At 40.1% G+C, this 60,063-nt stretch overlaps 1 protein-coding gene across 2 annotated transcripts; it reads left to right on the top strand.

Moving 5' to 3' along the window:
• The first annotated feature begins 224 nt into the window (after positions 1–224).
• Hspa4l (heat shock protein family A (Hsp70) member 4 like) lies at positions 225–54,295 on the top strand. 2 transcript variants are annotated; one of them, XM_090356974.1, is made up of 20 exons: positions 225–591; positions 1,624–1,800; positions 10,383–10,440; positions 13,877–14,017; positions 15,922–16,044; positions 18,550–18,649; positions 18,961–19,094; positions 22,017–22,261; positions 23,235–23,311; positions 24,365–24,516; positions 32,282–32,388; positions 34,307–34,440; positions 36,496–36,695; positions 41,247–41,345; positions 43,879–44,016; positions 47,634–47,759; positions 48,733–48,840; positions 50,190–50,309; positions 50,457–50,618; positions 53,020–54,295. In XM_090356974.1, exons 1-20 carry the CDS (start codon positions 305–307, stop codon positions 53,206–53,208), a joined length of 2,877 nt encoding a protein of 958 aa, XP_090213100.1. In that variant the 5' UTR covers positions 225–304; the 3' UTR covers positions 53,209–54,295. The 2 variants fall into 2 exon arrangements, with proteins under 2 accessions (XP_090213100.1, XP_090213101.1); XM_090356975.1 differs by lacking the exon at positions 225–591 and adding an exon at positions 969–1,034.
• Positions 54,296–60,063: the final 5,768 nt, after the last annotated feature.

Here is a 60,063-nt window from a genome sequence, read left to right as displayed (position 1 = left end):
GAGACTAGAATGATCCTAGCAGTTTCAAGATATTGGGGAACAAATCTATACGGTGGTGGCTCTTCACCCTTCAGGATGATGACTGGATGAGGCAACTGAGTAGTAGAAGCTATGGGGCCCCAGGGTTCTGTTGGAAACAGCAACAACCAATCCCTGCGCTGCTTCGCACTGCCTGCTGGGAGGCCGAGTCTGGCGGAGTTTCGGAGACCAGAGTCAGGTAGGGCCCAGTCCATCCATCCGCGTTTCTCCGGGGCATGGTTAGTTTAGAGCGCCCATTCCCGTGTCCTCGGCATCGGCCTGGACAATGGATCTGCTGTTCATCCTAACAACGCTGGTAGGCACTATCACCACACTTGCTGCTGCTGCCATCGTACTCTTCCTAGTGAAAAGTCTAAGTTCTCTCAAGAGGCCCCCTACGCACAGGATCACTACACTATCTGGTGACAGCACGCCTGTTTTTGAGATGGCAACCTTTGGGGAGCCGGAAACACCCCAAACACTGGACACAAAAGGCACCAAGGAAGAACGTGACATAAAGGACCAGGGAACGACGGCAGACGTTCACCAGGAGGAAGCGGGCAGCCCAGCTTGGTGAGTCTACGGAGTCTCGTGTTTCAAGGGCAGCCTCGGCTGGCCGGTGCCTGTCCAAGGAAGGAGGCCCACACCAGGAGCCTCTCCTGAGGACTCAGGGGTGAGGAGGGCCCTGGGGCTGTCAGCGCGCCCCCAAAGCGAGCTGCTGGGTGGGCAGAGGTTCCCAGCTCGGGCAACAGGGCTCCCAGCCCTGCTCTCTCCACCTGACCCTGGCCAGGCACGGCAGAGGCCCCGGGCGCAGGGGGCGCCACCTCACAGAGCCCGGCGCCGGGCACGGACGGCGCCACCTCACAGAGCCCGGCCCCGGGCGCAGGGGGCGCCACCTCACAGAGCCCGGCGCCGGGCACGGAGGGCGCCACCCCCACAGAGCCCGGCGCGGCGGCGGCGGCGGCGGCGGTGAGGACGCGCCGCACAGGGGCCCCTCGGGGCGTCGAGGCCGGCGGGTGGGTTCGCCGACAGCAGGCGGGCTGGCGACGGGAAAGGCCGAGAGGCGGCCACTCGGGGCGGAGGTCGCAACCGGCGCGGTTACGGGCGCGTCTCCGGTTGCTGAGCGACCAGAAAGCCTGCACCGATGCGCCGGCCAGTGGCGCGCTGGGCCGCGGGCCTTCCAGCCCCGCCGCCGCGCCTCCTGCCTCCTCCCCTCGCGGTCGGCACCGCCTTGCCTTCGGACGGGCGACGCGACGTCCACTCCTGGGTCTTTCTCGTGCCCGCGGCCCCTCCAGCAGCCGTTGCCGCAGCGCCGGCGGCCGCGGCCGAGGTCGCGGTCCCGGGTGCCGCGGACCGGCGCCGGCTCGCGCCCCCGCCCCCCCCCCCCCGCTCCCCCCGGCCCCCCCTCCCCGCCCGCTGCTGAGCGCGCAGGCGCAGATCCCGTAACCGCCGGTTGGAGGCGGCCGAACCGCAGTGGCGAGGCGGGGGCGGCGGGACGCGGCCGCGGAGGCGCTGGGTGCGCGGCCTCGACCTCCGCAGCTGCGCGGCGTCCGGCCCCAGATTTCGGAGTCGCCACGCGCGTCCTCTGTTCTGTGCTTCCCGTAGGAGTCGCAGTCCCCGCGGCACCGGCCGAGGAGACGACGCCGGCCCCGAGCCGAGGCGCCTGGGCGGCGGGATGTCTGTCGTGGGCATCGATCTCGGCTTCCTCAACTGCTACATCGCCGTGGCGCGGAGCGGCGGCATCGAGACCATAGCCAACGAGTACAGCGACAGGTGCACTCCGTAAGTGGGGGCGCAGGGCGGGCGCGAGGGGCCGGCGCCCGCGCCCCAGGGGACGGACCGCGGCGGGCGCCCTCCCGCCGGCTCCCGCCCCGCGGCGGTGGTCCCGGAGCGGGCGGCGGGCGGCGGGCTCTGGCGGGCTCTGGCGGGCTCGGGCGGCGGGCAGCGGGCGGCGGGCTCGGGCGGGCGGCCTGCGCCTCGGCCTCGGCCTCCGCGGCGGGAGGAGGGCCCGGCCCCGCGCGGAGGCTGCCCTTCTGCCCCCTCCCCACCTTGGCCCGGAAAATGGTCGCGGTGTTGAATCGGGGATGGCCTGACCGGCCTGGTGGTTGGCCTCGTGTATTGGTAGTGGGCACCCCTGGGCGAAAGTGGTGGGATGTCTGCAGGGAGTCGTCGGAGGGCGAGGCGGCCACTGCCCTGTGTAAACACGCCTGGGCAGCCCGATGGCTCTGCGCCCTCCCAAGCCGCAGCCCGTGGTGTCCTGACAACCAGCGTCTACAGAACCCGGCGCTGCCCTGGTCTGGAAAGTTTGTTGTCAAGGAATAGCCTGGTTTGGTGTTCGTATACTGACTAGCTAGAGGTAGACTTTTGCTACCTTCCGTTTTATGAGGAAAACTCTGTGAAGTTTTACGGAAAAATAATTTGAACTCTGTGAATAAAGAAAAACAAAATATAGCCTTAAGATCAGTGTTGAACAGTTTTTAAATCCCTTACAGTTCTTAGAGTAGTGTAAAAATAACGCCTATGTATTGGACTGGAACTTGATGCAGACTGTGCTTTTACTGCTTTCCAAATATATTCTGTAAGATTTTGTAGTCCATTTTTTCTGTGTTCACCTATTGTATTCTTTTATATTCAATCTTTGGATGTTTACTTACCAAAAGATTGGCATTAAGGGGCAAGTAGCGTGCTTGCCTAGCATGCACGAAGGCCCAGATTTGATTCCTCCATGCCACATTCATAGAAAAAGCCAGAAATGGTACTGTGGGTCAAGTGGTTGAGTTCTAGCCTTGAGAAATCCCAAGGACAGTGCTTAGGCCCTGAGTTCAAGCCCCAGGACTGGCAAAAAAAAAATTAATGATCCAAGATTGGCATTAATCTGGTAATCCTCATAGTACTGTTTGAACTCTGGTTTTCCGGGTTTACTTTTTCTGGTGTTTATGCACAGTAAGAGGTAAAGCAGTAATTCCGATTTATGACTTATAAATTCATCTCTAGAAAATGTTTTTAAATCTACTACAGATACAACTTTCTTCAAGAAAAGGACCAGGGAATTCTACTTTCAGCAAACTAAAGGTTAATCATCATTCTCCTTGATCTGAGTGATTCAACCTATAAACAAAAAGGGATAGAGATCAGGTGAACATTCTCTAGTATTTTAAAGTTTTATTTCTCCAGCATTGGAAACCAGAACCAGAAGAAAAAAAATGAATTTCCAGGCTTAGAAACCTCTTCAATAATTAGTTAACCAATCTTAATTTTTTTGGGCGTGCCTGTCTGTCCTGGGTTTGCTTCCTTGGTACCACGTACACAGAAAAGGTTGGAAGTGGCACCTTGGCCAGATTGGTAGAGTGCTAGCCCTGTGAAAACTCAAGGACTGTGCTCAGGCTCTGAATTCAAGCCCCAAGACTGACAAAAAAAGGGGGGAGGGGAGGGGGGAGGAGTTTGGCCTAGTGGTAGAGTGCTTGCCTCGCATGCACAAAGACCCCGGAGTTGATTCCTCTGTACCACATACATAGAAGAAGCTGGAAGTGGTGCTGTGGCTCAAGTGGTAGAGCTCTAGCCTTGAGAAAGCCCAAGGACAGTGCTCAGGCCCTAAATTCAAGCCCTGTGACTGGCAAAAAAAAATAATAATTTCTCAAAGGCAGGAAGCATAGCCTAATGCTTGCTTAGCATGCACAAAGCCCTAGGTTCAATTCCGTGTTACCATATCCACAGGAAAAATCAGAAAGTGGCACTGTGGCTCAAGTGGCAGAGCACTAGCCTTGAGCAAAAATGTGTACAAGGACAGTGCCCAGGCCCTGAGTTCCAGACCCAGGACTGGCAGAAGAAAAAAAAATTACTGTAGGGAAACTGCATGCTGGGAGCTCACACCTCTATTCTTAGGTACTCAAGAGGCTGAGATTTGAGGATCACAGTTTGAAGCCAGCACAACTGGGCAGGAAAATCTATGTGTTTTTTTTTTTTAAGTCTCCAGTTAACTACCAAAAAGTCTGAAATGAAACTGGCTCAAGTGGTAGAGTACTAGCCTTATGTAAAAAACTAAGGGATAGTGTGTGCATGCATATAGAAAACCAGGTACCAAAGCCAGCCTGAGCATAAAATGTTTACAAGATGACACCATAAACAGCAAAAGATTTGGCTCTAGCCATAGGTGAGTAGTAGAACTTTTACATCTTTCTTTCAGATTTTTTTTTTTTTGCCAGTTCTGAGGCTTGAACTTAGGGCCTCGGCAATGTCCCTAAGCTTTTGCTCAAGACTAGTACTCTACCACTTAAGCCACAGCACCACTTCTGACTTTTTCTGTTTATGTGATACTGAGGAATCAAACCCCTGGCTTCATGTATGCTAGGCAAGCATTACCAGCCCTCTTAGATATTCATTTTACTGTATGATTTTTTTTTTTAAGGATCAGTAGTAAGGCTTGAGTCCTGGGCACAGTCTCTGAGCTCTTTTTCTCAAGCTAGTACTCTACCAGTTTGAGCCTCAGTGCCACTTCTGGTTTTCTGGTGGTTAATTGGAGATGAGTCTTTACTGGCCAGGCGTGGTGGCTCATGCCTGTAATCCTAGCTACTCAGGAGGCTGAGATCTGAGGATCAAGGTTCAAAGCCAGCCCAGGCACTAAAGAATGTGAGACTCTTATCTCCAATTAACCACTAAAAAATGGGACGTGGGGCTCTGGCTCTCAAGAGGTCGGGTAGTAGAATTGAGTTGAAGAGCTCAGGGGCAGCGCCTTGGCCCAGAGTTCAAGCTCCATGACCCACCAAAACCAAAAAAAAAAAAAGTCTCTACTGTCCTGGGTGACTTTGAACTGCAGTCCTCAGATAATCAGCCTCAAGTAGCAGAATTACACACTTGAGCCACTAGTGCCCCAGCTATGAATTGTTTTTGTTTATCTATTTTGCTATGATTTTTTAAATATTTTTTGTCCGTCCTGGAGCTTGAACTCAGGGGCCTAGTCACTGTCCTTGGACACTTTTTGCTCAAGGTTAGTGCTCCGCCTTTGAGCCACAGTGCCACTTTCTGCCTTTTCCTTTGTATATGGTACCACGGAATTGAACCCAGGGCTTCATGCATGTTAGGCAAACATTCTACCACTAGATCACATTCTTGGCCCTAAAAAAAATTTTTTTGGGGCCAGTCCTGGGCTTGAACTCAGGGCTTGCGCACTATCCTTGGACTTTCTCAAGGATAACACTTTACCACTTGAGCCACAGCACCACTTCTGGCTTTTTTTTCCCTATGTATGTGGTACTGAGGAATGAATATTCACCTGGGTCTTTGTGCATGCTTGGGAAGGACTGTACCTCTAGGCTAAACTCTTAGCCACCCCCCCCTTAAAATATTTTTTTTGCCGGTCCTGGAGCTTGAACTCAGGGCCTGAGTGCTATCCTAGGGCTTTCTCAAGGCTAGAGCTCTACCACATGAGCCATAGCACCATTTCTGGCTTTTTCTCTGTATGTGGTACTGAGGAATCAAACCTGGGTCTTCGTGCATACTAGGCAAGCACTCTACCCAGACACCCCCTAAAATATTTTAAGTTGAAGATTTACACCCCAAGTCTTTCTTAAAGTTCCAAACTACCTCTTAAGGTTTAGAGTATATGGTTCTAGTTCAAGTATGTGATTATATGTATATAATGGAGTGTTTCTATTTGCCTAACGAAGTAAAATTACATTGCACATTTAGTAATTTTCTTTATTTTTTTCATTGTAAAGATAATAGAGGGGTTACAGTTAAATGAATCGGTTGTTGAGTATATTTTTTTGAACAGTATCACCTCTTTATTTTCTTTTAGTTTTCTCCCTCCTGACCTTTTTCCTCCACAAGTTGTATAGTTTATTTTCAACATAGTGTCTAGTGAGTATCATTGCTGAATTAGTTTAGCCATTGTCCCATCATTTCTGTGCATCCCCTTGCCTTCCTCTAAATCATATAAACTTATGCAGAAGACTCAAGGTACAGAAACAAAAATAGTGACGAAGCTGGGTATGGTGACTCACACCTGTAATCCTAGCTACTCAACAGGCTGAGATCTGAGGGTTGTGGTTCAAACCCAGACTGGGCATGAAATTCCATGAGACTCTTATCTCCAATTAACCACTAGAAAACCAGAAGTGGCACTGTGACTCAAGGGGTAGTGCACTAGCCTTAAGCTGGAGAGCTCAGGGACAGCGCCCAGACCCAGAGTTCAAAAGAAAAAAAAAAAAAAAAAAAAGGCGGGGGAGATACCATCTCTTGGAGTTCATTTCAGTAAGCTTCAGTTTATATGATCCTCTCGTTCGGTGTAAATGATTACCATATACAAGTGTAATTTTTTGTGTTTTACTGTCTATTGGGTTTACTTATATATGTATGGACATATTCTGATCATTTGAAATGATGGAAACAATGCAACCTATGTTTCTTTGTGTCTGGCTTATTTTGCTTAATATAATTTTTTTCCAAGTCTTTCCATTTCCTTACGAATGGGACAATATTATTTTTGATGGAAGAATAGAATTACATTGTGTATATATATATATATCACATTTTCTTGATCCATTCTTCCGCTGAGGGGCATCTAGATCGATTCCATATCTTGGCTATGGTAAACAATGCTGGGCTTTCGTGTGGCCCAGTTTGTGGTGTATTGGCTAATGACCAAGAGTAGGATTGCCAGGTCATAGGGAGGCTCTATGTTTAGTGTTTTGAGGAGCCTCCATAGTGCTGTTCAGAGCAGTTGAGCAGTTGAACACCAACAGTGTAGTAGCGTTCCCATCTGGACACATCCCTGTTAACATCTGTTATTTTAGTTTTCTTGGTAATGGCCATTTGGGGGGGTGGGGCACGGAGCTTGAACTCTGGCCTGGGCACTATCCCTGAGCTCTTCAGCTCAAGGCTACCACCCTACCTTTAAGCCACAGCCCTACTTCCCATTTTCTAGTGATTAACTGGAGATGAGTCTCACAGCTTTGTAGCTTTGTATTGTTTTGTTTTGCTTTGTATTGTTGGGCTGGCTTTGAACCATGATCCTCAGATCTTAGCCTCCTGAATAGTTAGGATTACAGGAATGAGTCCCCTCTATCCATTTTAACTGGGGTTAGGTGGAATCTCAAAAATGTTTGAGTTTGCATTTCTTTTATGGCGAAAGATGTTAAACATCTCTCTTCATGTGCCTGTTGGCTATTCTTTCTTCTTCTGAGAAGTCTCTCTTTAGCCCATTTATTATCTGGTTTGTTGTCCCCTTGAGGATATGTTTTTGAAGAGTGGGTTTGTTTATGTATGTATGTATGTATGTATGTATGTATTTATTTATTTATTTATTTTGCCATTCCTGGGCACTGTCCTTGGGATTTCTCAAGGCTAGAACTACCACTTGAGCCTTAGCACCACTTCTGGCTTTTTTTTTTCCTGTTTGTGGTACTGAGGAATTGAACCTGGGTCTTCATGCATGCTAGGCAAGCACTCTACCACTACGCCAAACTCCTAGCCCAGGGTTTAATTATTTTTTGAGCTCTAAGTATGTGTTAGATGTGAGGCTCTTGTCTGGTGCACAGCTAGTAAAGATCTCCCATTCTGTGGGCTTCTGCTAGCTATGTCCTTTGCTGTGCAGAAACACTTCAGTTGAATGTAGTCCCATTTATCCAGTCTTAAAAGTATCCTCTCAAACATAGCTAAGTACTCATCTTAGATAAGTACACATCATATCTATGTGTACAAAAATAGTATTCATTTCAAACTTGTATACAGATATTATTATTTTGTCTTTTCTCTGGTACTGGAATTTGAATTCAAGTCCTCACAGTTGCTAGATGAGTACTCTTCCATTTCAGGTATATCCTATTATTTTGTCTTTGACAAACAAAAATTTGGTGAACATTCTGGCCTTTTTCTTTTCTTTTTTGTCAGTTGTGGGACTTGAACTCTGGGCTTGGGCATTGTTCCTAATACTGCCCAACCCCTTGAGTCACAGGGCCACTTCTGTTTTTTTGATGATTAATTGGAGATAAGAGTCTCTCGGACTTTTTGACTTTTTAGGACTTTTTGACTTTTTAGTGCTCCAGCTGGCTTTGAACCTTGATCCTCAGATCTTAGCCTCCTGAATAGCTAGGATTACAGGTGTGAGATACCCCGCCTGGCTCGGCTTGGCCTTTTCTTTTAAATCAGATTTGTTGAGCTAACAGGAAAAGGTAGTCAACAGAACCTGCAGCTAAGACTATTTTTGAATAGTCTTTTAATATGAATGTAACAAAACACATCATCAGTCTACTTACCACTTACCTTTTTTGGGGGGGGCTTAAACTCTGGCCAGAACGCTGTCCCTGAGCTCTTCAACACAAGGCTACCACCCTACCCCTGGTCCTGGGTGCTGTCCCTGAGTTCTTCAACACAAGGCTACCATCCTACCCTTGAGCCATAGCCCATGTGTAAAATGGGGCAAGCATATAGTGTAGCCTACTCTTTTGAGAACTAATCCAGTCAGAGGAGATCTATTTTATTCGTGTGAAATGGATATTGATCCCATATGAGGATGGTGCTCCTATTCTGCCCTATTTCTTAATGCTGTTATATTGGGTACCAGGTTTCTAGCACATGAACCTTTGAGAGACTAACCATACCCAAATGCAACTATACCTTTGTACTAGGAATGTATCTATATATCTATATTCATACCTATGTGTATATATATATGTATATTTGAAAGATATACATATATGGAATATATATGTATATATTTGGAATATATATGTGCATGTATATACATATGTGTGTATGTATGAATGTATGTATGTAGAAAGAGAGATAATGCTCTTAACCACCTTTCAAGTCTGAACTAAGGTTTCCTTTTGCTTTTCCTAAACCCTATTGTCTATAAGTGATAGTTGTCAGTCTTACTTATTCTGTGTGTTTATATTTTTTCAATAGATAAGCTCTCCAAGAAAAAAAAAACTATGGCATCTGTCTGTCTGTCTGTCTGTCTGTATATCTATCTTTCTTTCTACCTATCTTATCTATCTACAGACACACATACACATAGACAGTGCTTATAAATGTTGGTTGATTGATAGATTACTGTAGTTAATTAAAATCAGAAACATGAATGTTATTAATGAAAATATAATTCTCTCTTGCTTTAATGTTACATTTAAATGTGGTAATTAAGTAATCATTTGTATATTATGTGACAAATATTCAAAGAATTTACCTATATTCATTCTCCTAATTCTCACATAACCTTGCGTTATATCTTCTAAACAGGAAACTGAACTACATAATGATTATGTGATTTCTAAATGATTAAGGTGTTTTAGCTATTAAGTGGCAGGGGTATGCTAGAAATCTAAGTAGCCTTTCCTTGTTAAATATTATTATTATTACTATTATTATTATTATTATTATTATTATTTTGCAAGCCCTGGGGCTCAAATTCAGAGCCTGAACACTGTCCTTGGGCTTTCCTTAAGGCTCTAACGCATGAGCCACAGCACCACTTCCAGCTTTTTCTCTATATGTGGTACTGAGGAATCAAACCCAAGGGCTTCTATTCATGCTAGGCAAGCACTCTACCACTGGGCCACGATCCGGCCCAACATGGTTAATTTTAAAAATAGTTCATAAACTAATAGAATTTGAAAGTCAACTTTTATATTAATTTTTAGAACATTTTAAAGAATTCTAACATTCTGACTACCATTCTGTTACTAAGAAAAGTTAAAAAATACAACTTTTTAAAAAAAAATTTTGTTGGTTGTGGGTCTTAAACTCAGGGCCTGTGCAGTGTCTCTGAGCCTCTTTGTGCTCAAGGCTAGCACTCTACCACTTGAGCCACAGCATCACTTCCAAATTACGTAAGTTTTTAATTTACATTATTTAAAAATTATTAATTTAGGGACAGGGAGTTTGGCCTAGTGGTAGAGTGCTTACCTAACATGCACAAAGCCCCAGGTTCAAATCCTTAGTACCATATACCAAGTTTAGTCCCCAGGACTGGCAAAAAAATATTAATTTATTTCTAATCGTTATTTTATTGTAATCCTTTTCTTTCTTTCTTTCTTTCTTTCTTTCTTTCTTTCTTTCTTTCTTTCTTTCTTTCTTTTTTTTTCTTTTTGCCAGCCCTGTGTTTGAGTTCAGAGCCTGAGCACTGTCCTTGGACTTTCTCAAGGCTAGAGCTCTACCACTTGAGCCTCAGTTACCACTTCCAGCTTTTTGATATGTATGTGGTATTGAGGAATTAAACCTGGGTCTTTGTGCATGTGAGGCAAGCACTCTACCACTAGGCCAAACTCCCGGCCTTTTATTGTAATCCTTTTAAATGTACTTGTATATAAAGAGTAACGAGTACAGTATAATAATACCACTTAAAAATTTTAAATTTTCTTATTTAGGGCCTGTATATCTTTGGGATCAAGAACTCGAGCCATTGGAAATGCAGCTAAGAGCCAGGTAAATTGTTATGTGGATATTTGGCCTTAAGAATTAATAATCATGGCTGGGCGAGGTGGCTCATGCCTGTAATCCTAGCTACTCAGAAGGCTGAGATCTGAGGATAAGGTTCAAAGCCAGCTGGGCACAAAAGGATCTGAGACTCTTATCCCCAGTTAACCTCTAGAAAATGAGAAGTAGGGCTTGGTTCTAGGGTAGGGCGGTAGCCTTGAGCTGAAGAGCTCGAGGACTACTCAGGCCAAGATCAAGCCCTTATGACCCACAAAAATGCAAAAAAGAATTAATAATCATGTTTCTAAGTTATGAAATTATATACTTGAGATTGGAGATATTTTTATATTTTACTAGAGATTTAATAACTGTATCTTACTAGAGATACTGTGTTTCAGGTTGTAAAATAGTCCTTGAATTTTATTTTTATAGTCATTCATTTTCTTTTATTTTCTTTTAGCGAAAATGATAGGAAAGGAATACACTTTTAGTAGTCTGAGCTGGTCGTTTCTAGGGTGAGAAGGAATATCATCACTTTGACAAACATTCTCTGTAGAGTTACAATTTAGTAATTAGTAAGTAATGTCTTTGTAAAAGAAAATGGGGAAAATGGAAGAAATAATATCCAGTATAATTCATACAACTGGGCTTCTGAAATCATTAAGAATCAAACACTAACTTTTAGTATTTTTGTACTGTAGCTTGTTTCTTTGTAATTTGTTTACTCAATTAAAAGCCCATAATGTTATTTCTCAATAAATATAAATATATATATGTATATATACATATGTGTATACACACACACACACACACACACACACACACACACACATATATAGTTTTTTTTTTTCTTGTCAGTTGTGATGCTTGAACTCTGGGCCTGGACATTGTCCCTGAACTCTTTAGCTCAAGGCTAGTGTTCTACCACTTGAGCTACAGGACCACTGCCAGTTTTCTGGTGGATTAAATGGAATTAAGAGTCTCACAAGACTTTCATGCCTGGCCTAGCTTTGAACCATGATCCTCAGATCTTAGCCTCCTGAGTAGCTGAAATTACAGGCATGAGCCACCAGTGCTATCTTTCTCTTAAAATAATTTTCTTGTCAGGCAATGGTGGTTCATGCCTGTAATCCTAACTACTCAGGAGACTGAGATATGAGCATCACAGTTCAGAGCCAACCTGGGCAGAAAATACTGTGAGACTGTCATCTCCAACTAACCACCAGAAAACCAGAAGTGGTGCTGTGGTTCAAGGGATAGGGCCGTAGCCTTGAGCTGAAGATGGGGTCCAGGCCCAGATGTCAAGTCCCAACACTGACAAAATAATAATAATTATTACTATTGTATAATATTATATAATTGTAATATTATATAATTATAATATTATAATATTATATAATAATAATTATTATTATTATCTTTAATGGGTCTTTTTTCTTCCTTTATAGAAATGACTATCCAGAAATTTTTGCTTAGGATTTTCAGTAAGGCTGTCTTTTATAATTCTCCTATATATTTTTATCTTCTCCCTTTATGTTGGACACAAAAATGTGTGCTAAAATATCTCCTTAAATTTATATGTTACTTTGGCTTACCTTCTAAGTAAACTGTAGATTATCAGAGTTTTTTGTTGTTGTTTTGTTTTGTTTTGTTTTGTTTTTTTTAATGTTGGTCATGGGACATTATGGGCTTGGGCTGTGTCCCTGAGCTCTTCAGCTCAAGGCTACGCCCTACCCCTTGAGTCACTGTCCCACTTCCTATTTTCTATAGTGGTTAATTGGAGATAAGAGTCCCACATTCTGTAGTGCCTAGGCTGGCTTTGAATTGCAATCCTCACATCTCAGCCTCCTGAGTAGCTAGGATTACAGGTGTGACCCACCGTGCCCAACAATTATCAGAGTTTTATTCATCTATTTATTTTGCCAGTCCTGGGCCTTCAACTCAGGGCCTGGGCACTGTCCTTGGACTTTCTCAAGGCTAGACCTCTATGACTTGAGCCTCAGCACCACTTCCGGCTTTTTTCTATGTATGTGGTACCGAGGAATCGAACCTGGGTCTTCATGCATGCTAGGCAAGCACTCTACCACTAGCCCAAACTCCTGTCCCCAATTATCAGTTTTGAAAAAAAAAATTTTACCATATATTTTTTATTGTAATTAATAGAAGGGTTACATTACATTCACCAGATGGAAGGTGCATTACTTCACATACATTGATACCCTTTCTCATGTCTTGGTCCCCATTTCCCTCCCCCCTCAGAGTTTTTAAAGAAAGAAGCCTATAAAATAATTTCTCCTAAGTATCAAATTAATCAAGCTTTGCTATAGTTTACATCTTACAATTGAATCTCAAGATTTATAAGTCACTAACATACTGGATCTCAGTAGTACTCTGTAGTTTAAATTACCTGTTAACTGGATAAGTATTACTGTCAGAATATAAGTTATTCATAAATTATGCTGCATGGAAGGGATTAATTTACTAGCTTAAGAGTAATTCTCAGCAGTGAGATCAACATGTAAATCATTAAAATTAGGTATTCAGAAGAAAATAAACTAGATCATAAATATTATACATGTAACATATATTTACATGCACGAACTATATGTAATTTTTTTGGTGCCAGTACTGGAACTTGAACTCAGGGACTCACAGCTCTTGCTTAGCTTTCTTCTCACTTAAGGTTGGTACTGTACCCTTTGAGCCATGGCTCTCCTTCCAATTTTGGACTTTTCTGCCTAGGCTAGCTATGAGTTGCAATCATTGTATCTCAGGCTCCTTTGAAGCTAGTATTACAGGCATGAGCCACTAGTATCTGGCAAAAACTGGATAATATTTTAAAAGATATTTTGAAATACACATGAAAGTAAGAAATCAAGGTTACTCATTCTCTAGAGTAAATATATTCAGTTGAATAAAGATGACTTACAAAAATTCATTATTTAAAAAGTTTTAAGCTTTTATTCTCCTTTGAATAGAGAAAAATCTTAGAAAAGAATTTGAGACAATACTTAATGATACATACATTCTTGCTGTATAACCTTCCACTGGTTAGAAACTAGAAAAATGACTATGTAATTCTGAACTTGAATGTACAGGGTAAAGGAATTTGGTGGATTTAAATGTTTGGATGGGGGCCAGGAGTTTGGCCTAGTGGCAAAGTGCTTGTCTAAGATGCATATAGACCCAGGTTCGATTCCTCCTTACCACATACATAGAAAAAAGCCAAAAATGGTGCCGTGGCTCAAGTGGTAGAGCTCTAGCCCAAGGACAGCACTTAGGTCCTGATTTCAAGCCTCAATGACTGGTTAAAAAAAACAACAACATATATATATATATATATATATATATATATATATATTTTAGGATAGTACTTTGTTTTGCATTTATTATGTAATTGATAATGCAAATGTTTTACCTAATGCAAGTGTTTTACTGCCAACAGATAGTCACAAACGTAAGAAATACAATACATGGCTTCAAAAAACTTCATGGGCGAGCATTCGACGATCCCATTGTGCAAACGGAGAGAATCAGGCTTCCTTATGAACTGCAGAAGATGCCTAATGGAAGTGCAGGAGTTAAGGTAATTTTTATTTCCCTAGAGTACAGCTACATGGTCACACTAAAGAAGAAAGAAAACCAATTGATAGTTTTGTTACTTGTAAATCACAGTCTAACATTTCTTCCTTGGAATGTAGTACAAACATATCCAAGTGGCAATTTTTTTTTCTTTCTTTTGCCAGCCCTTGGGCTTAAACTTAGGGCCTGAGCACTGTCCTTGGGCTTTCTCAAGTCTAGAGCTCTACCACTTGAGCCATAGCACCATTTCCAGTTTTTTACTATGTATGTGGTACCAAGGAATCAAACCCAGTTCTTCGTGCATGCTAGGCAAGCACTCTACCACTAGGCCAAACTCCGCTCCTAACTTTTAAAAATGAAACAAAAGGAATACTGATCTATTGTATCTCTAATAGTTATACTAAAACCATGGCATGTGCTTTATTTCTCTACTTTGTTTTTGTCTTTGTTTGGGGCCTTGAATGCAGGGCCTGGATATTGTTCCTGACTTCTTTTTGCTCAAGGCTAGCACTCAACCACTTTGAGCCACAGCATCACTTCCAGTTTTTGAGTGGTAAATTGGATTTGTTTGTGTGTGTGTGTGCTTTAGGCTAGCTTTGAATCATGATCCTTAGATTTCAGCCTCCTATGTGTCTAGGATTATAGGTGTGAGCCACCAACTCCTGGTTACTTTTGTTGTTGTTGTTGTTGGGGGTGATGGGGCTTGAACTCTGGGCCTGGGCGCTGTCCCGAAGCTCTTCAGCTCAAGGCTATCACACTACCACTTGAGCCACAGCAGCATTTCTGGTTTTCTGTTTTTTGTGCCTGGGCTGGCTTTGAATCAAGATCCTCAGATCTCAGCCTCCTGAGTAGCTATAGCTAGGATTATGGGTGTGAGCCACCAGCACTGCACCATCCACATCCACTTTCTTTCTTCCTTTCTTGCTTTCTGGTTTGTTTTTTTTTTTGATTGGTTGTTGGACTTGAACTCTGGGCCTGGGTGTTGTCTTTGGCTCAAGTCTACTGCCCTACTCTTTGAGCCACAATGCCACTTTCCCAATTTCTTTTATTTTTTTTTGCCAGTCCTGGGCTTTTAGCTCAGGGCCTGAGCACTGCCTTTTTTTAATACGGAAATCTTTTCTGATTTTATTTGGTCTTTTTCTCCTTCATTGTTTACTGTATCATACTTGCAGAACCAATGATGAAAATTTCTTTTGGGGCTGGGAGTTTGGCCTAGTGGTAGAGTGCTTGCCTAGCATGCATGAAGGACCCAGGTTCAGTTCCTTAGTACCACATACATAGAAAAGCTGGAAGTGGTGCTGTGGCTCAGGTGGTAGAGCACTAGCTTTGGGGAAAGCCCAAGGACAGTGCCTGAGCCCTGATTTCACTCCCCAGGACTAGCAAAAAAAAAAAAAAAAGAAAAGAAAAGAAAATTTCTTTTGTGGGAGGTGGGGTTGTAAGAGATTAGAGACACTTAAAGATAATTTACTTGGCCAGTGTGGCTCCCACCCATAATCCTAGCTACTTAGGAGGCTGAGATCTGAGGACCAAGGTTCAAAGCCATCCTGGCCACAAAAGGACCTGAGACTCTTATCTCCAATTAACCTCTAGAAAACTGGGAGTGGGGAGATTGTGGGGGAAATGTGGCTTGGCTCTAGGGTAGAGCGGTAGCCTTGAGCTGAAGAGCTCAGGGACAATGTCCAGGCTGAGTTCAAATACTATGACCTACCAAAAAAAAAAAAGAAAGAAATTTACGTGGTAAGACATTGGAATCTTCTAAATGTGAGTTTCTGTCACTGTTTTCAATGAAGTTCTAATTATGAAATGACAGTCCTCCATAATTGAAACTCCCTTTTGTCCTTTTCACTAACAAATACCTCTTTTGTAGATTAAAAAAAAAAGGACTTAGTATCACAGTGTTTGTTTTAGGTGCGGTACTTAGAAGAAGAGAGACCTTTTGCAATTGAGCAAGTTACTGGAATGCTGTTGGCTAAGCTTAAAGAGACCTCAGAAAATGCTTTGAAGAAACCAGTGGCTGACTGTGTAATTTCAGTAAGTTGTAAATCATATTTTCCAGTGTATTAACATTATATAGAAACGTTTTTCTTTCCTGTCTACTTTGGTTCCTTATCTAGCAAATAACTTAAATTCATTTTTACTTCTCCTTTTCAAAGAAATTATTTTAGTCAGGTACCAATGGCTCACACCTGTAATCCTAGCTACATAGGACGCTGAGATCATGGTTTAAAATCATCCGTGACAGTAAAGTCCTAACACTCTTACACCCCAAAAGCTGGAAGTAGAACTGTGACTCAAATTGTTAGAGCCCTAACCTTGAGCACAAAAGCTTAGGAACAGTGCCCAGGCCTGAGTTCAAGCCCTAAGACTACCACCAAAAATAACACCATACATACATACATACATACATACATACATACATACATACATACATACATGATAAAAGTTTAGGATTAACTTTTCTGTAAGCACCATTTACTTTTCTACCTATAAGAACCTTGACATTTTATGGTATAGGTTAAAAGTTTTCATTTGGGAATCAGAAGTTGAATATATTATTTACCCAAGTTCATTTGGAAATAACATTGAATTAAATTTTTTTGGTTTTTTTTTGTGCCAGTCCTGGGGCTTAAACTCAGGGCCTGGGCACTGTCCTTGGACACATTTTTCTCTAGGCTAGCATTCTGCCACTTTGGCACTTGAGCCACAGTGCTACTTCTGGCTTTTTCTGTGTGTGTAGTACTCAGGAATTGAACCCAGGGCTTCATGCATGGTAGGCAGGCACTCTATCACTTGCCCATTTTAACTCAAATGTGAATATAATGCACACATACACACACACGTGTGTGTGTATATATATATATATAGAGAGAGAGATATAGAGATAGATAGATAACTATCTCTGCCCCTCACCCCCCCCATTGGTCATAGGGCTTGAATTTTTCAGCTCAAGGCCAGAGCTCTACCACTTGAGCCACAGGACTACTTCCAGTTGTCTGGCAATACGGGCCTTATGGACTTTCATTCCTAGGCTGACTTGGAATGGCGATCCTGATGAGTAGCAAGGATTACAGGCAGGAGTCACTGGAGCCTGGCTATATTTCTGCTATTAAATTTGACTACATAAATTTGAATTGTATATCATTAAAAACTTGAATCAAGCCGGAAGCAGTGGCTCACGCCTGTAATCCTAGCTAATCAGGAGACTGAGATCTGAGGATTGTGGTTCAAAGCCAGTCCAGGCACTAAAGAACATGAGACTCTAATCTCCATTTAATCAATAGAGAACAGGAAGTAGGGCTGTGGCTTAAGAGTAGGGCTGTAGCCTTGAGCTGAAGATCTCAGGGACAGTGCCCAGGCTCAGAGGTCAAACCCCAGGACCTCCCCCCCTCCCCCCAAAAATGAATCAGATTATAAATAATAAATTTAGTAAATATATGTTTTCATTAGTGTTTAGATTTTTTTTTTGGCCAGTCCTGGGGCTCAAACTCATGCCCAGGGCATTGTCCTTGGACACTTTTTGCTCAAGGCTAGCACTCTGCTCCTGGAGCCACAGTGCCACTTCGTGCTTTTTCTATGTATGTGGTACCGAGGAATGGAATCCAGGGCTTCATGCTTGCTAGGCAAGCACTCTACCACTAGGCTATGTTCCCGGCCAGTATTTAGAATTTTTTTTTTCAGTCCTGAGAATTGTCTTTGGACTTTCTCAAGCTAGAGCTTCATCCTAGCCCCAGTATTTAGAATTTTATTTGTTGCCAGTCCTGGCCTTGGGCTCAAGGCCTGAGCCACTGTCCTTGGGCTTTCTCAAGGCTAGAGATCTACCACTTGAGCCTCGGCAACACTTTTGGCTTTTTTCTATGTGTGTGGTACAGAGGAATCGAACCCAAGTCTTCGTGCATGCTAGTCAAGCACTCTACCACTAGGCCAAACTCCCATCCTAGAATTTTTTAATGGGAAAGAAGTTACAGTTGACTATTTTTCATTCATAGTAAATATTAGTATTAACGATTGGATTAACTATTTTATGACTTAACCCATTTAATCTTCAGAATCACCCTGTGATATATAGGATATTTTCAAATCCAGTTTTGCAAATTCTAAAGTTGAAAGCTTCTTTTGGTAATTGTACAATTATACTACTACTTGGAGACATATTTAAAATTGGCAGGGCCCCAAGTTACTTTACACATAAACATATTTAAAATTAGCCTTCTTGAAATTTATGAGATAAAATACTTTTAATTTGACAGAAGTATGAGAAACTATAAGATTGCAGCCTTAATTTATAGAAAAACTTCAGAGGAAATATATATAATGTTTTTTGTTTTGTTTTTGTGCCAGTGCCAGTACCCAGGCCCTGAGTTCAAGCCACAGGTCTGGCCAAAAAGTAAATAAATAAATAAACCCACAAGAAGGAGGGGGGGGGGGTCCTGGAGCTGTATAGCTCAAAGTTAGAGTACCTGCCTCATAAGCACAAGCCTTGAGTTCAAACCCTAATACTGCCAAACTAATATACCATAATTATCTCTTAAATATCAGATTCCTAGCTTTTTCACTGATGCTGAAAGAAGATCTGTGATGGCTGCAGCCCAAGTTGCAGGCTTAAATTGTTTAAGATTGATGAATGAAACCACTGCAGGTAACCAGTCTGTAATTTTAAACAGGTTTTGTTCTAATTTCAAAGCGTTTCTTTTAACGTCTTTCTATGTACTGCTTCTTGTAAGCTTGTTGCTTTGGAGTACAATATTTTCACAAAGGTTACATTTATACTTGAATTTGAATAATTGTTATTATTGTAGAGTTATATATGAATCTAATAGTATAGGTTGAATCTAATATAGATTTATAGATTACTGTACTATCTATTAAAGTACAGTATCAAAGTGACTTTCTCTTGTTTTCTAAGCAATTACTATACTAGAATTAATCTATTTTTTTGCTCTTATACAGTTGCACTAGCATATGGAATTTATAAACAAGATCTTCCCCCGTTAGATGAGAAACCAAGAAATGTAGTATTTATTGATATGGGACATTCTGCCTATCAGGTCTCGGTTTGTGCTTTTAACAAAGGAAAACTTAAAGTAAGTAAATAAATGAGTTACTATATTTAACTTGAATGAATAAGAGCACAGACTATGTAGAGTACCTTAAGAGCCAGGCTTATATTCTTCCTTTGCTCTTTAAAAACTGTGACCATTGGCCAGGAGCTTGGCCTAGTGGTAGAGTGCTTGCTTAGCATGCACAATTCCCCTGAACCACATATACAGAAAAAACTGGGAGTGGTCACTATAGCTCAAGTGGCAGAGCACTAGCCTTGAGCAAAAAGTGTCCAAGGACAGTGCCAGGCCCTGAGTTCAAGCCCCCAGGACTGGCAAAAAAAAAAAAAGTGTGATCATGAGAAAGCCTTATTTTCCTTGTCTGAGGATAATATCAGTAATTTCTAGAATTTTTTAAGAACAAAATGATTTACTACTGCTATAATATTTACTAGGTTTTATTACTGTATTGCTTTAGGCATTTAAGCCAGCTACCAGGAAACAGAAATATAAATTACTTGTAATTATACTTTTAGGAAACATTTCCTCAAATATTGCATAATTTTTTAGAAATTTTTCCATCTAGGACTCCTAATTGTAATTTCTATGTATATAGCATGAATCATTTTTACATGGACTGTGTTTAGAATTATATTCTCCATTATATATGTAAATATAGCTAAAGATAAAGTGGTTTGATTTTATCTAAAGGAGCCTTTTGTCTTGTGGTTATAATACTGTAACTTTTTTTTTTTTTTTTTGGTCAGTCATGGGGCTTCAACTCTGGGCCTGGGTGCTGTCCCTGACCTCTTCTGCTCAAGAGTAGGGCCTCTACCATTTTGAGCCACAGTGCCACTTCTGGTTTTCTGGTAGTTAATTGGAGATAAGTGTCTTACAGTCCTTTTGTGCCTGACCTGGCTTTGAACCATGATCCTTAGATCTCAGCCTCCTGAGTAGCTAGGATTACAGGTGTGAGCTGCTGGCACCTGGCCTATAACATCTTTAAAGAGATGTTACTCCAACATAATATAAGACAGTTTAGGATATAAATTGGCCTATTGCTTGATTTTATTGTTTTTTTAAATTGATTTATAATAGGTTTGAAGGACAATTTCATTGTTACATTTTCCATACATATTTAAAGTATTTTCTAATCTCACTCTTTCTAGCACTCTTCTATGCCCTGCTTCCCAAAACAATTTTAACCGTTTTCATTGTTCTATTTTATTTTCATTGTTTAATAGTTGCAAATACTCTTTGAACAGTATTCAACCCCCCTCATCCTCTTTCTCCTTAAATTTTAACTTAAAAAGAATGTTGTAGGCTGGGCACCGTGGCTCAGGCCTATGATCCTAGCTGTGTGTGTATGGGGAGGGAGGGGGTCATGGGCCCTGAACTTGGCCTGGGCGCTATCCCTGAGCTCTTCAGCTCAAGGCTACCGTCCTACCCTAGAGCCAAGCCCCACTTCCTATTTTCTAGAGAGTAATTGGAGGTAAGAGTCTTTGGTCCTTTTGTGCCTGGGATGGCTTAATTGGAGATAAGAGTCTTTGGTCCTTTTGTGCCTGGGATGGCTTTGAACCTCAACATTGATCCTCAGATCTCAGCCTCCTGAGTAGTTAGGATTACAGGCATCAGCCACCATACCCAGCTATCCCCCACCCCCTTTTTTTTGGCCAGTCTTGGGGCTTGAACTCAGAGTCTAGGCACTGTCCTTGGACACTTTTTGCTCAAGGCTACCACTCTGACACTTGAGCCACAGTGCCACTTCTGGGTTTTTCTGTGTTTGTGGTTCTAGGGAATGGAACCCAGGGCTACCAAGGCCTCTGTCCACATACACATATTTTAATGAAGAAATTAAAAAAAAATAGATCAGCAGTAGAACTCTTTTTTTAGTAGTGATTTTAAATAGTCATTTTACACTAGGGAAAGTGACTAGAAATCTTGATTATAGAGTGTCATATTCTGGCTCAGTGCTAGTGTAGAATCGCTATCACTGGATTGAGGAACTTCTTGTTTGTTGTAATTCAGTTATTTCAGAATGTCTAGAATAGGAAAATTTATAAGCTAGTTATAAAGGACAATTCAATTCTAATTCCAAAATTGTCACAAATCTGATTTGAAAAAGTTCCTCAGCTTTGTTTGAACTTTTTTTTTCTTAACTTTTTTTTTTTTTTGCCAATTCTGGAGCTTGAACTCAGGGCCTGGGCACACTGGGCACAGTCCCTGAAGTTTTTTCTTTCTTTCTTTCTTTCTTTCTTTTTTTTTTTTTTGGTCAGTCATGGTACTTGAACTCTTTGCCTGGACACTCACTGTCCCTGAGCAATTCAAGGCTAGTAGTGCTCTACCATTTGAGCCACAAGTGCCACTTCCAGTTTTCTGGCAGTTAATTGGAGATAAGAGCCTCATGGACTTTGGTGCCCAGGCTGGCTTTGAACCTTGATCCTCAGTTCTCAGCTTTCTGAGTAGGTAGGATTACAGGCGTGAGCCACTGGTGCCCAGCTTCTTTTTTTGATTAGTGCTAGCACTATCACTTGAGCCACTGCACCACTTCAGGCCTTTTGTGATTATGTAGTACTGAGTAATTGAACACAGGGCTTCATGCATGCTAGGAAAGTACTCTATCGCTAAGGCACATTCCTAAGCCTGTTGTAACGTTTAATTTTTAAATTAAATTATTTTTTTTGCTAGTCCTGGGCTTGAGCTCAGGGCCTGAGCACTGTCCTTGGACTTTCTCAAGGCTAGACCTCTACCACTTGAGCCTCAGCACCACTTTCATCTTTTTTTCTATGTATGTGGTACCAAAGAATCTAATCTGGGTCTTCGTGCATGCTAGGCAAGCACTCTACCACTAGGCCAAACTTCTAGCCCTTAAATTAATTTTTAAATTTTTTGTATTAGGTTTTTTTTGGGATGGGGGATAAGAAAATTAAGTTCTGAAAGTATAGTTATGTTCTTTCAATTAAACAGGTGTTGGCTACTACCTTTGATCCATATTTGGGTGGCAGAAACTTTGATGAGGCTTTAGTAGACTACTTCTGTGATGAGTTCAAGACCAAATATAAGATAAATGTGAAAGAAAACTCTCGGGCCTTGTTGCGTTTATATCAGGAATGTGAAAAACTGAAGAAGCTAATGAGTGCAAATGCATCAGATCTTCCTTTGAACATTGAGTGCTTCATGAATGACCTTGATGTTTCCAGTAAGATGAACAGGTGAATATATATATACATATATATATACATATATATATATACACATATTAATTTAATTTTTTGTCAGTCATGGGTCTTGACACAGGGCCTGGGTACTATCTCTGAGCTTTTATTTTTTTTAACATTTATTGTAAAGATGATAAGGTGTAATGAGTATATTTCTTTTTCTTTTTTCTGGCTAGTCCTGGGGCTTGAATTCAGGGCCTGTGCACTGTCTCAAGCTTCTTTTTGCTCAAAGCTAGCACACTGCCATTGGAGCCACAATGCCACTTCTGGCATTTTCTTTTATTTACTTAATTTTTTTTTTAATGTGTGGATCATGGGGCTTGAAGTCAGCTTGGGCACTGTCCCTGAGTTCTTCAGCTCAAGGCTACTGCCCTACCCTTGAACCAAGCCCCACTTCCCGTTTTCTATAGGTTAATTGGAGATGAGTCTCAGGTCCTTTTGTGCTAGGGCTGGCTTTGAACCCTGACCCTCAGATCTCAGCTTCCTGAGTAGCTGGGATTACAGGTGTAAGCCACCACGCCTGCCTTCATCTGGCATTTTCTTACTTCATGCAAGCTAACCAAGCACTCTTACCACTAAAACCACATTCCCAACTCAGTACATTTCTTTTTGAATGGTTACCTGTCCCTCATTCCTTCCCATCCCTGAGTTTTTTTGCTCGAGGCTGGTTAGTACTCTGCCACTTTGAGCCATAGCTCTACTACTGGTTTTCTGGTAAATTGTAAATAAGAATTTCATAGGCTTTCCTGCCTGGGCTGGCTTAGAACCATGATCCCCAGATCTTAGCCACCTTAAGTTACTATCACAAGCGTGAGCTACTAGTGCCTGGCCCATATTTATTTTCAGACTGAGAACTGTGTACTGACTTTATTGCTTATATCATATTTGGGTTATTACTTCTGTTACTTCTGAAGTAAAATAACTCAGCTTTTTAATCTCAAAATGACAAAATTTTATTTTTTTACAGGGCTCAATTTGAACAATTATGTGCTTCCCTGTTTGCTAGGGTTGAACCACCATTGAAAGCAGTAATGGAGCAAGCTAGTAAGTAGAGATTGTTATATAGAAAGTAGATCATACAACAGAGATTTTTTTAAAGATTTCTTTAAAATTAAAAGATTCCCATTTTAAAAAATTTTATTATTATTATAAAGGTGATATACAGAAAAGTTATAATTACATAAATCTGGTAGAGAATAAATTTCTATTTTGACAGTGTCATCCTTTCCCTCATCATTTCTCTCTCCCTCTCTCTCTCTCTCTCTCTCTTTGGTGAGTACTAACCCTTTCAGTCTGTTTCCTGCATAGATGAGATTGCAGGTGTGCTCCATAATACCTGGCTTGTTAGTTGAGTGGTGTCTAATTAGATTTCTGCCTGGGCTGGTCTTGCACTGGGCTTTTTCCCAGTGTTCACCTCCCAAGTAACTAGGATTACAGTGGTGAATACAGCATGCCCACTTGATCTCTTTTTTAGGGGGGACTGGGTTTCTGTACCTTGTACTTGCGAAGCTGGAAGTCTGTCAATTCAGTCCTTACTCGAAGCCCTTTTCATTATTATTTGAATAAGGTCTTCCATTTATAGCTAGAGCAGCCTGGACAGCCTGAGTAGCTGGGATGACCGGCACTTGTCACCCCCTATCTTTTAATCTTTCAGTAGTTATACAGAAAAGTTGGGAGGTGGAGTCAGAGGCATTAGCCTCCACATCCAGCTCTGTAAACCATCCTTCATTCATAAGGTAGGCCAGATACTACAAAGCAAACTTTGTAATAATTATTTCATTTACTGTTTATATCATAAGCTAATGCTCTGAGATGTTCATATGTGAACATGGTTTTAAAATGAAATTGAAGTAGAAAGCAGGCTTGATTTTTGAAAATTGTTCATGGTACTGAGTATGAATTCAGGACCTTGTACTTTATTACTTTTAGTATTTCAATGAAAATGCCTTCCATAGAGATTTGTGAGGTGAAATCAGAACATTGAATAGCTCCTTTAAAACTCAGTGTCTCTATTGTCACTTTTCTAATATTCCTCTCCAGAGCCCAATTTTTAAGACTATCTTGTTTTTCTTTTTTAAAAAAATTTTAACCTTCCAGACTTACAATGTGAAGACATAAGTAGTATAGAAATTGTAGGAGGAGCAACACGAATTCCTGCAGTGAAGGAACAAATCACTAAATTTTTTCTTAAAGACATAAGTACCACCTTAAATGCTGATGAAGCTGTTGCAAGAGGATGTGCTCTACAGGTAAGATTTTCTTTTTTTTGTCTGTTGGCTATGTAGAATTCCATTGTGTATATATACCACATTTTCTGTATCCATTCATCTGCAGTAGGGCATCTGGATTGTTTCCATCGCCTGGCTATTGTGAATAGTGCAGAGATGAACATAGCTGAGCAGGTGTCCTTATCATATCTTGGGTTATGATGTTCAGGGTAGATGCCCAGAAGTGGTATGGCAGGATCATAGGGAAGGTCTATTTTCAGTTCTTTAAGAAACCTCCATACTGCTTTCCAGAATGGCTGAACTAGTTTACAGTCCCACCAGCAGTGTAGTAGGGTTCCTTTTTCTCCACAAACCCACCAGCAACTGTCATTGAGTTCAAAATCTTGGCCATTCTTGTTGGGGTAAGGTGGTATCTTAGGGTTGTTTTTATTTGCATTTCCTTTATGACCATAGATGATGAACATTTTCTCATATGGTATCTTAGGGTTGTTTTTATTTGCATTTCCTTTATGACCATAGATGATGAACATTTTCTCATATGCTTTTCTGCCATTTTAATCTCTTCCTCTGATAAGTCTCTCTTTAGTTCCCTTGCCCATTTAGTGAATGGTTTGTTGGGTTTGGGGGGGATTAGTTTTTTGAGTTCCCTGTAGATACTGGATATTAAGCATTTGTCAGATGTATTATTGGTGAATATCTTTTCCCAGTTGGTTGGCTGTCTCTCTACTTTTGCGACTATGCTTTTTTTTTTCCAGTCCTGGGTTTGAGCTCAGGGTCTGAGCACTGTCCCTGGGCTTTCTCAAGGCTAGAGCTCTACCACTTGAGCTTCAGCACCATTTCCAGCTTTTTTCTATGTATGTGGTACCAAGGAATCGAATCTGGGTCTTAGTGCGTGCTAGGCAAGCACTCTACCACTAGGCCGCGCTCCTGATTCTCGACTGTGCTTTTATCTGTACAGAAACTTTTTATTTTTAGGTAGTCTCCTTTATCGAGTCTCTCTCCAATCTGTTGTGACCCTGGGATTCTGTTCAGGAATCTTTTGCCTGTGCCTATGAGTTCCAGTGTCTCTCCTACCTTATCATGTAGCAGTTTCACGGTTTCCGGTCTGACATTGAGGTCTTTGATCCACTTTGAGTTAATGCTTGTGCATGGCAAAAGGCTAGGGTCAATTTTTAGTTTTCTGCATGTGGCTGCCCAGTTTTGCCAGCCCCAATAAATGAATAGACTGTGTTTGTTCCACTGTATATCTTTGGCTCCTTTGTCAAATACAAGTTGCCTGTAGGTATGTGGTTCTGTTTCCACGGATTTTCTGGTCTGTTTTTGTGCCAATACCAAACGTTTTTTGTTATTATGGCTCTATAGTAGAGTTTGAAGTCTGGTATTGTAATACCACCAGCATTGCTCTTTTTGCCTAGAATTGTTTTGGCTGTTCTAGGTCTTTTCTTGTTCCATATGAATCTTTGGATTATATCTTCTATTTCCGTAAAGAATGTCGTTGGGATTTTGATGGGGATTGCATTGAATTTGTATATCAATTTTGGCATTATAGCCATTTTCACTATGTTGGTTCTCCCTAGCCATGAGCATGGGATGTCTTTCCATTTCCTAGTGTTCTCTTTAATTTCTTTCGTTAGGCTTTTATAGTTTTCCTTGAATAATTCCTTTACATCTTTGGTTAAGTTTAATCCTAAGTATTTTATTCTTTTGGGGGCTATTGCGAATGGGATCATTTTCTTGATTTGGCCTTCTATTTGTGTATTGTTGGTGTACAAGAAGGCTACTGACTTCTGAAGTTTAATTTTGTATCCTGCCATTTTGCTAAAGTAGTTTATTAATTCTAGGAGTTTGGGAGTGGAGTTTGTTGGGTCACTCAAGTAGAGGATCATGTCATCTGCGAATAGGGATAGTTCAATTTCTTCTTTCCCTATGTGGATCCCTTTGATGTCCTTTTCTTGCCTTATTGCTCTGGCTAAGGGTTCCAGCACTATGTTGAAGAGAAGTGGAGAGAGTGGGCATCCCTGTCTAGTTACTGATTTTAAGGTAAATGGTTCTAGTCTTTCACCATTTAGCATAATACTGGCTATAGGTTTTTCATACATGGCTTTAACTATTTTGAGGAATGTACCTCTTATTCTAGTGCTTTCAACATGAATGGATGTTGTGTTTTGTCAAATGCCTTCTCCGCGTCCAGAGAAATTATCATATGATTCTTATCCTTAGCTCTATTGATGTGATGTATTACATTGATTGATTTGTGAATGTTAAACCAGCCTTGCATCTGTGGGATGAAGCCTACTTGATCGTAGTGTATGATTTTTAAAATTTGTTTCTGGATTCTGTTGGCTAATATTTTATTGAGGAGTTTTGCATCTGTGTTCATTAGAGAGGTAGGTCTGTAGTTTTCTTTTTTTGTTGGGTCTTTCCCTGGTTTGGGGATGAGAGTAATATTAGCGTCATAAAATGAGTTTGGTATTGCTCCTTCTGCTCCTATTTCTCGGAAGAGTTTCAAGAGTCTAGGTGTTATTTCATCTGTAAATGTCTTGTAGAATTCCGCAGTAAAACCATCTGGACCTGGGCTCTTTTTGGTTGGCATTTCCCTGATTGCTTCCACAATTTCTTTGTAAGAGATTGGTTTATTCAATTTGTTTACCTCATTGTTGTTCAGTATGGGTAGCCTATATTTATTTAAGAAATCATCCATTTCTTCTAGATTTTCTTGTTTCTTTGAATATAGGCCCTGGCATTACTTATTCATTATGGACTGAATTTCTTGGATATCAGTTGTGATTGTTCCTGTCGGGTCTCTAATCTTGTTTATTTGAGTCTCCCCTCTCCTTTTTTTGATTAATCTTGCCAGGAGTCTGTCTATTTTGTTGACTCAAAGAACCAACTTTTTGATTTGTCAATTTTGTGTATAGTAGACCTTATTTCAGTCTCTGATATTTCTGATTTTATTTTTGTTATTTCTGTCCTTCTAGTTGTTTTAGAATTAACTTTTTCTTGCTCCTACTCTAGGAGTTTCAGGGTTTTTTTTTTAGGTTATTTACATGCTCTTCTTCTGTCTTTTTAATATGCGCTGCTAGTGCGATGAATTTGCCTCTTAGAACTGCCTTTGCTGTGTCCCATAAGTTCCTTTGTGATGTCTCTCGATTGTCATTACATTCAAGGAAGTTTTTAATTTCTTTTCTGATCTCATCTGTTACCCAGGAGTTATTCAGAGGTGTGTTGTTCAGCTTCCAAGTGATTAAATGTTTTTTGACTTTGACTGCATTGTTCAGAATTAGTCTGACTCCACTGTGGTCTGATAGACTGCATGGGATTATATCAGTCCTCTTGTATCTGCTTAAGTTTTCTGTGTGAACTGTTATATGATCTATTTTGGAGTGTGTTCCATGTGCTGCTGAGAAAAATGTAAAAAGTTTCGCCATTGGGTGGAAGACTCTGTGTATATCTTTTAAGCCCAGCTGGGCTATGGTGTCGTTCAAGTCGATGGTGTCTTTGCTTAACTTTTGTTGAGTTGACCTGTCATTTGTTGAGAGTGGTGTATTGAGGTCTCCCAGTATGATTGTGTTTGAGTTTATCTTGTTCTGTAATTCTAAGAGAGTTTGTTTGACAAATTTGGGTGCTCCCATGTTGGGGGAGTAAATGTTTATAACTGTAATATTGTGGGTATGGATTGTACCCTTTACTAATATGTAATGGCCGTCTCTATCTTTATGTACTGATTTTACTGAGAAGTTAATTTTGTCGGAGATTAAGATTGCTACTCTTGCTTTTTTGCATGGTGCATTGGAGTGGAAAATTCGTTTCCATCCTTTCACTTGGAATTTGTTTCTGTCTTTGGCAGTGAGGTGGGTCTCTTGGAGGCAACATATGGATGGGTGGTGTTTCTTAATCCAGTCTTCGGCTCTGTGTCTTTGGATTGGATTGTCCAGGCCGTTCACATTTAGGGAAATTAAGGGGAGGTGGTCAGTGTCCATTGTCATTATTTATTTTTACTTCCAAGTTTCTTTCTCTTTTTTTTCCCCTTTTGTGTTTAGTGAATTATAGATATTTGCTTCTTGATGGGGGTTCTTGATGTTCTACAATTTGTTCTCGATTAATTAATATTTTTTGTAACGCTGGTTTAGTGTGCACGTATTCATAAAGCTTCTCTTTGGCGTGAAATAGTCTTGTTTCTCCCTCAAATGTAAATGCTAGTTTTGCTGGATATATCAGTCTGGGTTGGCAGTTGTTGGTCTTCAGGACATGAATGATGTTTTTCCAAGCTTTTCTTGCATTTAGGGTTTGCATTTTTTTCCCATTGTAGTATAGCTCTTTCTTTGTTTTTGCAGCATTTAAGATTAATTCCTTGGTATTCGGGTCTAGTGTCTTTACTATGATATGTCTAGATGAGTTCCTTGTAGGATCTTGCCTGTTTGGAGTCCTGAAACCGTCAATAATGTGAGTATTTTCCCTTTTGAGGTTGGGGAAGTTCTCTGCTATGATTTTGGTGAATAAGGGTTGCATTCCTTTGTCCTGGGATTTGGCGCCCGCATCAATCCCTATTATACAAAGATTAGATTTTTTTTTGGCTGCATCTGCCAGGTCCTGGAGCTCTCTCTGGTAGAATTTGACTAATCTTTCCAGGCTAATGGTTCTGTTTCAGCTCTTGTGTTTTATCTTCTGTTCCTGAGTCTCTATTCTCCATCTCAGTCCATCTGCTGCTTAATGCCTCCATTTTTGCTTGAATTGTGGACATTGAGCTGATCATGTCTGCTGAGAGGGTATTGAACTTTTCTTCCACTTCTCTTTTGAATTCAAAGAGAAAAAGTTCCTTGGAAAATTCTCGCTTTTTTTTTTTTTTGCTGGTCCTGGGCTTGAGCTCAGGGCCTGAGCACTGTCCTTGGACTTTCTCAAGGCTAGAGCGCTACCACTTGAGCCTTAGCACCACTTCTGGCTTTTTTCTATGTATGTGGTACCAAGGAATTGAACCCGGGTCTTCGTGCATGCTAGGCAAGCACTCTATCACTAGGCCAAACTCCCAGCCCCTCGCTTTTGTTTTTGGAACTCCACATTTATTTCCTTGGTCATGTCCAAAATCATGTCCTTGATTAGAGTCATATTTCGTGTCTCTTCAGGTGTCATTTCTTTGGATGGTGACATCTGTCTCATCCTTTCACTCTTGTTTCCTTTTGGGCTTTGTGTGGACTTTGATTATTTATGTATGTTGTAATTCGTGTTTGTGCTCTCCTAGGCAACGAGAACTGTTGTTGTAGGTTCGCTCTGTGGTCAGTAGGTGGCGGTCTTTACTTGGATTGGGACCAGTGGTTCTGGGAATCTGTGTATACCTATGGTTCTTGGCCAAATTGATTGCGCTGCTGACTAGGTCAGAGCTTGCGGTTTTTGCAGGTGTTCGGCCTGTTCCCAGAGGCTGTGTGCCTATGCACGACTAGCTCTCTGCCCAACCAGTGGCCTCACAGTGGGCTGTGGGATGGATCTGCGAGCTTCAGTCTCAGCAAGCTGGGCGGATGGTTGATTTTTCTACCCTGCTTCCAGGGGGAGGCCCCCGGCCAAGGGTCTGGGGTTTGGGAGTTTCCCGGAGCGTTGAGCTAGATCAGCTGGTTTCTGCTCTGATCCCAGAGGTGGGGCCCAGCTGAGGACTGGGCTCCAAGGGCAGAGCCGGGCCTTTCTGACTCTCAGAAGGCGAGCTTGGCTACTGGTCTGCCCTTCAGTTCCCTGCTGTGTTGCCACTGCTTTGGCTGAGAGTCTGTCTGTGACTGTGTGGGGCTCCTTGGTGCTGTCTTGCTGGAGATTCCCAGCAGGAGGGTGCCTGGCTCAAGATTTGGGTGGGACAGATGCTGGATCCTAGACTCTCGCACACCCCACCCGCTGTTGGAAGGCAGGGTCTCAGCACCCCCCAGTCTCCAGATCCAGTGGCCTGGGAGAGGAGCCTGTTGGGCAGGTGGGAGCAGGGACACCTCTGCCCCCTTTGGGTGGGGTGCTGGGTGTTGGTGCCCGCCTGCCTGTCAATCTCCAGTCAATGGCCTGGGGGAGGAGGCTGTTGGGCGAGTGGGAGCAGGCACACCTCTGCCCCCCCCCCTTTGGTGGGGTGCTGGGTCTTAGCACCCTCCCGCCTGTCAGTCTCCAGTCAATGGCCTGGGGGAGGAGGCTGTTGGGGGAAGGGACAGGATTCTAAATTCCTTGCCCCCTTGTACTTGCCAGTCTTTCTCAGGCGAGGTGGAGGAGTCTTGAGTTAGGTTCTATAGCTCACCATCAGCTCTGCTTTCCCAATGGGTTTGGGGAACCCGCTGGGTTATCCGCTGGTCTACCCGCTGGGCTACTCACTCCTCCGGGTTTGGCTGTGAGCTGCTCCACGGTGTTGGAGAATCATTCACTCCTCTCGGATCTCAGCCGCCGCCTGTGCTCCGCGTCTGGGTTCCGCTGCTTGTTGGTCTGGTCTGTGCTGGTTCCTGTGTCTGGCTTCTGCCACTTGCTGGCCTGGTCTATGCTGGTTTCTGCGGTGGTCGGGGCTTCCCAGCCTGGCACCCTCTGCCACGGCTTTCCTGGCTTGGAGCCGCAGTGAGGTGTGGGGGAGGGGTCCTCGAGTTTCGAATTCTTTGAGAAAGTTGGATGTAAGCTTTATCTGGATTTATTTTCTGGTTTGAGTCCTTCTCCGTTGCTTCTTGAGTTTATTGTTGTGATTTCTTAAGGTAGTTGGCTCGTGGGATTCCTTGGTTCTCTCTTTTTGTGGGAGAGAGCTAGCCTGGGTCCCCATTGTCTTGGCGCCATCTTCCTAGTCCTAGCTTTTATACTCAAAATTGGTGCTTTGCCATTTGAGCTGGTACAGCTCAAATTCCCAGGGTTTTTTTTGGGGGGGGGGGGCGGACTGGCATTGGAAATGAGAGTCTCACAAACCTACCTGTTCTGGCTGGCTTCAAATTACTGTCATCAGATCTCATCCTCCTGAGTTGGTGGGATTACAAATATGAGCCACCAGAGCCTAGATTGATTGATTGATGATTTTGTGGGTCATGGGGCTTGTACTTGGGCCTGGCCTTGGCCTGGACACTGTCCCTGAGCCCTTCAGCTCAAGGCTACCTCACTACCCTGGGGCCTGGGTATTGTCCCTGAGCTCTTCAGCTCAAGACTACTACCCTACCCTGGAGCCAAGCCCCACTTCCCATTTTTTAGAGGTTAATTACAGATAAGAGTCTCAGGTCCTTTTGTGCCTGGGCTGGCTTTGAACCTTGATCCTCAGATCTCTCAGCCTCCTGAATAGCTAGGATTACAGGTGTGAGCCACCCGCCTGGCTTTATTTTTATTTTTATTTTTGCTAGTCCTGGGCTTGAGCTAAGGGCCTGAGTACTGTCCTTGAACTTTCTCAAGGCTAGACCTCTACCATTTGAGCCTCAACACCATGTCCGATTTTTTTCTATGTATGTGGTACCATAGAATCGAACCCAGGTCTTTGTGTGTGCTAGGCAATCACTTTAACACTAGGCCAAACTCCCGGCTTTTATTTTTATTTTTCAAAGTGCTGAGTTCTGAACTCAGGTCCTCACACTTGCTAAGCAAGTGCTCTACCAGTGATCCAAGGTCTTGCTGACTTTTTGTTCTAGTTACTCTCAAACCATTGTCCTATTTTCGCTTCATATTCAGCTAGACTTATAGTATGGGCCTTCTTGAGAAACCAAAAGTAGTATTTTAAATGTAACATTTTCATTGTAAGAACTTCCTACACAAGTAAGTCAGTTTACTTATAGTTTCTATTTGTTGATTTAAATATGATATTTTCTATTTTCAGTGTGCCATTCTCTCACCAGCATTTAAAGTGCGTGAATTTTCCATAACGGACCTTGTTCCCTATTCAATCACACTAAGGTGGAAGACATCGTTTGAAGATGGAACTGGGTATGTTACATTTAAAGTTCTGGAACAAACTTATAAATTTTAATCATTTAAACCAACTTTTCTAGATTATAAGAATTGTTCTCAGAATTATGTTAAATCAGTGTGAAAATAAAAACTGTGATAAAGTATACAGTTTTTGTTTTGTTTTGTTTTATTTTGTTTTTTGCCAGTCCTGGGCTTGAGCTCAGGGCCTGAGCACTGTCCTTGGACTTTCTCAAGGCTAGAACTCTACCACTTGAGCCTCAGCACCACTTCTGGTTTTTTTCTATATATGTGGTACCAAGGAATTGAACCCGGGTCTTCATGCATGCTAGGCAAGCACTTTAACCACTAAGCCAAACTCCCGGCAGTATACAAATTTTTTATGAAAATAAAAATCTCATTTTTTTTCTTTGCTTTTCCTTTTATCTTTATGTGTATGTGAATGTGTGTCAGTACTAGGGCTTGAACTCAGGGCCTCACACTGTCAGGTTTTTTTTTTTTTTTTTTTTTTTTTTTCCTCACAGCGGGTAACCTGGTTCTTCTTCTCCCCCCCACTCCCCCCCCCCCATTATGGGACATATACTCTGGGAGCTATCCCTGAGCTCTTTAGCTCAAGGCTTTGGCCTTACCTCTTGAACTACAGTGCCACTTCAAATTTTCTGGTGGTTAGTTGGAGATAAAGAGTCTCACAGACTTTTGTGAGACTATCTGGGCTGTCTTTTGAACCCTGAGCCACAGATCTCAGCCTCCTGAGTAGCTAGGATTACAGGCGTGAGTCACTGGTGCCAGTGGTACTCTACCTTTGGACTATACTTCCACTTCCAGATTTTTGCTGGTAAATAAGAGATGAGTTTCTCAAAAGTATCTGTTCTGGCTGGTGCAGTGGCTCATGCCTGTAATCCTAGCTACATAGGAGTCTGAGATCTGAGGATCCTGGTTCAAAGCCAGCCTGAGACTCTTTTATCTCCAATTAACTCCAGAAAACTGAAAGTAGCCCTGTAGCTCAAGGAGTAGGGCGGTAGCCTTGAGCTGAAGAGCTCAGGGACAGCACTAAGGCCCAGAGTCCAGGATGCAAGACTGACCAAAAAAAAAAAAAACAAAAAACAAGTATCTGTTCTGACTGTCTCCAAACTTCAATCCTCATTTCAGCCTCCTGAGTAGCTAAGAGTATAGTCATAAGCCACCAGCACCCAGCTCACGTATCAGGTTTTTTTGTTTGTTTTTGTCAGTCCTGGGACTTGAACTCAGTGCCTGAACACTGTGTCTGAGCTACTTTTGCACAAGGTTTGCCCTCTCCCACTTGAGCCACAGCACCACTTCCTGGTTGTTGTTTTTTTAATTGTTGTTGGTTTGTTTTTTTCCCAGTCCTGGGGCTTGAACTCAGGGCCTGAACACTCACTGTCCTTAGGCTTTCTAAAGGCTAGAGTTCTACCTCTTGAGCCACAACACCACTTTCAGCCTTTTCTATGTATGTAGTACTCATGAGTCGAGCCCAAGTCTTCATGCATATGAGGCAAGCACTGTACCACTAGGCCAAACTCCTAGCCCATTTTTGTTTTTATATTGTACTGAGGAATAGAACCCAGGACTTCATGAATATTAGGCAAGTACTGTACCACTAAGCCAATGAGTAGGACTTAATTCTCAACGGCAAGCAAAAAACAGTTACACTGCACATGTTGATATGGAAACATAGATTCTCAAGTATTTTTTCTGTGTTTAATAGTATACATTTACCTTTACCTTATTACTATGGTAGACATAAACTTGTCAAAATGTATGTTTATAGCAAAGTCAATTGTTTTTCTTTACATTTGTATGTAGAACTCGTTGCTATTGCTACTCATACGTTTAAATTGAAATTAGTTTTGTTAATTAGGTTAAATAGACAACTTTCTGTTTGTTTTTAAATACTGTATTTTCCATTGCATTTTAGGGAATGTGAAGTATTCTCTAAAAACCATCCTGCACCATTCTCAAAAGTCATTACTTTCCACAAGAAGGAACCATTTGAACTAGAAGCATTTTATACTAGTTTGCATGAAGTGCCTTATCCTGATCCGAGAATTGGTAAGAGAATGGAATGTTTAAAACATCTCCATACACTTTTGCCTTTTTTGGGGGGGTGGGTGTCGGGGAGCAGTCCTGAGGCTTGAAATCAGAGCCAGGGCACTGTCCTTGGACACTTTTTACTCAAGGCTAATGCTTTCGCCACTTGAGCCACAGTACCACTTCTGACTTTTTCTTTGTATGTGGTTCTGGGAAATCGAACCCAAGGCTTCATGCATGCCAGTAGAGCACTCTACCACTAGGCTATGCTCCCGGCCCACATTTTTGGCTTTTTATTTTTATTTATTTTTTTGTCTGTTGTGGGACTTGAACTCTAGGCCTGGGCATTGTCCCTGTGCTCTTCAGCTCAAGGCTACTGACCTATCCCTGGCCCAGTTTTCTAGTAATTAATTGGAGATAAGAGTCTCATGGACTTTAGTGCCAGGGCTGGCTTTGAACTGGCATCCTCAGATCTCAGCCTCCTGAGTAGGTAGGATTGCAGGCATGAGCCACCACTTGGCTTAATTTTTGGCTTTTTATAAACAACATGTAGAATCGAAGAAACAAAATAAGAGTTATGATCACTTAAGCCAGCTCTGGATTAAATGATTTTCCTGTTTTGTTATAACTATGATCTATTTTAAAGTAGCTTGCTATATTTCTACAGTAACAACAGGTTGAAATGTTCCTAAATCGTTTGACTATTATGTTTAAAATATCTAATATTGTGGCTTTAAAAGTCTGTGTGTGTTTATCCAGATTGTGCTGACACATTAACTTTAGATTTTAAACTGTTTTAGCTGGCAACAACTACAATGAGTGGATTAATACCAACATGAAAATAGAAGACTACAATATTCAGATTATTTGTATATGTACATATATATGTATATAATTTTTTGCCACTCCTGAGGCTTGAACTCAGGACCTGGGCACTCTCCTTGAGCTTTCTCAAGGCTAGGGCTCTACCATTTGAGCCACAGCACCACTTCCAGCTTTTTCTATATATATGGTACTGAGGAATGGAACCCAGGTCTTCGTGCATGCTAAGCAATCATTCTATCCCTGGGCTAAACTCCTGGCCATCAGACTATATATATTAGCCTATAGGCTAAACTCTTGGTCCCTCAGCCAAATTTTTTACTACCACGTGTTTTGGGACATATAGCTGGTATTGTCTATTCTGTCTGTTTTGATACCAAAAAAATACATAAATGGTTTCAGTACTACTATTTATGAAATAGGGCAATCACAGATTTATAAAGTATGCAGCAAAAATATAGATTTTATTTTCTAACTAGAATTTAGATTTGTTACTTTAGATTTACATGTAAAATGTTATAAAAATATTTAAAAGTTGGGCTGGGAGTGCTCGCCTAGCATGCACGAGGTCCTGGGTTCAAGTCCCTAGAACCACATACACAGAAAAAGCCAGAAGTGGCACTGTGGCTCAAGTGGCAGAGTACTAGCCTTAAGTAAAAAGTGTCCAAGGACAGTATCTAAGCCCTGAGTTCAAGCCCCAGGACTAGCAGTAAAAAAAAAAAACTTAAAAGTTATAGATTGTACCACCAGGAGCTAGTTGGTAGCTCATGAATGTAATCTTAATTACTCAGGAGTCCAAGATCTGAGGATTGTGGTTTGAAGCCAGCCTGGTCTGCAAAGTCCATGAGAGTCAATTAACCACCAAAATGTAGGAAGTAGAGCTGTGACTGAATTGGTAGAATGCTAACCAAGAGCACAAAAACTCAGGGATAGCCTCTAGGCCCTGAGTTGGTCCCAGGACTGGCACCAAAAAGAAAAAAAAAAAAAGTTATACATAGCCATTGAATCAAGCTAAGGTTAAAATCCCAAGTTCCTTTTTAACTAGCATTGATGATTTAGGGCAAGTTAACTTTTTTACATCTTAGTACTAGGCTTGTTGTGATGAAGATAATCTGTGGAAACAATGCCTACATCATCATAGAAATTAATTCGGATATAACTATAATTTCAGAATTATCTTAAAATGATATTTGTATTATTGAACAAAGTAGTTTTGAGGTGCATGCACTGATCAAATCTCTTCTTTTCCTGAAGGGAGCTTCACTATTCAGAATGTTTTTCCACAGTCTGATGGTGATAGTTCCAAAGTAAAGGTTAAAGTTCGTATTAACGTACATGGAATCTTCAGTGTGGCTAGTGCATCAGTAATTGAAAAGCAAAATTTGGAAGGAGATCACAGTGATGCTCCTATGGAAACAGAAACTTCACTTAAGAATGAAAACAAAGATGATGTGGTATGTAAAAAATCCTATCAAGTTTGTTTCTCTAATCTATAACATATACACAATGTGGTACTTCATAACTGATACTTTAATAAATGAGTGCATTAATAAATGAGTGTATTTCTTCCTGAGATCTGACTTTGAATTTCTACTGTAAGAACAGTGTGATTTTGTATTTTTTTTAAAAGGCATTAAAGAATATATCCAGGCAACTCATACGTGTCTCAGGAGGCTGAGATCTGAGGCAGGAAAATCTGTGACACTTTTATCGCCAGTTAACCACCAAAAAGCCAGATGTAGAGCTGTGGATCAAGTCATTGAGCACTGTCCTTGCACAAAGCAGCTCAGGCTTACTTAAACACTTACATAAAGAATTTCTAGCTAGGCGCGGTGGCTCACGCCTATAATCCTAACTACTCTGGAGGCTGAGGTCTGAAGTATCTCCATTCAAAGCCAGCAGGCACTAATGAATGAACTAAAGAACAAACATGAGATTCTTATCTCCAATTGGCTCAAGGGGTAGGACAGTAGCCTTGAGCTGAAGAGCTCAGGTACAGCGCCCCCGGCCCAGAGTTCCTAGCCAGGCACTGGCTATCATCAGCCTGTCATCCTAGCTACTCAGGAGGCTAAAATTTGAGGATCATGGTTCGAAGCCAGCCTGGACTGAAAAGTCCCAGAGATATTCTATCTCTAATAAACTACTCAGAAAAAAACAAGAAGTAGAGCTATGGCTAGCCTTGAATACAAACAGAGTTAGGGATAGCTCCTGGGCCCTGAGTTCAAGCCCAAAGACTGGAAAAAAGAAAAAAAAAAAAAAGAAGGAAAAGGAGAAGAAGAGGAGGAGGAGGAGGGGGAGGAGAGGGAGGAAGGGGAGGAGGGGGTGGGGGAGGAACAGGAGGAGGAGGAGGAATTTCTAAAGATAGATGCTTCTAGAATTTCTACAATTTATATAACCAACGAAAATTAATGTAACTAGTATTATGGATCAAGTAATTAGTATTGTGGACATGCAACATCCACATTCATTCTCTTCTTTTAAATTTGTACATAGTTGATATCATTAAATAAATTAAGCTGGTGGCTCATGCCTGTGATCCTAGCTTCTCAGGAGGCTGAAATCTGAGGATCTAGGTTCAAAGCCACCCTGGGCACAAAAGGACCTGAGACCTTATCTCCCAATTAATCTCTAGAAAAGGGAAGTGGGGCTTGACTCTAGAGTAGGGCATTAGCCTTGAGCTGAAGAGCTCAGGGAGAGTGTCTAGGCTGAGTTCAAGCTCCATCATCTACACACACAGAAAAAAAAATAAATTGTACTGTATTTCATTATTCTTCCTAAAGTAAAAGATGTGTGTGCTTGCTTGTGCACGTGCCTCTGTCTCCCAAGTAGCTTGGATTATATGTGTGAGACACATCTGACCTGAGTATTTCTTAATAGTTCTTTTTGGTTGTTTTCGCTAGTCCTGGAGACTGAACGGGGCCTGGGCATTTTCCTTGGGCTTTCTCAAGGACACACTTGAACCACAGCACCACTTCAGCTTTTTTCTATGTATGTAGTACTGAAGAATTGGCTCACAACTGTATCTTTTTTTTTTGCCAGTCCCAAGACTTGAATTCAGGCCTGAGCATTATCCTTGGGCTTTCTCAAGGCTAGAGCTCTATCACTTGAGCCACAGTACCACTTTTGGCTTTTATTTCTCTATGTATGTGGTACCAAGAAATCGAACCCAGGTCTTCATGCATGTTAGGCAAACACTTTTACCACTAGGCCAAACTCTTGGTCCCCTTAATAGTTCTCTGTAAGATTTTTTCCCCCCCAGTATCCAAAAGTTTAAAAGGAGTCTTGAGGTTATTATAAAGTCAACTTTTATTTTCATCTCCCCAAATGTGAACCAACTTCAAGTTTAGAGGGGAAAATAAGGCAATAAGTTGTTGTAATTCTTTCCTCACTAACATTGAGACAGATAAAAGAAGTCCAGATAGACACAAATGAGATCAGGAAGAACTATTTTTCCCCATGAGTATTGGTTTTGTAACACGTTATTTTTACATGCTTCATTGTTTCACTGTAATTTTCCTAAGAAGAGTGCTCCAGTATGAGCATCTCAAAATTGATATTGAAGTAACTGTTTTAGTTTATATAAAAATTTGGTATTTATTATACTAATATACTACCATTGAATTGTTACTTAACGAGTAAGAATTAGGGGTTTTTGGTTTGTTGGTTTTCTTTTCTGTGTTTGGCTAGTCCTTGGGGCTTGAACTTAGGGCCTGAACGCTGTCTGAACTTCACCTTCTTTTGCTCAAGGCTAGCACTCTACCACTCAAGCCACAGCACCACTTTTTTTGTGTATGTGGTAGTAAGGAATCAAACCCAGGGCTTCATGCAAGCATTCTACCAGTAGGCCACATTCCCAGCCCAAGTTATCTTTTTATCCACTTAAATAATTCATAGTATTTGAGCCATTGAGGTGGCTTATGCTTGTCATCCTAATTACTCATGAGGTTAAAATCAGAGACTCTATATTTAAAGCTAGCCCTGGGGGAAAAATATTTGTAACTCTGGGATTCCATCTCCAATTAACAAGGAAAATGCCTTATTGGTCGCCAGCCATGAACAGGCAAGCCAAGTCATTACATAAGACCCTAAGTTTATATGTGTGGTAGGTACTTCAGATATGGTGGTAAACGAGAGAAAGGGTTTTTTAGTCATGTGTAACTTACATTTTAGTAGAAAAAAAGAATGTTAATGAAGAATGAAGATATGTGGTGGAAATTATAATAGTGTTGACCATCTCGAAAGAAATTGGTAAGCTAGCCTGAAAGCTATTTGAAAGTTAACAATTTGAATAGCTGGTGGCCCAGGGAAGAAGAGGAATAGTTCAAAGGTCTTGAGACAAGAAGCTTTTCTTTCTTTTTTTTTCTTTTTCTTTTTTTTTTTTTTTTTTTTTTTGTGGCTCATGGGGATTGAACTTGGCCTGGGCGCTGTCCCTGAGCTCTTCAGCTCAAGGATACCACCCTACCACTGGGCCTGGGCATTGTCCCTACTATTGAGCCAAGCCCCATTTCCTGTTTTCTAGAGGTTAATTGGAGATAAGAGTCTCTGGTCCTTTTGTGCCCAGGCTCACTTTGAACCTTGATCCTCAGATCTCAGCCTCCTGAGTAGCTAGGATGTACAGGCATGAGCCACCATGCTCGGCGAGACAGGAAACTTTTGAGGAGCTAATGTATGGGATGTGTAGAAGTGGTAAAAGAGACAATAAACAAAAATGAAATTAGGATTATAGGTTGCCTGCCAGCAGCACCTGTAATATTAACTACTTACACAATTCTTCACATTTCACTTTATTCTTCCTTTTGTCATTGCAGCCTTAGCTATAGTTCATCTTTTATTTCTCAGAAAGCTGAGATCTAAGAAGAAACTCTGTGAGACTACTCAGAAAAAGTTCTAGCTGGTGCTGAGGCTTAAGTGGTATAGTACTTAGGGATAGGCCCTAAACCCTGAGGTCTAGCCAACAACAACAACAACAACAAACAAACAAACAAAAAAGATGGAGGAAGGAAGGGAGAAGGAAAGAGATAAGAAATCGAGTCAGAGATGAGTTAAAACTTTATGGTTCATGATAATAACTCTGGATTTTAATCTTAGGAGCTTTTTTTTAAAAAAAAATATTCCTGTGAAGTGGCTGTGTGTGTGTGTGTGTGTGTGTGTTAGAGCTGGGGCTTGAATCAGGACCTGAGTACCGACCCTGAGCTGAGCTTTTGTGCTCAAAGCTAGCACTCTACCACTTAACATTTGAGCCACAGTTCCACTTCCAGCTTTTTGAGTTAAATTAGAGATAAGAGACTCTTGGATTTTTCCTGTCCAGGCTAGCTTCAGACTGTGATCCTTAGCTGTCAGCCTCTTGAGTAGCTAGGATTACAGGTGTGAGTCACTGGTACCCATCCTGAACGTTCTTTTTAAATTCATTTAAACTATTAAAAAATTACTATCATTTAATAGCAGTTACAAAGTATATGAATTCTACGGTGTGTGTGTGTGTGTGTATGAAATTGGCATAAGTCTAGGGATGTTACTGGTTGAAAGTTTGTTCTTCATACCTAAGGTAAAAAAAAAGCCATAAAAGTTTACATTTTACTAATTCAGAGACATCTAAGTTGTGATTTCTTACAGTATTTTATAGCATTTCAAAAATATGTAGCTGTGTAATTTATATATTTTATGTTTTTCACTTTATATTCCCATTTTATTAGGTTGTTAATATTTTTCATGACAAGTTGAATGGTCTCTTGTTGGTAAGCTTACCTTTGTGAACCCTGTTGTGCAGTTCAAGAACAGTTTTCTAAATATTTCTTAATTTGAACATAGTTGAATGACACAGACTTATTCATCTAGCATCAAATAGTTTTTTTATTTTACCTGTTAACCTATTTTTATTTGAAAAAATGAGCTTATTTACTAACGCATATATTTAGAAATAGACTTGAACTCTTTTAAGCCTATTTCTTTCACTTTTTAAACTGAAAAGACGACTATATATTGTAAATCACATGTTTTCTTTCCAGGATAAAATGCAGGTTGACCAAGAAGAAGGTGGTCATCAAAAATGTCATGCTGAACATACCCCAGAAGAGGAAATTGATCATACAGGGGCCAAAACAAAGGTTTGGTTTACTATTTTTGTAGCCATGAAGAGGGTGAGGCAGCTGTTTTAGAGGGATTTCTTTTGTTGGTGGTTTTGAAGGGTTTCTTTTAGTTGTTGTTTTGTATCACTCAAAATCCTCCTACTTCTATTTCCTAAATAGCTGGGATTACAACCTTGTACCTCTGCTTCTCACAATTAACATTTTGCTTCTTTTTTTCTTTATCTTTTATTTTGGCAGTATTGGGGCATTGAACTCGGGGCTTATGCTTTTTTTGCTCAGGGCTAACATTCTTGAACTACTTTGAGCTTTTTCTATTTATGTGGTACTGAGGAATTAAACCCAGGGATTCATGCATGCTAGGCAAACATTCTACCATTAAGCCACATTCCCTGCCCTACAATACTTAGTTAATGTGCTGAATGTTATAAATCTTAGTACTATGGAAAAGTATGGAAAACAAACTCCTGGCCCTATATTAACAAATTTTATTTGTACATCAGTTTGTATATGCTAGGTAATTTTATTTGTACATTAGTAAATGGACATACGGGGTTTTTTTTTTACCATTATTAATATAAAATTGTAAAGAATAAAAGCAGCCAAGTGGGTCCGGGAGTTTGGCTTGGTGGTAGAGTGCTTGTCTAGCATGCACCAAGACCCGGGTTCGATTCCTCGGTACCACATACATAGAAAAAAAGCCAAAGTGGTGCTGAGGCTTGAATGGTAGAGCTCTAGCCTTGAGAAAGTCCAAGGACAGTGCTCAGGCCCTGAGCTCAAGCCCGGGACTGGCAAAAAAAAAAAAAATCAGCCAGGTGCCAGTGCCTTATGCCTGTAATCTTAGCTACTCAGAAGGCTAAGATCTGAGACTTGTGGTTCAAGGCCAGCATGGACAAGAAAGTCTTATCTTGAATTAACTGCCAAAAAGCTGACGTGGAACTGTGGCCTCAACGTATTAGAGGGCTACCCTTGAGCCAAAGAAGCTCAGGAGCAGTGAGTGCCCAGTCCCTGGGTTCAAGCTCCAGGACTGCTAGTGCAAATAACAAATTTACAAATATTTATATCTATGTTCGTTTTCATTATTCTTGGACACATGAGGAAAGAAGTGGAGTTGTTGCAGCATATAAGATCTTTGTGGTTTAATTTTTTGTGTGTGTGGGTGGGTCATGGAGCTTGAACTAGGCCTGGGCGTTGTCCCTGAGCTCTTCAGCTCAAAGCTCCTGCCCTACCCTGGAGCCAAGCCCCACTTCCCTGAGATAAGTCTCAGGTCCTTTTTGTGCTGGGCTGGCTTGAACCTTGATCCTCAGATTTCAGCCTCCTGAGTTGCTAGGATTATAGGCATGAGCCACTGTGCCAGCTTTTTGTGGTTTAATTTGGGAAACTTCCAGAGGCTTCCTACAATTATACATGTTTACAACCCCAATTTCTCCACATCTTTACCAATACTTTTTATTTTCCTTTCTTACAAATTTTAGCCTTTATACTGTGTGAGAAGTTGTAACTTGTTATGTTTGGTTTGTTGGTTGCTTTTATTTTGACGGTACTAAGGATTAAATCCAAGGCCTTATTCTTTCTTAGTAGGTAGGTACACTTGGAGCCATACTTTTAGTTCCTTTTTTTGAGGTAAGGTCTCAATCATGTTCAACATAGCCTGAGCTGCAAGCCTCCTAAATTATGCTTTGAACTGGATTGCTGGGGAAGAGGTAGACTCTCCCACTTTAGCCCCTGTAGTTAAAACAGTAGACACACCCATTATCACCAGCCATTGACTGACATGGAATCGCCAAACATTTTTGGACAGATTAGCTTCAAACCATCTGTGATGATTTGAATCCCTCATGTATACCATGTATCCAGTGTAGACCTGAGCCCACTATACTTGGCTATCACTGTATTTTTGTTTGTTTATTTTTTTTATTTTGCCAGTCCCGGGACTTGAGTTCAGGGCCTAAGCACTGTCCTTGGGCTTTTTCAAGGCTAGAGCTCTACCACTTGAGCCACAACACAACAACTTCTGGCTTTTTTTTTTTTTTGGTTGGTCATGGGGCCTTGAACTCTGGACCTGGGTATTGTCGCTGAGCTCTTCAGCTGAAGGCTACCACCCTACCCCTTGAGCCCATAGCACCACTTCCAGTTTTCTAGTACGTAATTGGAGATGAGTCTCATGGTCTTTAGTCCTCGGGCTGGGCAGGCAATGAACGATCCTCAGATCTCAGCTTCCTGAGTAGCTAGGATTATAGGCATGAGCCACCATGCCCAGCTCACTTTTTTTCTATGTATGTGATACTGAGGAATGGAATGGAACCTTGGTCTAGGTGCATGCTAATCCAGCTTTCTACCACTAGGCCGAACTCCCAACCCCAATTCATTATTTTTAGTAGAAAGGATTTAATCATATACAGAATATAAAATAGCAATACTAAAGTCAATTTTTAACATAAAATACAGAAAACTGGTACTGCACCTTTAAAAATTATACTGATATATTTTACTTCTAAAATCATTCTTAAACTAGTTTTAGGAATTTAATACTTATTTTAACTTTATTTTGTAGTCAACTTCCTCAGACAAGCAAGACCGAATAAATCAAACCATTAAAAAAGGAAAAGTGAAGAATATTGATCTACCGATCCAGAGTAGCCTGTACAGACAGCTGGCCCAAGATCTTCTCAATAGCTATATTGAAAATGAGGTATCAAAAAATCAGAGTTGATACTGAAAAGTGGTAATGCATGTTTTTTTAAGTCATTGATTAATCTAAAATATGAGAACCTATTACTTCAAAATTAGTAAGCAGATCCTCAGACAACTTTACTGTTTTACAAAATACTAAGCTATAATAATGCCAGTAGCTTTCATGTTAGTTATATGAAAAACATAGATTGGGGGATGGGAGTTTGGCCTAATGATAGAGTGCTTGCCTAGCAAAAATGAAGACCCAGGTTCGATTCCTCAGTACCACATACATAGAAAAGCCGGAAGTGGTGCTGTGGCTCAAGTTGTAGAGCACTAGCCTTGAGGAAAGGTCAAGGACAGGGCTCAGGCCTTGAGTTCAAGGCCCAGGACTGGCAAAGAAAAAATTAGTAACAGCCAGTACAAGTCACAACAGCTCCCTTTTTATTTTTATTTTTTGTCAGTCCTGAGGCTTGAACTCAGGGCCTGGGTGTTCTCCATGAGGCATTCTCAAACACTCTACCACTTTGAGCCACTTCTCCATTTCTGGTTTTCTGGTGGTTAATTTAATCAGAGATCAGCCCTCGCTGTTGCTGCCTGGAGCTGGCTTTAAACTGTGATCCTCAGATCTTAGCTTATTTAGTAGCTAGGATTATAAGCATGAGACATCAGCGCCCAGCTAGCAGCTTCTGTTTAAAATGTTTGTTACAGATTACGGCTCTGTTCAAGTGTTTTGACTTACATTCGATTTTTTTTTAAATCAATTGTCCTTTTATATTTTCTTGAATTTGGGTCTATGTACATGTTCATTTTACTGTTCCAGGAGTAATTTATATTTCTTTCAAATATATTAAATTGTTTCTAATTTCCACTGTCCCTGAGTTCTTTTGCTCAAGGCTAGTGTTCTATCACTTTGAGCCAGAGCTGTACTTCTGTGTGCCCTCCTCCCCTCAGTCCCATTTTTTTTTTTGAGTGCTTAATTGAAGACTTTTTTGGGGGTGGGGGGTTGAACTCTGGGCCTGGTTGCTGTCCCTCAGTTCTTCAGCTCCAGGGTACCACCCTATCCCTAGAGCCACAGCCCCACTTCCTGTTTTCTAGAGGTTAATTGGAGATGAGTCTCAAGTTCTTTAGTGCCTGGGCTGGCTTTGAACCGAGATCCCCAGATCTCAGCCTCCTGAGTAGCTAGGATTACAGGCCTGAGACACCACGCCTGGTTTATATAAGACTTTCATGGAGACTTTTCTCCCCTGTCTAGCTTCAAACCACAATCCTCAGAGCTCAGCCTCCTCAGTAGCTGAAAGTCAAAGTTTTGTTCAAGTATTACAATCTTTGCTTTTCGTCCTTTTTGATAACATCTTGAAACACTTTGATACATTATTTAGTGTTACAAATCTATGAGGTGTAGCTACTATTACAGGTTTATATATTTATTATTATCATTATTATTATTATTTTGCCAGTCCTGGGGTTTGAACTCAGGGCCTCAGCAGTGTCCTTGGCTTTTCCTTAAGGTTAGCACTCTACCACTTGTGCCATAGCATCATTTCTGACTTCTTTTATATATGTGGTACCAAGAAATCAAACCCGGGTCTTTGTGCATGCTAGGCAAGCACTCTACCACTATACCAAATTCCTGTTTCCCCCGGATTATATTTTAAAGATGAAAAAATTGATGATAAATTTCTAAATCCAAAGTTGGAAAGTAACTTTGGGTTTGGATCCAGGAGATCAGTCTCCTAAGTTCAGCATTACAGCCACTTTACTATATTCTATACCAAGGATAACATTTATTCAGCAGTAGTTATATTCTATAAGTGTGGTCAACATTTCACATCAACAATATGTAATGAATGACAAAAATCTTAACAGCTTTCAAGGTAAATTATATTTACTGTTATAGGATAAGAAAGCTGAGTTTCAGTAACTTCCCTGCTATCAAGCTAGTAAATGAGTAAAATCTAAGGTTCAAACCTAGATTTGTGTACAATGACATGCTGTTTTATTTTGACATTATTGAGATTTAATTTTTTTATTATACAAGTCATTCACTTAACCAATACAACTTAATGATCTGTGGTAAAGATTTCATTGATATTTTAATTATGTAATTAATTACATTGTTTGTTATGGTTAAAATATAATATAAAACTTGCTGTTTTGGCTGTGAATCCCACTACTTAGGAGGCTGAGATCTGAGATCACAGTCTGAAGCTAGCCTGGGAAAAATCTGAGTCTCTATCTCCAGTTAACCTCCAAAAAGATAGAAGGGGAGATGTGGCTCCAGTGGTAGAGCACTAACCTTGAGCAAAACAGCTTAGAAACAGCGCCCAGGCCCCCCAAGTTCAAGTCTCAGAACTAGAAAACAAAACAAAAACCCATTAGTAGATAAATAGTTAATGGCTTTATGTCAGTGTTGTAAAGCTATCATCATTTCTGAATGTTTCTCATTGTCCCAGATAGAAACACTAAATCATTAAAATTTCCCATTCCCACCTTCTTCTGGTACCCATGAACTTTAATCTATACTGTGTTCCTATAAATTTGCCTAGTCTAGATAACTCATAAGTCCATTATAATACTCATTCTTTTGTGTCTAACTTATTTTACCTACTTCAGGATTCACCCATGTTGTGGTTGTAGTACATATCAAAATTTCATTCCTTTAAGAATTGAGTAAATATTACATTGTCTATGTATCCATTTTATAATGAGCATTTCAATTATCTATACTTTGGTTTTTTTTTTTTTTTGTCAGTCAGGGCCTGGGCTCTGTCCCTGAGCCTTTCTGTGCTCAAGGCTAACGCTCAACCATTTAAGCCACAGCATCAGTTTTTTGAGTTATTTATTGGAGATGAGTCTCACAAGTTTCCTGCCCTGGCTGATTTTGAACTGAGTAGCTAGGATTATAAGCGTAAGACACCAGAGCCAGGCATATCTATACTTTTTGGATGATATTACAGCTAACATTAGCACATGTGTCTGTTGAATCAATATATATTTAGTTTCTTTGGGTGTATACTAAGAGTAGAATTGATAATTTGGGATAAAATTACAATTGTGTTAGTGTGTATTGGTAGGCATCTTGTGTTCTAGGCAAGTGGCTGCTATATATCTTCTAATTCTGTTTAGCTTTTAGAGGACCTCAAACCCTTTTTTTTTTTTGTGAGTCAGGGGGCTTGAACTGGCCTGGGCACTGTCCCTGAGCTCTTCAGCTCAAGGCTACTGCCCTACCTCTGGGCATGGGCGTTGTCTCTTCAGCTCCAGGCTACCACCCTACCCTTGAGCCAAGCCCCACTTCCCTGTTTTCTAGAGGTGAATTAGAGATAGGAGTCTCAGGTCCTTTTGTGCTAGCTGGCTTTGAACCTCAATCCTCAGATCTCAGCCTCCTGAGTATCTAGGATAACAGGCGTGAACCACCACACCTGGCCTCTAAACCATTTCTGTGATGGCTGCAGCATTTTATATTCTCTCAGAAACATATAAAGATTTTGTATCATGAAAATTTGTTTTCTATTTTTAAAAAAATGTGCTACTTGTAGTAAGTGAGAAGTTGACATTTCATTATGGTTTTGGTTTACATTTGATTTATGTTTCTATAAACCATATTCTTATGACAGTCTGAAACTTTTTTAATAGGGGAAGATGATAATGCAAGACAAATTAGAGAAGGAAAGAAATGATGCTAAAAATGCTGTTGAAGAATATGTATATGATTTCAGAGACAGATTGGGCACTGTTTATGAAAAATTCATTACCTCAGAAGTAAGTTTGAATTTCTAAACTTTTATGAAAATTATTTAACTGTTTTTTTTAATTATAGTGTGAATTATATCAAGAGGCATATGAAATTTATTGCTGTCAATGTCATTCATTTTGTATAGGGATGGTCTTAAGGCTTTTTGCTTTCTGTTGCCATTACTGGGATTTGAATGCAGGGTTTGAGCGTTATCTCAGAGCTCTTTTTCTCAAAGCTATTGCTCTACCACTTGAGCCACAGTTTCTACCTTGGCTTTCTGTGGATTATTAGAAATAAGAGTCTCATGGACTTTGTTAAACCATGATCCTCAGATCTCAGACTTCTTGAGTAGCTAGGATTATAGGCATGAGCCATCAGCACCCAGCCTTTACTTATTTTTCTATATGGTTAAAACAAAACAAAACAAAAAACATGTTTATGAGTTCAGTCAGAAAAAAATTAGACAGGTGTTAGTGGCTCATGCTTGCAACCCTAGTAACTCAGGAGGCTATGACAACAAGGACTGAAGTTGCAAAACCAGTCAAGCCAAGAAGGACCTTGAAATTCTTATTTCTAAAAAACTATCAAAACAAAAACATATGTCCAGAAGTGGAGCTGTGGCTCAACTGGTAGAACATTAGCCTTGAGCAAAAAAAAAAGCCATGAGTTAGGGCACGGAGCGTGGCCTAGTGTTAGCATGCACAAAGCCCTGGGTTCAATTCCTCAGAACCACATACACAGAAAAAGCCGGAAGTGGCACTGTGGCTCAAGTGGCAGAATGCTGGTCGTGAGCAAAAAATATCCAAGGACAATGCCCAGGCCCTGAGTTCAAGCCCCAGGACTGGCAAAAAAAAAAAAAAAAAAAAAGCCATGAGGTCAAACACTAGGACTGGCACTCAAAGAAAAGGTCTAAAGTTTAACATAAAGAAGCCTCTTTCTTTAATGTCTAATTCCTAAAGAAGGCATTTGTTATTGGTGTCTCTTAAACATTATAACTAGGACATGAGTAAACTGTCTGCAGTGTTAGAAGGCACAGAAAATTGGCTTTATGAAGAAGGAGAGGACCAGCCTAAACAAATTTATGTGGACAAGCTCCAAGAACTAAAGGTAAATTTTTTAAGCTCCATATGAGTATTGAATGAGACATTTTTAGTTTCCTAAAACTTATAATGTGAAAGCACAATTTATTGTTTTAATAAATTTTTGTTTAATTGTCAGGAAAGAGCTGTATATATTTATAATACACTATGATCTATGTATACATTGTATATAATAAGAATCAACCACAATTTTCACATATGCATTATGTCATAATAAAACCTGCCATTTTTTTTTTGGTGAGAACACTTAAAATCTCTCAGCAATTTTCAAATATGTTATTACTATCTGTAGTCACCAAAGTAAATAATACATCTCTTAAACTGCACTATCTCTGAGCTTTTGTTCTCAAGGCTAGCATGCTCCTGCTTGAGCCACAATGCTTTTTGGTGGTCAATTGGAGATAAGAGTCTCACAAACTTCTGCCCAGGATGGCTTTGAAGTGTGATCTTGAATAGTGAAGATTAACAGGTGTGAGCCTCCAGCACCCAGCTCAATTTGTGTTTTTGTGGCTGGCTTATTTCCCTTAGTATTCTGTACCTTATCCAAGTTGTCCAAATAACATGATTTCCTTTTTTTTAGGCTGAACCAAAATTCTGTTGTATGTACATAGTGTATTTTCTTCTTATATTCATAAGGAGATCCCTTCTCTTTGCTATTATGACTAATGCTGTGATGAATACAGAAGTGCAGATATTGTTTCAATATACCTATTTCTTGTATTATGGATTGCTTGGATAAGTACTTTTAGTAAAGATGTAAAAAAAATTACTAAGAGATAGGTAGGATGAAATGTCCTAATTTCATGAGCCAGTGGCTCATGCTTATAATCCAGCTACTTAGGGGAGGCATAGTAGTGAGAGTGCTAGTTTGAGCAAAAAAGCTGACATAGTTTACAGGGTGCTTGAGTTTCAAACCCTGGTTCTGGCATGTATGTGTGCACATGTGCACACAAATACATCCTGCTTTGCAAGAAAGAGAAAACATTTTAATCTAGCTATCTTCTCTTTTTGTTCATTATCTTGTAAACACTAAATAAAAGTTTCATTTAAAAGTCACAACTGCTAGCTAGGTGCCAGTAGCTCATGCCTGTAATCCTAGCTACTCAGGAAGCTGAAGCTGAGGATCACCATTCAAAGCCAGCCCGGACACAAAAGTTTGTGAGATTCTTATCTCCACTTAACCACCAGAAAACCAGAAGTGGCACTATGGCTCAAAGTGTAAAGCCCTAGCCTTTTGTGGAAGAGCTCAGGGACAGCGTCCAGGCTCAGAGTTCAAGCCCCAGACTGCCCCCCCCACACACAAAGAAACCCTTAAAAAATAAAATGTCCTTAAAAAAAATGTCCTTATGTTTGTAGAAATATGGCCAGCCTATTCAAATGAAGTACATGGAACACGAAGAAAGACCAAAAGCTTTAAATGAGTTGGGAAAAAAGATTCAACTTGTCATGAAAGTGATAGAAGGATACAGAAACAAGGTACCAGGCTGAAAGACTTTCCTTTTTAAGTACACATTGATTTTCTGGTAATCTCTTCAGTTTCATGGTCTACTTACAAGTCTATTTATAATCCTAAGTGAAGTCACTTAGATTTAAGCAAAAATTAATTAGGTTTGTTTTTAATAGGATGAAAGATATGATCATTTGGATCCTGGTGAAATGGAAAAAGTTGAAAAATATATCAGTGATGCCATGAGTTGGCTGAATAGTAAAATGAATGCACAGAACAAACTGAGTCTCACTCAAGATCCGGTGGTGAAAGTATCAGAAATAGTTGCAAAGTCAAAGGTAAAAAATTCCTTTTTTAATGGGAGTCAGATTTCTCAAATAATCAACTTACAGAAGAGCTTTCAGAAAGGCAGAATTTTAACGCCATATCTTGTACTTTGTTATTTTTTTTAATGATTCTAGGTGTGGGATAATCTTGTGTGTGTGTGTGTGTGTGTGTGTGTGTGTGTGTGTGTGTGTGAGTGAGAGAGAGAGAGAGAGAGAGAGAGAGAGAGAGAGAGAGAGAGAGAGAGAGAATCAGTCATGGGGCTTGAACTCAGTGCCTGAGCTCTGTCTCTGAGCTTTTTTGATGAAGGAAAGCCCTCTACTACTTTGAGCCACCGCTCCACTTGCCATCAGTGCCTGTTTTTTTTTTGTTGTTGTTTTGGTTTGGTTTGTTCTTAATCTGTGACACCAGACCTGCTTTTACTTTTAAAAGGAGGAATACAAGATGAAATAAAGCAATTTTATGACTTCTGCCTTAGATATTCCAAAAGTATAGGGCTTACTTTACCCTAGTATGAAATGTAATGCTCTTATTTCTTAAAATTTTACCTAATTTGAAATGAACTTTCCAATTTAGGAAACACTACTAATGGAAAAGTCAAACGTTATCATAGAAGCCAATTGTCAGTAGCTTATACCTACAATCCTAACTGCACAGGAAGCTCAGGTCCAAAGGATCATTGTTCAAAACCATCCTAGGCAGAAGAGCTAATACCTGTCTACAAAGCTAACCAGCAAAAAGCATAGCTGGAGGCATGACTCAAGTGGGAAAACTCTAGCTAAGTAGGCAAGCTGAGTGAGCAGCAAAGCTCTGAGTATAAACCCAGATACCCAGATATGCAAAAAAAAAAAGTTTGTTATAGGAGTTGGGAAGGGGGCTTAGTGGTAGAGTGCTTGCTTGGCATGCATGAAGCCCAGCATTTGATTCCTCAGTACCACACAAGAGAAAAAGCCAGAAATGTGCTGTGGCTCAAGTGGTAGGGTGTTAGCCTTGAGCACAGAGGCAGAGAGACAGCACCCTGCCCTTGAATTCAAGTCCCAGGAAGGAAGGAAGAAAGGAAGGAAGGAAGGAAGGAAGGAAAGAAAAGAAAAGAAAGACCATGAAAAGCTGGGCGAGGTAACTCACTCCTGTAATCATAACTACTCAAGAGGCTGATATCTGAGGATAGCGGTTCAAAGCCAGCCCAGGTACTAAAGAATGTGAGACTCTTTAATCACTAGAATAGAAAAGGTTAAGTGGGGCTGTGGCTCAAGCGATAGGGCAGTAGTCTTGAGCTGAAAAGCTCAGGGACAGCGCCAAGCCCAGTGTTCAAGCCCCCATGACTAATGATATGGTTCAAAGCCAAGTCAGGCAGGAAAGTGCATGAAACTTCTCCCTTGAGAAGTTTGGTTACAATTTATTATAACTGTCTTGGAACATATATATATATATATGTATATGTATATATATATATATATCAAAGTTTAAAATGAGCCAGGCCTTATGGTTTACATCTATAATCCTAGCTGTTCAGAAGGCTGAGATCTGAGGGTTGTGGTTCAAAGCCAGCTTGGTCATGAAAGTCCATGAGACTCTTATTTCCAATTAACCACCAGAAAAACTGGAAGTGGCCCTGTGTGTTCAAAGTAGTAGAGCCTTCAAGCTGAAGTGCTCAGGGATAGCACCCAGGCCTAGAATTTAAGCCCTACAACCAACAATAAACAAACAAACAAACAAATAAATAAAGGTAAGAAGTAGGAAATAACCAATACTTTATTCAAAATTAGTACGTTGCATTTGCTTTCTTGCCTTCTTTTTCCTTTAGCAGAAAAATAAATTATGTAACATTTAAATTTACTTTTTATTCATTACCTTTCCTCCAGCTATTTTACAAAAAGCAAAGTAGTACTATGCATTTTTTTTTTTTGCTAGTCCTGGGCTTACTGTCCTTGGACTTTTTCAAGGCTAGAGCTTTGAGAAATGATGTTTACATCATTAATCTAACAATTAAGTGTAAACTTGAGCATTTGCGGCTTTTTTCTATGTAGATGGTACCAAGGAATTGAACCTAGGTATTCGTGCATGGTAGGCAAGCATTCTACCTCTAGGCCATACTCCTGGTCCCGTTACTATGCATATTTACATACAATTCTATTCATTAAGATAAAACTACGATTTATTAAAATAATTTTAGTTTTAAGAAGTTTTACACAAAAAGTAGCTCTTAGACTTCTTATAGTTTCTAATTGCTACAACCATGAGTTGTGGCAACCAGAAGGTAAATTCTTCATGAAGCATTTGAAGAAATGGTTATATAAATTCAGCCTACCCCACTATTTTCAGAACAGTTTCGGAAATGTGGGACTACAGAAACTTAATGAAGAGTTTTGAAAGTTAATGGGCAGGTTCTGTAATATTTTAAATGTATCTCTTTAGGAACTGGATAATTTCTGTAATCCCATCATTTACAAGCCTAAACCAAAAGTGGAAGCTGCTGAAGACAAAACGAAAGCTAATAGTGAACACAATGGACCACTGGATGGACAGAGTGGAACTGAAACCAAACCAGAGACAACAAAAGACAGCTCACAGTACACTAAACCTGGAGAGATGGAAGTGGACTAAGTTTTAATTTTACCTTCCACAGTTGAAACAGTGCAGATAACCAAGGGTCTATCCATCTTTTACATCTGGTACACATAACAGATGTTCAGTTGTTCCTAACTACTTTTTGTCATTTGTTTTTTGGAGTAGTTTTGAAAAGTGTTCTATATGGAGTGCACTTCTATTCGTTTCCATTGCTGCTTATGTGAGCTTTAGCTGAATACAGATTTAAAAGTCAGTTTAAGCATTCCTGTCATCAAAAATGGAGGACCGGTATGTAATGAATGATAGTCTCCTTTATTTAATGCTTCTATTAGATAAAGCTCAGTTCCTTTATTCAGGAAAGGTTGCTGTATTACATTACTATTACAGAAGCATAGGCTTAATTGCATTGTTCCTTTAAAAAAAAAATACTGAAATTGTGGCGTAAAGCCACCGAGGCACTGATGTTTTTTCTAGCTATTTTATTGTTCCAATTTAAATACTAAAACAAGACGTTCCTCGATAAATTAGTCCATCTCATTTATGTATCCTGAAAATTGAAATCTTGTTGTAATCACATAAATGAACTAAATCACAGGTGGAAAGTGCACAATTTTATGTAAAGGTGACACCAGCATTTTGCTTTTATTAGTAATGTGGATTGATGTTTTCTCAGAGTAACTGTCTTTTTCACTTGAAACTTTTGTTTTTCTTGTCCTGAAGACCAGCTGCTGCTAAACTGTTAGCCTAATCTTAATGTTATAGGGAAATGCTGTTGACCTACTTGGATATGCATCTGTGATGTTGATAACCTTGTTTCCATTTTAATAGTTGTCTGTTTTCTTAATTGATTTTGTTAGTAATATTTTAACGTGGAGTAGGCAGAAATGGCAAAAAATGCACTGCATTATATAGATTTATCATTGATTTAATGTTATAATATAAAACACTATAAAATAAGCTGTAATACTTGAAAAGGAGCATTTACACCATGGTCTTAGGAAATAATGCTTGTAATAAAGTTATCTGTGTTACTTATCAGTAAGCAAAATATATAATGTTATGTAGTGTAATATGATATGATGTGATTAAATTATAGTTCCTGCTGTTAAATTACCTTTTGAAACCTTGGCTCCGGTTTTAGTGCTTCTTAAATAATTAAATGGGAAATCAGACAGTAAACTTTAGAAGGATCTAATCTGCTCAGAAATTTGAAAAGGTGTATGGAAAAAAAGTAACACTGCAACTTACAAAGTGAAGAAGCATAGTCAAATGGATAGGCCATTATGTTCTCAATGCAGATTTGACTAGAGTGACTTAGGTTAACATTGGAAAGGCTAATGTTTTCCCCCAAAGCTAAATTAATGTTTGTTTTTTAACCAAAATTTAATGAATGTTATCTAAAGTGTGGAGTTACATCTTCAGCGATCGTCATTTCTTGCATCCAGTTCTCTAATAGAGATTTTGTTCCCACAAGGTCTTATAGTCTTCACTGAAAGTAAAATATGAAGCAGTGAAGTTTCCAGGATTTTTATTCAACCTTTTTTGGGGAAAATTCTTTCTTTTGCATTTAAAAAATCTTGAGACATCACATATCTCTTAATATCTGAAATGAAATAAGTATATCAAATATACTGTGTATACATATATGTAAGTATTTACATATATTTGTTTCAGAAAATGCATGGTTGTAAAGCAATATCTAATAGTCCAAAGAGAGATTTTTATAGCTTTTTCTTGGTCAGAACTTATACATACTTGGTTGATAGCTGTGCCTCAGAAACTTTCTTGGGAAAAAAAATGCTGAGTACATTCTACATCTGACCTGTCTAGTATATCCTGACATTTTCCCTTCTCTTGTCACTTTGAGGAGCTTTGTTAAGTTAAATACATCTGAAGATAATGTTTACACTTATTTGGTAGGAGGAATGCATGTATTATTTCCAGAAACCATCTAACCTTACCATGTAGTCATTAATTGAGGCATTTTTTAAACATGTTCCCTTAATATGGTTTGGAATACACAGTAGATTTAGTTTGGTTTAGTTACAGACTGAATTGAAATGTGCAACACGACCTGAAAAGTTCCTAAATAAAAAGCTTATCACTTTAGAAATTATTTTGAAAAGATGTAAAAGAATGTTACTATATAGTAGTCATTAATTGAGGCTTTTTTTTTTTTTTTTTTTGGCCAGTCCTGGGCTTGAGCTCAGGGCCTGAGCAATGTCCTTGGACTTTCTCAAAGGCTAGAGCTTTACCACTTGAGCCTCAGCACCACTTCCGGCTTTTTTCTATGTATGTGGTACCAAGGAATCGAACCCGGGTCTTCATGCATGCTAGGCAAGCACTTTAACCACTAGGCCAAACTCCTGGCCCATAATTGAGGCATTTTTTAAACATGTTACCTTAATATGGTTTGGAATAGACAGTAGGTTTAGTTTGGTTTAGTTACAGACTGAATTGAAATGTGCAACACTACCTGAAAAGTTCCTAAATAAAAAGCTTATTACTTTAGAAATTATTTTGAAAAGATGTAAAAGAATGTCACTATATAGTAAGCAAAGGACATAGGAATTAACAGAAATATGAATCTGTACAAATGCTTTCAGGTGGATTCAGAAACAATCCCTTGACAGCCAGGTGAACTGCAATCAGGAACACAGGTTTTTGCAGGAACATGTGCTGCTGTAATCTCAGTATTTAGGAGATTATAGCATTCAGGAGGCTAAGGCAGGAGGCTTATGAATTCAAGGCCAGCCTGGGCTACATAGTAGCCCTCCCTCCATGAAAAATAATTTGTGATGCTTTAATTTGCAGAATTCTTAAGTTTCAAAAAACTAAAACCACATACTAAGGAACTTTGCTATTAGGGTAAAAATAATTCAGGGTTTAGAATAACATTGAAGTATTTGCTACTGAGAACAAATGTTAAGAGCTGGGTGCCAGTTATTCATTCTAGCTACTGAGGCTGAAATCTAGGATCATGGTTCAAAGCTAGCCCAGACCAGACAATGTGTGAGATATCTCTAATTAGCCAGAAAAAAGTGGAAGTGGAGGTATGGCTAAAGTGGCAGAGTGCTAGCCTTGAGGTAAGAAGAAAAAAAAAAGATTTAAAACAAAACAAAAAAACACCTCTAAGTTAGGGAAAGAAAAGATATACAGCTTTGTTAGTCCATTTTTTGTGTGTGAGGGTCAGTTTCCTAGACAGGAGTCATTTGTGGAGTTCAATAATCAACATAAAGACAATATAAACTCATTTTTTAAATTAAAATAGGCACAATTATAACTTGAGAAACTACATGTAAAGATAAAGACATAGGACGTAAGTCATATTAGCTCCCTTGACCTAAAATAGAAGTATCCTTCCATTTTCATAAATTTGTAAGTCTGTGTCTAAATATTTCCAGTAGGATTTTCTGTTTGATTTAAAATGATTGTTAGAGCAGAAAAATTTAAGCCTATTAGACCACATTTACATTACAAAGGGCTTTGGGAAACAGATGGGATAGGGAATGCTTTCTTATCCACCCCCACTCTCCCAACATATTTAAAACTAAGAAGGCATTGGGAATTTCAGGATTTGCCTGTGTGTGTGTGTGTGTGTGTGAGAGAGAGAGAGAGAGAGAGAGAGAGAGAGAGAGAGAGAGAGAGAGAGAGAGAGAGAGAGAGAGAGAGAGAAGGGGGGAGGGAGAGAGAGAGAGAGAGAGAGACTTGGTGCTTCAACTTAGAACTTTTGGAATCTGATTTACTACCTAATGTCAAAGGATATATTTCTTATGGCAATGTATTGGATATATCTGTCCTATAAGGGGATCAGTGGAATTCAAACATGTTTTAGTTTACTTGCATTGTAGCATATAAACTATGCTCATCCAGTTCTATACTCATTTATTTAAAATTCTGGGTTTGTTAAAATTTATTAAGCTTTTATAATTTAGATTACCCTTTGGCTCCTTTCTTTCACAGCATTAAAAGTAGCTTTACTGGCATAGTATTACTCTTTGATAGTTCATTTAGTACCATTGTTTCTTTTTTAATACTAAATCTCACTGTTAATTTGTTTTGATCTCTCTTTCTCTCTTGTCCTGGGCACTGTCTTTGAGCTTTCTCAAGGCTAGAGCTCTACCATTTGAGCCACAGCACCATATCTGTTTTTTTCCATGTATGTGGTACTGAGGAATTGAACCCAGGGCTTCATGCATGTGAGTCTACCATTAGGCTACACTCCTAGGCCCTTGTTTTGATTCAAGTCATGTCATACATTTCTATATGTAATGTATAAAATTTGAATAGGGTATATATGCTTGTCTAGCATGCATGAAGACCTGGGTTTGATTCCTTGGTACCATATAAAAAAGGCTCAAGTGGTGGAGCCCTAGCCTTGAGGAAGACCAAAGGATAGTGCGTAGGCCCTGAGTTCAAGCTCGAGGACTGGGAGGTGGGGGGGCAGTTTTGTGAATGTTTCCTGTGAAATAACCGATATTCCTCCTTTTAGATCCAATAACAGTGTGACCAAATGACAAGGATCAGGGAACTCCAAGAAGGCCAGGTATTATCCTCAGGAGGCTAAGATATGAAAGTCACAGTTTGAAGCTAGCCGGGGCAGGAAAGTCTGTGAGACTCAATTTCAGCTAACCACCCAAAAAGCTAGAAGTGGAGCTTGGCTTCAGGGACCATCCCCCAACCCCACACTCATACACAAAAAAATTCAAAGGATTAGATACTTTTTTAGTACTAACATTTATTATAAATACTTTTTTAAATTTTCCTGTTTCTGAGAAAAACTATAAATATAGACATAAAAAATAATTAGAAATGAAAACCTAGGTAAAGGAAACTTGTTAAAGTGCTTGTTTTACCTGAAATCAACTTTTTGTTTTAGTTTCTTGGAAGGAGGCTCATTATAAAAACATTACCTGTTGTGCCGAGTGCTGGTGGTTCACATCTTGTAAGTTACTTCAGGAAACTAACCCTGGCAGAAAAATCTGTGTTGACTCTTTAGTTCCAATTAATCAGCAAAAAATTAGAAGTGGTCCCTAAGACCCTTATCTCCCACCAGGCAAGCCTGGTAGTAACCCTAGCTATTCAGGAAGCTGAGATCTGACCATCCTGGTTGAAGGCCAGCCCAGGCTCTTCATTTCCAGTTAACTATTCAGAAAATTCTCTTAAGTGGAGTTATGGCTCAAGAGGCCTTGAACCAAAAAAGAAAAGAAAACAAAAAAGTCCAAGGCCAGTACCCAGGCCCAGAGTTCAAACCCTAGGATTAGTGCACACACATGAATGCACACAAACACACACACACACACACACACACACACAACTTACCTACAAGTAATCAGTAAAAAAAAAAACAAAAACGGAGGTGAGGCTCAAGTAGTAAGATTTTTAAAAAAACTAAGAAAAAAAAAACTACGCTGAGTTGAAGCCTAAGTACACACACACACACACACACACACACACACACACAGACCCACAATACATTTTTGGTAGGAAGAAGGTAGCAACTTATTTAATACTAATAGTGTGGAAACTTGTTTTTTTTTTTCTTTCCCCAATTGTGATTATAATTTATATAGTGGTGGCTGTAACTATAGACATACTGTAAAATAACTTTTGCTAGTTTAGTTCATATTCATTGGTCCTTATTTCATTTTAAAGAGAACACTACAACATTTTTTTTTTTTTTTTTTTTGCCGGTCCTGGGCTTGAGCTCAAGGCCTGAGCACTGTCCTTGGACTTTCTCAAGGCTAGAGCTCTACCTCTTGAGCCTCAGCACCACTTCCGGCTTTTTTCTATATGTGGTACTGAGGAATCGAACCCGGGTCTTCATGCATGCTAGGCAAGCACTTTAACCACTAGGCCAAACTCCCGGCCCCACACTACAACATTTGATTTGTTTTCAAGGCAATGCAGAAAACTAATCAGATATGTAAGTCTTTAAAACTAAAATGAATACACAACAGTTTGTGATGCTAACGTTGGCAGTATTCTAATTGCAGTTTTGTCACAGAATTTGGTTTACAAACAAGGCCATCTTTTTTTGCACATTCCAGTATCAAAATACATGTAACATTTCTTACCAGGTGCCCATGGCCTATGCCTGTTATCCCAGCAAATAAGAAGGCTGAAATCTGAGGTTCAAAGGCAGCCCTGGCAAGAAAGTGTCTGAGACTCTTACCTTTAATTAAATGGAAGTGGAGCTGTTAGTCAAATGGCAAAGCCCTAGACTTAAGCACAAATGATTAGGGACAGTGCCTTAGGCCCACGCTCCAACCCCAGAACTTGTACACACAAAAAATTTTAAATATTTAAATTATATCTTTATACTACAGAACCCATAGAAGTTGATAAATGAGATTCACACATAGGTGGCAGTGCATATTATCAACTAGATAAATAGAACACATCTACTAATGTGTACCTAATGTTTAATTTTCACTGAAATTTTCATTCACCACACTGACAGGATGAGAGTCTGTGGACAGGTTCTCAAGATCTTTCATAGAAGACTGTTAGTGAGTTTCTAAATAAATTGGCAAAAATTTCTCACATTTACATAAAAGTGAATTGAAAATGAAACACATTTCCTAATGTTGGAACTGTTAGTGAAAAACTTAGGAATAAGTGAAGGTTTTTAGAAATTCTCACAGGAAAGCTTCTTTCCTGACTGACAAATGTGGGTCATTTTTTTTTCCTTTTGTCTATTGTGGGGCTTGAACTCAGAGCCTGAGTGGTGTCCCTGAGCTTTTTTTTGTGGTTCAAATACAAATGTACCTGGGATAAGAATGTGCTTGAAATTCATTTAGAACTTAATCTCCCAAAGGTTAGACACCAAAGTCTAGATTGCTGAGTAATGATTCATTTGTATTCAGTTATGAGTTTGAAGGAAGTTAG

This window comes from Megascapheus bottae, chromosome 23 (assembly GCF_031878675.1).
Source record: "Megascapheus bottae isolate mThoBot1 chromosome 23, mThoBot2.hap1, whole genome shotgun sequence".
In the NCBI taxonomy this organism is placed as follows: Eukaryota; Metazoa; Chordata; class Mammalia; order Rodentia; family Geomyidae; genus Megascapheus; species Megascapheus bottae.
The sequence above is the reverse complement of the archived record's forward strand: the minus strand, read 5'-3'. Positions and strand labels throughout refer to the sequence as shown.

What these genes read in the sequence shown, in the direction of transcription:
- Hspa4l (XM_090356974.1), top strand. Translation starts at nt 305, where the DNA reads ATGGATCTGCTGTTCATCCTAACAACGCTGGTAGGCACTATCACCACA. An exon ending in GATGAATGAAACCACTGCAG is followed by an intron (nt 18,650 to 18,960) that starts GTAACCAGTCTG and finishes GCTCTTATACAG; the next exon opens with TTGCACTAGCATATGGAATT. An exon ending in ATACAGGGGCCAAAACAAAG is followed by an intron (nt 41,346 to 43,878) that starts GTTTGGTTTACT and finishes TTTATTTTGTAG; the next exon opens with TCAACTTCCTCAGACAAGCA.